At 36.1% G+C, this 71018-nt stretch overlaps 1 protein-coding gene across 2 annotated transcripts; it reads right to left on the bottom strand.

Annotated features, from left to right (window-relative positions):
- Positions 1–5094: 5094 nt before the first annotated feature.
- On the bottom strand, positions 5095–60606 carry MFSD12_4 (Major facilitator super domain-containing protein 12). 2 transcript variants are annotated; one of them, XM_051213609.1, is made up of 5 exons: positions 13947–15016; positions 11280–11775; positions 10367–10581; positions 7859–7996; positions 5095–6140 (listed from the first exon to the last, which is right to left on the bottom strand). In XM_051213609.1, the coding sequence occupies exons 1-5, from the start codon at positions 14460–14462 to the stop codon at positions 5598–5600; spliced, it is 1908 nt and encodes a 635-aa protein (XP_051069600.1). In that variant the 5' UTR covers positions 14463–15016; the 3' UTR covers positions 5095–5597. The 2 variants fall into 2 exon arrangements, with proteins under 2 accessions (XP_051069600.1, XP_051069601.1); XM_051213610.1 differs by lacking the exons at positions 5095–6140; positions 7859–7996; positions 10367–10581; positions 11280–11775; positions 13947–15016 and adding exons at positions 51078–52016; positions 53965–54102; positions 56473–56693; positions 57941–58436; positions 59771–60606.
- Between the last annotated feature and the right edge of the window lie 10412 nt (positions 60607–71018).

The following is a 71018-nucleotide window of genomic DNA, read 5'->3' on the forward strand; positions in this document are numbered from 1 at the left end:
ATTTCCGGAGGGAACATCAATTCTGGGATGCAGATAATTACAAATGATGAGTCTCAAATAGGAGGAAACACGCATCCTGGATTCCACTACTAGCCAACATTCATCTTTGCTTAGAAAACGTTTGCAGTTGAAAATATGATCAATCTGTAAGTGTAGGGATTTATTCAAGGAGATCGTGTCAGCAAAACAAATTAATTCAATCGTAGACATCAACAAATATTTAACTTATGGTATTAAACAACATTGTTTTGAAAGTTGAGAATATCAACTCGTTATCCAGTTGAAAAAATAAACTTAATAGAAATTTTATGTAAACATGAGATAAACTAATATTTACAAAGTATGCAGATATCAGGTGTTTGGTTGACATTATTTAAGTCAATAAATATTTAGTTAATCAATAAACTCTCAGTTGTTTCTAGCCTACGTACCACTGTGTTTTCTACTTTACTTGAAATATATATTTGTTATTATTTATCCATGATAGTACATTTTAGTTACTATGACAGCAAAACTGATTAGTAAAATATTATAATGACTGAATTAGTAAGCAAATAATTTGCCAAATGGCACTAAACCTAATGTGGATCATGATATCGAAATTACTAAACTTATACGAAATACTCAACACTGAATGATAGTGAGGTTGAATTGATAGGCATCAATAGGCTAATACAAAATCAGAAGGGGCAGTAAATGATGAAGTTAATGTATTTGAACAAATGTGACTGATAAATTATCCCAACTGAAAATTTGTAGAAAAACTGTAAATAATGCTGAAGTATAAAATACATAATCAGAGGAGTTATAATCTTAACGTATAGAGTAATTTATAGAATAAACGTCGTTATAATCATGAATGTTGTAAGGACAAAGTTTTAAATAAGATGATAATGTTGTGTAGTGAATGTAGCTATGTACATTTCAATGTCGTTGTAATTACATCCTCATTTGAGTATCAAAGTAATAGATGTTAAATCTCTCTCAAAGATGGTAAGAGAAACCGTAAGCAGTGGATTTCAATCCGTGTCTGATGTGAGACATATATCCACTGCAGTCATTGGATGAATGATCATTGATCGATTTCGGTTAGGCATTAACACTGTTTGGCTTCTCATTCACCTTTGTTCACAGCACTTACAGGTCACCATCATTGTTTCTTAAAACTGAATGCGGTTAAGTGATTGTATATGGGGTATGATATCCTAAAGTAAACTATTATTAATAACAGAAGTGAGTATAGGGTTGTAAAGTCACATTGCTTCATCCAATCCTCAGATTTATTCTTTTAGAATAGCTTGTTTTAGCAAATCGAAAAATCTATCTGCCTGATTATTATGCCGAGAGTGATATGGTGGGGAACAGAAATAGTCACTGTACTTAAGCTTCAAGTTTTAGGATTCAGTAATTCATCCGTAAGAAGACTGAGAACTCAACGTCACAAGAAGTAAAATCAATAGTGTAGTGAAATGCAATTGTTGTCTGCTTGCAGAACTCATTTGATTATTATAAGAAAGAAAGATAGAGAGAAGAAAACAAAAGCTGAGATTTACTTCTCAGATAAGAAAGAATTGGAAATAGCTAAAATTGAAGATAACATGGAATAATCAATAAGGTTACACCTCTGTTTGTTCTATTAATAATGAATATTATTTCAAACTTTCATTAGTTTTTCTGGAAATCGGGGTTATTAGAACTTGTATTAAAAGGTGTAAATTATCAATTGGACAAAAATCTAATCTCAAAACATACTCCATGTTCATACAATCTACATTGAAGATATTTTATGACCGAAACTAATTTTCGAAGAATTCCGAATACTGACGTTGAGACAAGAGATAAATTGATTGATAATATTTTTGTTGAAAGTTTCATCAAACTCAACTATTAAATGTGAAGTTATGAAAACTCTTGAACACTACAATGCCCACCCCTATAAGAGTGTATGTATAACTTATGAAAAAGTTGGAATAACCATTGTCAATATGGGGTTATTGAGATTATCAAATGATCGATATCATGAACTGATTTAAGTTAAAAAATCACTGAGAACCTCACATGACTGAACTTTACTGGTCACAGTTTCTCACCAAAATTCTGGAATTTTTTTCTCGAAGCTAGTAACTAGTGTGTACATGGTGATCAAGAACTAAAATTATGAAGGTGAAACGGAAATCAGTAATTTGATATGGTTAATTAACGAATATCAACTGTTTTAGATGTATTGGCGAATTGATTTAGATCATAACAAGGTTTTTGATCTGGTTCCTGGTGAACAACTCAGTGTATTATCTCCATATTTGCTATAATACCCAATACCTATGCAGTGTGTTTTAAATATAATTCAAGACTGCTATCACATTATAGCTACTCTCCTACAGTCAATTTCGATTGTGGTTAGATTTTTTTGAGCCGTTTTATTAACTAATTCAGAAGACAATGTTATTCGAACAGTAACAATTCACCTATTTCTTTGTCCTATTATGACCACATGCGACAACCTATGCACACATCTCTCTCTAACCAAAATGTTGATAGTTTAAATATCATTGGATGAGTCATTTACTTTCCCGTGTATATGTGTACTTAAATCCTATGAATAGCCTTTGCTTAGCCTCGCTTCGCCTTGATTCGATTTGGTTGTAAATTCCTGTCTGTATTCGCTCACACACACATTAGCATCTCTGCTTCGAATTCACTCGATGTGCTTGTAACTTTGCTATCTATGCTATCCGCTAATAAACTGTAGTCACCACTTCTTATTGCCTTCTGATTTCAAACACCTTTGGAATTTATATAATAACGCTTATCAATGTGATTGATTAAGTAAGCAAAGCCAATACAGAATTGGTGACCCCAACTTGCGAACACGAAACAATTTTCGACGGTACAATCTAATTTCAAAAATCCAACTCACTTTGTCTTGATTCGGATCATCATGTGGATTATAATTATAGTTGCGAATTTATTATATCATTATGTTCATTACACGAACGTTATTTCATAAACATTATTGGATATAACAATGATGTTTTACAAACAATTGATATACTGGTGCAATTTAATAAGTCTGTTCTATGTTTTAAATTGTACCATTTGTTATTATCATTGTTGGTATCGGTCCATTTCTCTTTTTTACATTTACATTATTCATGTACTATCTATTTTCTATGAACATGTCTTCCGAAAATACTGTGTCAAGTTTACCGTAAACGCTGTCCGTGAAGACTCCTAATCTCTCTATTCCCTCTTTTAATATCACTGACCCACAACTGTGGTTTATTAGACTCGAAAACTATTTTCTGTCTAACCGCATTATCTTACAATGAACAAAATTTGGCCATGCAAGCACACTCCTCCCAGACAAAGAGGCGGATAGCGTACGAGAAGCGTTAGCTAAACTGGACCCCGAGAGGCCATACGACGTATTAAAGCAAGCTGTAATTAACACTGCCTCTCTAACTGACCAATAAGCTGTTGATCAGCTTCTTACTCAAGTAGAAATGGGAGATATGACTTCGTCACTGCTAAAAAATATATGAAAATTCTGTTGTGTGATAGGGAGTAGACAACCGTATGTTTTATCATCTGTGGCTTTGCCATCTCCCATTGAATGCACAACAGATCCTAGCCGTCGGAGATACCGATACCGACATAGAAATATGGCAAAAATAACCGATAGGATATACGAAAGAACTAAGCAAATAAGACCTCAGTTACACAGCACGACGGTAGATGATAGGATCAATACGCTTCAGAAAGAGACAAGTGTTTTGTGCCTCAGACTGACATAATTAACACAGAATGAAAGGCCACGAAGATGGTTGCAAGATAGCTCGCACGACAGAAACCAATCATTTTTCAGAAGACGTCTAACTCCATCGATATGCTGGTATCATCAAATGTATGGCTATAGAACAAGGAAGTGTATACGACCTTGTAGGTTTAACATAACAGGGAAACGATTTCCACGATGATCCATGGCGATGGCATCAGCGAGCACAATCCCTACAAACAACCACCTGCTTTATATACAAGACTGAACAACGGGTGCTCTATTCTTAGTCAATACTGGGGCAGAAATCAGCGTTGTACCTCCTGTAAGCGATGAAAGAAGAGACGTTAATACGTCACTTGTTCTAAAAGCGGCGAACAAATCGGATATTAAAACACAAGGCAAAGGGAAGTTGTTCGTGGATTTTGAACGAGGAGCTTCTTATCGCTGTGATTTTATTATAGAAGATGTGTCAGTGCCCATAATATGCACTGATTTCCTAGGGAACTACGATCTTCTAGTTGACTCACGACAGCACACGACGGAAGTCGAAGCTATCCGAGACCATTCGTTACCCGACTGGCGGAAGAAGTTACGACGATTTCTTGGCTTAATGAATTATTATGGATGGTTTATCGAGAATTTCGCGGCAATAATGAAAGTATTGAGTGATGCATTGCGTGGACATGCCTGGACATTCCGTATATCAATGGAGGCGATAAAGGTACTCGAAAACGCCAAGAAGGCACTTAACAAAGAAACTATGCTCAGCTCGGTGGCGCAAAAGTGATATATGATATGTCGACAGGCCGACAGCGATCATTCATCCCAAAACCATTTCGACGGCAGGTATTTGGAAGTATGCACAATATATCGCATCCAGGAACAGAAGCCATGGTGAAGCTGATCAGTGGACACTTCGTAGTGAGTAATTGGACACAGATATGTATGGAGGGTCAAAAAGTCAAGGTTCACTATCACACCAGCTTCGCAGTGGATTCTCTCTCTCGCACTAGAGTCGAACATATACACATCAGTATGGTTGGACCGCTACCGGCTTCATATGGATAAAACTATATTTTCACATGCATCGATAGATAAACGCGACGGTCTGTAGCGGTACCGATAAAAGACACATCATTCGAATCCGTAGCCAAAGCCCTAGTCGAAAATTGGACTTCTTACTATGCATGCTAGCATTCATAACAACTGATAACAGAACTCAGTTCGAACGTCGCGTGCTTCAACAACTGATAGAACTCCTAGGAATTAGACGTGTTCACACTACATCCTTTCGTCCGATATCTAGTGTTATGGTTGAACGTTTACACAGGCAGTTAAAGGCATCTCTAACGACCGTCAGTGTTAGCAACAATTGGACAAATAAGCTACCCCTAGTCATGTTAGGTCTAAGAACAACAATTAAACGAGATATTGGGTGCTGTTCAGCTGAGTTGATGTACGGAACTACATTATGTTTACTCGGAGAAATTTTCGATACAGGTAAGAGAGTTCTGAGGGATGTAACCAAATACGTACAGCGACTAAAAGGGCACATGAACTATCTAAAAATAACACTCGCCAGAATACAAGAACACCGAGTGTTTGTGCTGCATTGTATATGTGGTATTTCGATTGGCAAATAAGTCACGTGATAATTAGCCGGACTAAATATTAAAACATGTTTCTTTGACAGGAAGAGTAGGTGAATATACAGGAATAAACCAATGGATTGAATATTGGTAGAGAAATATAGAATGAAGACGATATGTTTTATGAGGAGAGATTTTTGGTTTATGTTAATGATAAATAAATATGTTGATTAGTATCTACAGTTATCGCTATTTTCCTTTTCATTGCTAACACCATGATGGGAGGTTTGGATGTTAGAATTAATTACCTTGTCACTCTGAAATTTCGTTGGTGACGGAGGCGACGATGAAGTAGTTCTTCGACAAAAACATGAAAGACATGGTGCATCTGTACTTTCTAAAGTCTCTGAATAAATGAAATTATCAATTGTCACTAGAATACCACCGAATACTGCCAAACTACCTACAACATACACCTGTATATGTCTATAAGTTAACTGAGGTACACAGAGTTGTATGCATTGAATGAAGACACCAGTCAAGATTTTGTCAAACAATGATGCGATCCCATGAACAAATGCTGCTGTGTGTACTTGTTTTACACCGATCAATGTTGCGATCACAACCAATGCTCGGACATTATTGATTGTGTTTCCAATGCCTAGAATAACTGCAGCAAAATATAGTGCTACGAGGCTTTCGTCGGATGGTTTTAAAGAGTAAGCGATTGTACAAAATACAAGGACAAATAGAACACCGACGACTGAGCCAATCTAAAATTAAAAAGGCATGTACGGTTTTTAGCGGAACATTTACACACTCAAGAAGATATAAGTTGTATGTATCTATCATGTGATCATGTTATAAGATAGATAAACGTGCTGAGTTCTTCAAAATGCTCATCGAAATTCACGTATGAATAGTAAAGCCATCGCACGAATACTATTGTCTCAGTGGTATTATTTGTAGCTTTGATTATGTTTGTTACAAATTAGAATCCTACAGAATGTATCGAATCCGTGAAGACATCACACACACTCTGTTCACAAGTCCTAGTCAGAATGATATCTTTTACTACTGCTTTCTCTCAACTGTCTCCGAAATTTTAAAATGTCAAAGAATACAAGATGAGCACCAATGTGTTTGTGAGTTAGCTTTCGCCTAGTTGTGAATTAGAACTCGTTATCTGCATAGTAAATACTCTATGACTTTGCATGATTCTATTGATAATATCAGTCAGCAACGAAATCCACCTTCACAGTGTCTACTTCGTTTCATTATTCATTAGTGAGTTTTCATCTCTGTGTATTCACTTGTCATGACTAACTGACCAACATATGTGAAAAACTGCAGCTACTTAAAACTAATAAGATACAATCCATTGAATGTGGACAAATAATTTCAAGTGATTCGATTGTGTGTTAGTTATATGATGAACTAAATAAGACTCAAAACTGCTGACGATTGCTTAAGAAATATTGAATTGAACGTTGCGTTACATGAGTAAAGAGTAAATAGCTATGTATAATGAAAGAACTACTCTAATCTTAATTACCATTGTCTTATTGAAAACTGTGAATTCAATGGTGAGTTGATAAGCGTTGGAAATATATCAAGTTATAGAGAAAATGTCTAACTTAATCTGTTGTCCAATTCAACCTCATGTGCTGCATCATATGTCTGGATATTGGACGGTGCTTCCAGATACTTACAGATGTCCGAGTGTTTGAGTAAAGCTACCCACAAGTGTGTTACTTCGATACAGCCTTCTGCAATACAAACTGCCACATGAGACTTCCTCAGAGTAAGTCAAACACATCATCTATATCAGCCGATATAATTATCATGATTATTCTTCAGTATCTGAGTAACATTAGTAATTCTGTTGATTCACTCATGACTGAAGCTGTAATCTGTTCGATTGATCAAGTTGTTTTGTTTGCCTTTATCACATGAGACGTTTGGCCAGTTAAGTCCTTTTGGCTCAATGTCGGTCTACTACTCAGACTACTTGTTGACACCAACCAATCAAAATGTAGTCGTAAACCATCTGCATTATTTCTCAATGTGTTCTGTTTAACATCGTGTGAGGCCTCATTCCAGATCTCTTCAACACCATAAAATTCAAGAGTGATATTCTTATAGTTGTGGACTCGAATTGTTCTTTCCCGATCGAAGCCTCATCACGTCTTACAATTACAGTTCATTTTTGCAAACATCTATTAACACTTAGATTATTCTAAACGTCTTGAAACAGTTTAAATACTACGTTAAACGGTTCATAGTGGAGAGAACCTGTTAATATTTCATTGCCGATTGTAGACAGACAGATCAAGCTGTATTCCAATGACAAATAAATCATGAATGAGGTTTAATATGTAGTCAACGAAACTGTTATGAATCAGCGCTTAACAAAATGTGAAATATTTTTCAGCAATAAAGTTTTAACTTGATTTCAATGTTATTGAAATCGTCAATCCCTTGTACTTACATAATTCCCGAGTAATTTATTTATCCTTTGTACACCAACTGATGTAATCAAACAAGAAATTGTGGTAACTAGGGCGACAGAAACCATTGAACTTTTATTCAACTTCAATGAATTCAACAAAAATGGACCACTGTAAACCTGAAAGTATAACAGCACAAATATCTATTTACAAATAATATTGTGGTTTGTAATTCATTATTTATATGTGGGCATTAAAAGCACATATTAGTTAAGTTTATGTTATCTCAGTGCTAATATTCGGAAATTCAATTGACTAGAATCTCTGTTTGTATATGCAGCCTTATTGGAAGGCCTAGATGTAGAGGGCAGTAAAAAGTTTGTCGTTTGCTAGGTATATATTTAGAATTGTAATTCGAAAACTGCACACCATGTGGATGTATATTTTGAGTAGTTCAGTATCCACGAACGATTTCGAGCCATGGAACTCCTTCTCTTATCTCAACTGCATCACTTATTTAAAATTCATAATTTGAGTTTTGACTAATTGATCTCAACAAATTTCATTCTTAATTACAATCAGTTTGTGTTCAGCCACCTCATTACATAATCAAGTAATCTTCTTACCTCTATGATCTATACTCATCATAACTGATGATTCAGAACATTCTCTCACATATATTATATTTATCCAGTTGAATTAAGTCTGTCCCAATCGCCACATATCCAAATCTAATCTATTTCACTATTGTAATTTTGTTAACTTTAGTTCAACAGAGAGGCTGTGACCAGTCGAATTCAACAATGTCCAGTGTGAGACAATTATCCACCACAGGCAATCAATCAGGTTTGCTACATTTCGTGAATTCACTGAATTTGGACATTAACACCGTTAAACCCAGTGGTGGTGAAGAGTTCATACGATGATCTGAATACGTACTCTGGTCTTCAGATCGAATTTTGTATCCGTTTATTTATTAACCAATGACTGCTTTTAGAGGAAATATTGAAATACATTGTTAAACTGACCAACCACCATTTATATGGCATTGGCTTTAGTCTTAATTTTAGAACGTGTATATTAGCTTAGAGTTTCTGTGAAGAACTAATTAAAGTGATTCTTTATCCGACCTGTGCTCTTAGTGCTTTAATCCATGTACCTAACTTTATACGTGTTTCTGATAGTTTGAAATACTTATTTAATATTGAGAGCTTAACGTTGAATTTCATCATATAATAAGTTTACGGAAGTTGAAATAGATCACTCATTGAAAGTAGATCAAATCGACAGGCAGGTAAATCAAAGTAAACTGCTACATCATTTACATATATCACAAATTCAACACAAAACGGCAAAGTTATATGACACAATAGAATAATGAATAGAATGTTGTAGAAGAACAGTGAAACGTTTATGCATTAAATGAATATAGAAAGTTAATGTAATAATTATCTTGGTCAAATTTGACTGAAGTCCATCACGAAGACTGAATGATGCTTGAAGTGAATTCATTAGGGAAATATTATGAGCATTCTTAACATAACGCTAGTTCACAAAGTCACTGACTGTCGACTTCGGCTGTGTACTAATGATCACAGAGACACGTGGTCTCAAGCATGGAAGATGGGAATAGTATGACAGTACTACATGTTCATATTTGTTATCAAAACATCTCAAATAAACTATATCGGATTACTATGTGATTTTTAATATAATCAGAAGATTTCCCTACTGATATATTTTTCGACATTGTAGCTACTATCGTTACAGCTTACAAAAGTATTTCTTGATTGGACGTCTGAGAGGTAATGACAAAATATCGCATACTTCAGCCTCAAGTTTTACGGAACAAGCTGAATGCCGAATAGTTAACCCTGATCACGAACCCACTTGAGGTAGCGTCCATTTCGCTTCTCATGATTTAGGCTCATCTCTCTGTCGTATGCTATTCTACATATTATGCTACACTATCCATTACTGCGAAATAGCTTGAATAATTTGCAATCAGATTAATGATCCAATTACTACTAGGTGCGATATTTATCTACAAAACCAAAGTTTTCGATACATGAGCATCTTCCATCGATATTTTAGGTCACTATTTCAACTTGCCATTTGAATTCTGAAACCTTATTTGTTCAGACCTCCTACAGTTGAAGCTGAAAGTGGTATATCCGGTCTCCAAGAAGAGCCTAATTTATTTCGTTGATTCCTGATATTCTTGCTCGGTAAAGTCGTGCCATATCATCTGATATACAGAATATATTGTAATCATTTTTCGACACCACTTATTGGAACGATGCATTTCATTTTGATGGTACTTTAACATATGGTCAATTAACAATTCAACGTTTTTCACTTGGTCGATATTTCACTTATTTTCAGGTAAATCTCATCTTCATTCAATATTTCAACCACAAAACATTGACTGAATTATAACTCTGAAACAGACTTCCCAAATATGATCCCATAGGAGGGGTTCTGTACAGAAAATTATCTTCACTTGTCGTCATTCTATTAGGTACTTCAATGATTCACCACTTACTCACCACGGAAACAGTTACACTAAGACGCATTATACTGAATGTAGAACAGCTCAGCCAAAATCTTGGTAGTGTAAACCAAGCATACCAGGGAAGTGTAGATGAAAGGCTGTAGGTCCGTTTTCGTTTGGATTTGAGCTGTGAAACCACAACAGAATTACCATTAATCACTTTGTTATTGTTGCTTGTTGCAATCACTTGTGAGAATTCATCTGTGGTATCTTGAACAATAGAAAGAAATAAGTGTCAAATTCTGACTAATTTTAGATTACAAGAAATACATATCTCTGGAGTGAAATGTGAATTCAACCACCCAAGGAAAACTAGTGGAAAACACAACAGTGGATTTTGTGCAGTTTGACCTAAATGCCTCACAGTTGTAAGTAATAGATGACGAGAAGTCTCAAATCTCAATGAAGCAACTGTCTGAGGATGATAACTAACATTTTGGTAATTATCCAACTGAGTTCAGTCCACAACTCAACTCAATGTCAACCTGTATATTCGCCATAACACTAACCAATAAAACTTGAAAATGATGAGTGACAGAGAATTATGATCAATTTCAGTTCATTCATTCTACATCGACAAAAATAACAGTTAAGTGAAATGTCAGTTTCCCAGTGTTTTCATCATCACTGTCTCTTTCAAACTAATCATTCAGTGTACAGTAAAACCAATGAACACCTATCAAGCTAGTACCCTATTCGAGTCAAAACTAATCAGATGTTTACTTTTCATTGGTCAAATTGGTTGCATCGAGTTTATCGTTTATCCAATCAGTACAGAGATCTCTCTAGAAATCATTTCAATCGGATCAGCTCGATTTGTTGAAACACGCAAACATATCAACAAACAACATTCATACATGGTCTGGATTTCCGAAATTCCATCTACATCAACATGGTATTTGACTTACTTTTATGAGATTGCATTGTGAGTGATTGGTGTGCTTTCGGTTTACCTTCACGAACACCACAATGGAAGATTATTGTGAATAATACTCCAATGCCAACGACAATCAATGTAACATTTCGAAATATGGGTAAATCTTGAATTGTTATATTGTATTCTGAATGTACGACTAACTGTTTCCCAACATTTGTTGACTGGTTATTTATCGAATCATTGAACAATGTTGCTCGTTCACTTCCAACAATAATGTCAGTTGTTATTAATGATTTTGTGAACAGTTGACTGTTGTTCACATTGTTGTCAGTCTCATTTACTGATTTCAAAAGTAACAAACTGGATTTTTCTGATTCAAAAAATACATACGTTATAAGCAATGTAGCCAAATGTCCGATTCCATGGAATAAATATCTCAAGGATGCAAGTAATTCTCGTTCATCATGTTGGTCTGTCAAATCATTGATAATTGATAAGTGGGGAATTTGTACAGCTGCACAACCAACCTTCAAAATATTGTTTTGTAGATAAAAGGAGAATCAATTAGTTTGAATGTTGATTTATTTTAAACTATCATCAATACGAAATCAGCGTTTAGTCAATTCATCCGACTCTGCAGAAAACAAGAACCGCTCGGACCTGAGAGAAATTTCTTTTGAAGACCGCAAGTGGATACACGATTATTTAGAACCTAAGTAATTTCAAATTACAATGGATACTGGAAGGATGGTGATTAGAGCTGTGGAATTTTCAAACTGATAATTGACATTTTCTCAGGTTTTAACTGACTGACTAACTAACATTAATCAAACTACCACTGAAAATGAGAAGGTACTGTAAATATATGTTGTTCCAGTTTCGGATGTTTTGACAATGCACACACTTGTCTACAGAAGACCTGTTTCAGGACTATCAGACTATTGACCACTGTGATGATTGTCTTGTGAATGTAGTGGATTTGACGAGAATGTTTATTTGAATCGAAACACGTTTCGTTCGTTCATCGTTTGATGAGTAAACTTCATGCCAGTAAATGTTTAATAACATCAGTTAGTTTATAATTATAAATATTTAAACATAATGAATCCTGTAAATCACTTGTAAAGATTTGCATTGTTTTCTTTGTACTATTCAAACTTGTGTTAATTACTTTTCGGTCATTTATTTACTATGAGGAAATGACTCACTTTAAATCACGAAACATCAGGAACACTGTGGTGTGTGCTACTGATGTCGATTGACATAAATAGTTTGCACCATCAATCAAAAGTGAAATGCCTGTAGATATAAGGTTAGGAAGATCAAGGAAAAGAGAACGAGAATGGGGAATGGTTGGTGTGGAAACGAAGGAACAATCAAGTCTGAGACGATTGACTGATATTTTGTAAATGAAGTATCTACTGTACTGTTTTCGGAGTTTACTAAACCATTCTATAATTTTGTGTTCAAATACATTCAATCATCGCCAATTGTGTTCTCGCTTACTTACTTACTTACTTACGCCTGTTACTCCCAATGAGGCATAGGCCGCCGAACAGCATTCTCCAAATCACTCCGTCCTGGGCCTTCTTTTCTAGTTCTCGCTTACTACAACACAATTTACTACTTATTGGGATACCATGGAAAGTAGATTTATTATTGTACTCATAAATGATGTTTTGTGGATTTTGTAGAAATTAGGGTTCGTTTGCATGAGGGACTGATTTAATTTGGGAAACTGTTAGAAAAGAGAGGACTTCCAAGACAGTTGTTTCGTCTTATTATTATATTTTCTTTAAGTATGACTAGTACATGAACTGAACCAAGAATTTCCAAGCCAGTCTGTCAGTTCATTAGTTTAAGGCTTATTATTTTGTATATCAGTAGAATCATTTACAAAATATTTTGGCATTTAATATGTGCGCTCCGATTGACAGAATCTGATTTCATGTATCCCATCGATAAAACTTTACGTTCGTTTTATTTTAAAAGATTATTTACAAAAATATTTATTCTCAACTCCATTCGAATTTACTTCGATGACGACTTTACAGTAATCGGTCAAATAGTTTGTTTTTAACCTTTGAGCATGTTGATATTTCATCCAGTTAGACCATTTAATAAACTTTTGTAAAGCAAGGACAATAAACCTGATAGAATGAGGTGACCTAATTTCACTTTGTGTACTTTAAATCTTCCACATATGTACTGGTGTGCATAAAGAAATAAATTTTTAAAAATATTTTAGTGGATAAGATACATACCATAATTTAGTTCAATAGTGAACAAATGACTATTTTGATAAATCGATGAATTGATCAGATATGATAGAAACCGTTATGTAACCGTGTGCAAGAAACGTGTGAAAACCATTGTGATTACGGTAGACAAAATGATAGTAAGTATCGAAATACAACAGTAAAGTGACCATAATAATATTAGCTAGAGAAGGCAAGAAAACTTAAGTAATAAGATATCTAAATTGATAAGGGTTCAGACATTTTACTGAATAAAACTGAAATAATAAGGCCTTCGTAATATTCATTCCAATGTCTACACATTTACATAGATTTAGATCAAACACATCATACTAAAATATTCACTCAATCGACCAACATTATCACCTAATATTTTTGCCGAGTGATTCCAAAAATTCCATATCACAATCACAAACATTCATTCATACAATAAAACATACCTGAACACAAATCATAAACATGCCATTGATCAATAACTTCACCACAATTGGAAGACCAACAAAATATTCCGGTTGTCCGAACATCAACGGAAAGGCAATAAGCATCAATAAACATCCACCTAAATGCCATGACTTTCTCTGTCCAAGTCTCAACTGTCGTTTCATTCGATTGAACAACCTCTTATCCTTCTTTACACTTCCATCTTCACACGTTATCGACTGGTGAACAGTTGTCGGTTTTTCAGTTAGACCGAGTGGACGATCTGATAAATAACCAATCAATGGTGTGGCTAATCCATTAGCAATCTGACCACACAGTAATAATGCCCCAACTTGTGAACTACTCAAACTGATACAACCTTCATAGAATATGATGTAGAATATACAGATAAATCCCAAAACAAGATCTTTAAGCATTTGACCCGTTCCATAAGCAATTTTACTAATCCACTTCATTTTATTTGTCGTTGTAGCTTGGATAACTGATAACGATTGTGAGACTTTGATGTCATTCATAATTCACTGATTTGACCAAGATTTATGAGTGAGTTAATTCAAGTGCACACACTAACTTGTTGAAGTGAGTAAAATTTCAATGATTTATGCTATTTGTGAGAATTGAAATTAGTCTCTTTTAAATACTGTTGTATGTACAATAATTTCGCAGCAATTTTATGGCCTAATTAATCAATATGAACTGACTTGTCTCATTGTCCAATCAGTGAATAACTATTTTGGCTTTTATACTAACCGGCTTGATGAAAGATGAATAACAACTTCATTACAATGAAATGATTCCACTGATATTTCTTACACTATTCATTGAGTACCTTTTTTGTATAATTAAACTGTGTTAGAGAGAAATTTGAGTGACTCATTTCACATAATCAGACATATCCGAATGTTTCATCTCACATTTTATTCAAAATACTGACTTAGACCTGTGGCTAAAGTTGTAACAACCAAACATTAATGTATTAAGAAATAGCTTTAAAAAAATAATCTGAATAATTATAGTAACAACATGGAAGGGAATACTGACTAGTTCAGTAGGTTTTCGCATAAATCATCCATATGACATTCATTACATATACATAATTACTATCGTTAGAGTTGTAGTGTCAGTCATTGTTTTAAGCCCATAATATATCTTATTCTAGTTTTTGGACAAACCAATCTATTCATTCTACTTGAGTCATATTTTGACCTTGTTAATTATTCGCTTATCCGTCTTGACTGTTTTTATATGAGCGTATATGTGTGTACACCTCACATCCCATGTCTCATCACATGTCTGTGGTTTATTTTGTCTGCCTATAAATATTGAGTAACGTCTGGCTGAAAACGAGTTGGCTCACCAGCCATCTCCACTGCGCGTTGTTTTGCTTTGCTCTATTTCATTCGCTTCATATATAAAGTATATGTATTCACAAGTCCATTCTCGTTATTCGACTTATATAATTCCGTTATTGACTAATGCGATTAAAGTCGATGAGTATATACGAGGATAGGTGACATATATATTTCAAAAACAATCATCATTACGATCTACATGGAGTCAGATCCACGGGCCACTGAAGAATAAATCGATTGAATAGGCTGTAGAACAGGTTTAATAAGAGTATTTTATTACTTTTACTCAATGTCTTGACTTCATGAAACCGTCGTGATGTGATTGATCCTTCATTCTATTCAAATGAGTGAAATGGTTTAAACATGTAACGAAATGGTAGCGAAAGTAATAGATTTCTATGATCCAATAAAAGCGGACAATAATCACTTATCTCCTGTACTACTTACTTACTTACTTTTGCCTGTCACTCTTCATGGAGCATAGGTCGCCGACCAGCATTCTTCAACTCACTCTGTCCTGAGTCTTCCTCTCCAGTTCTATCCAATTTTTGTACATTTTCCTCATGTCTGTCTCCATCTCTCGGCGTACTTTGTTCTTTGGTCTTCCTCTCCTCCTTTAACCTTGAGGATTCCATGTGAGGGCTTGTCTTGTGACACAGTTAAGTACTTTCCTCAATGTGTGTCCTATCCACTTCCAGCGCTTCTCCCTGATTTCTTCCTCCGCTAGGATCTGGTTTTTTCTCTCGCATAGTAGGTTGTTGCTGATAGTGTCTGGACATCGAATCCAAAGTATTTTGCGTAGACAGCTGTCAATAAACACTTGTATTTTCTGTATTAGCAAACGTATAATGGAAGAGTCATAGTATTATTATTACCTTGATTTTCCCATTGTCATATAGAAGTTAATCAAGAATAAATACTTAATTTAATCGTCACGCGTACATTGATCCGAAAATTACCCTTGGATGTTCAGAATTTATATCGACATTATGACCATTTCTATGGCAATGATTTAAATTCAATATCCCGAATAAAACATACTGGCGTAGATATATTTGAAGATACTAATTTGAAGCTATATATTTCAAAGATTTCTTTATTGACTCATTACATTGTGATTGTGATAAATTCAAGCGATTAGTTCAGTTTCTCAAAGCACACATTTTTTTCCTAATTTACGATCTATTATCAGTTGTTATGACCAGCCTTAAATTCAATGGAGCTCAGGAGATTTCCTGATAAAAACCTCTGTAATAGAAGGAATCTATCATTGATTATTATTGTTATAACTTGCAGCCTGAGCGCCCTGTTAATGTATAACGTAATAATATCGCCAATTAGAGAGCAGGGACTGGTCGATCGGACCAATGATGCATAAAACACGTGTGAGCAGTCTAGAGTCCTGATTGATCCTACTCTCCGCCTAGCCCAGCCAGTTAAGTTCAGAAAACTAATCTCAGCCTCTGCAATATGAATCAATTATTTCAAGCATACGTGCTTTGTATATCAACCAGACAGACCACATCGTACCAACAAAATAGGAAACAACATATGTACGAGATTTAGCCAAATGTGGATGTGAATGGGGAAGGTAGTAATTAATAGACAGGGCATAATTCAAGAATGGTGAATCGTATAATAATAGTTCATAGGTCAAAATAAGGCTCATAAATATAGCGACATGAATATGAATAGCTTAGTTATTCAACAATTATACGATAAATTATACCATAAATGGATACCAAAAGTTACCATTCATTATGCTTATTGGAACATAACAATCATAAATGTATTGATCATTACAATGATATATATCATGACAATCTTTGTAAAATACTACTTCTTAGGGTACAACTACTTGATTACATCAATTGCATTCAAATTCTAAGGTTAATTATTATTCACATTTTAGCTGTGTAAAGTATACAATTTCACTCTTCTACTGTGATTTTAATTTTTTCGCATTTTCAAAACTAATGACATGATTCTGCTATTGATCATTAAGAAATATCTTTAGTCATGCATATTTATCACATTAGTCTTTCAGAATGCACGAAAACTAATTCTTATCTTACTTATTTTATTATATCTAAATGAATATTTATCTTATTTAGATCTGATGATATTTTCTGTGACTTTTCCTGACTAATATGAAATACTTCAAAAAAATGCCATTTGTATAATGAGATTGAAATAATGATGTAATTTGTTTTGTCTGATTAGGGTCAATCTCATGATTGAAAATAAATTTATATTTTAATTAGACTAAATCATTTTGTTTCATATTATTCTAGGTTAAGAAATGAGCACTCATGAGAAAGCTGAAATTTTCGGCGAAATAAAATAAGCTAACGTGAGAACTTTGAGAATAGTTTCATCAAGAACCTATTGTAATTCGTGAATATTTGTGGAGGTTGTCGAGGTTTTGATTGAGGTCATGAATCGATCAATGTTAGACCACCATTTGAAACTTGAGAGTATTGGACGAATTGTTCTTCCTTATATAGGTCTCTTCAGCAGTGCACATCCACGATCCCGGACGCGGGATTTGAACCTAGGACTCTGGGTCTCGCGCATGTAAGCTACTGACACTGAATTCATCAAAGTCTAGACCACTTCAATAACTGCACAGATTTCCATGTTTTCATTGTGAGAGTGAAGGATAATGAGTTTAATCGCTCACTAGGTAGCTGGTGTTCATTTCTGAGGAATGCGAAGCTACGATAAAAATATGCTTAAAATAAACATCGTTTCTTATCAAATAATTTTTAGAGCGTTTCTACTCAAGAAGCGATGAAATAGAATGAATATATATCACACCACCAATCTTCTCGATGCTTGATTAATCGTAAAGACATATAGGAGCTGTGATCAGGTCTGACAACTATCTTATGTAAATGCATGCTAGACTACTTGAAAGTAGTGTAATTTTCGTGCGTGATTTTAGAAGTGCACTTTCTAAAGATCAGTTAAATCAGTGTTCAACATCATCGTACGAAATTTCGGTGAACACGTTAATTCGAAAATGGTAAATTAGGTTGGAAATTATCAACTATTACTTGATTAGTGTGTGTATCACTGTGGCGACTGAATTATTGAGTCAATCACTCCATAGATAATCAGAATAGAACAGTTTCATGAAAATTTCACACAATATATACCCAGTATCTTGCTAAGTGATGAAAGTCAAGTGTTTTTAACCCAGTGGCTTGTGATAAGCTTTGTGTTGCTGATATACAATTGATAAACGGGTTTTTATTCTCTCAGTCACATAAAGAACTTATCGAAGGTTTTTGATAGTGTTCTATTTTATAGAGAATTCATGTTCACAGAGTTGTAGAATAAGTGACCCTTTATGAATTTGTGAATAACTGGCCAATAATACAATACCTGATTGAGAAACTATTGAAGAAGTGGAAAGTTTCACATATCTAGGTATCATCATCGATGAATTTGAAGGATTTGGTGTAGACGTAAATACAAGCATTGGCGAAGTAAGGACAGCAATCCTACAGTTGGAGGACATATGGAACTGAATACAACTGTCACTGAATATCAAAGTCACAATCTTCAATACGAACGTTAATACAGTCCTACTGTACGGAGCTGAAACGTGGACAACTACTACAATTACCATCTAAGTTGTACAGATATTTATAAACATTGTCTTTGCAAAATACTCTAGATCCGTTGATTGGATACCATCAGTAACGACTTACTATAGGAGAGAACAAACTGTCTTCAAACTGAAGAGGAAATTATGAAATGACAGTAGAGGTCCATGGACACACATTGAGGAAATCACCAAACTGCATCACGAGGCAGGCCCTAACTTGAAATCCTGAAGGGAAGCGGAAAAGAGGCAGACCAAATAACACATTGCTGCGTGAATAAAAGTTGGACATCAAAAGAATGAATAGCAGTTGAGAATGTTTGGGAAGGACAGAGTTGAATGGAGAATGTTGGTGAGCAGCCTATCCTGCTCAATGAGCGCTAACTGGAGTAAGTAATACAATTATATTCAACAATATTTAATCAGTATACAGTTATTTATTCTTAATTTTGTTTTGTGAATTAATGCATGAACTTGTGGCTGAGATTTTTTAAAACGTAATTGATTAATTCAACTAATCAACTGATAATAATCTGTAAAATAATTCCTCTGTGCACAATTCATATCCTGTACTTACTCATGTCTAATCGAATTTAATGACAACCTTTCTTTGAGACTGGACGAAAATGTTTTATGATTTGTCAGTTATGTTGAAGTCTCTTTTATCGACGATCTCGAACTGAATTGTTTTTCTTGTAAAACGTCCACTATCTTCATTAGTTAGGTTGGGAATCCAATACTACATCCTTGTTCTGTACGAGGATAATCTCTTAGGCTGCTTGATTACAGATTGTGCCAAGTGCATTTCATATCTTCTCTGAGCTTCCCGGAGTTCAATTTTACACCTATTTCTTACTGACCTATAGCGCTTCATATTACTTGTTGTGCCAAGACTGATAGCAATGTCCCAATATTTCTTCTTTTGTCTTAGTGAACGTCGAATATCCTGGCCTATCCAGAGATGGCCATGCTTCTTCTTGCTCTTCGGGACTGTCGAGGGTATATATGATTGAGTTACCCGATTGTATAACTGCCTGAAATGAGTCCATGCCTCTTCTACTGATGCGCCTGAGTCAAGTTTTCAGTCTTCATCCGATGCTGCAGAGTTTATCGCCCCCATGTTTGGCTTCCATATGTTATGACGGGCCAGTGCAACTATTTGACAGGCCATCCCAGTCATGAATTTGAACAAAATGACTGCATGATTGCTCCTCCCTAGAGGTGGTAGGAAGTTCATTCGACCAACGTCATCATCTTCGAAGACTAAGTCCAAGTGAGACGAGAAGCTTCGTAAATCATATCGGGTGGGATCCCTAATGTGCTGGAATAAATCTAGTGTAATTGAGGTTTCAAACAGTTCGCAACCAAATGACGATATCGATGACCCTACTTCTAAGTTTACCCAATTTATATACAGTGCAATAAAGTGGCCTACTATAAGGCTTTTACCTCCATTATACCAGGACTTAAGTTTGCTTAGGAGGAAGTCATCTACTCCACATTAGGGCCTGTGATATACTACAACTAATTCAATATATTTCTGTTTTCATTCCAGCTTGCAACGCACCGGTTCATATGTCCCCGAATCATGTGTATGTGTTTCAACAAGTCGTATGGTTAAGGTACTTTTCGTGTACAAGATAACCACGCCTCTACTACGGTTTGATCTGTCAATCCTACGGGATAAAAAACCAGTCAACTGACTCTCATTATCAGACACTTCTGACGTTAACTATGTTTCTGAGACAGCAATGATATCCGGGTTTTCTATATGCACCACTTTCTTGAGTTCCGCCATTTTATTGGTACGCTGCGAGCATTTGTTCAGCACACTTCTAATTCTGTGGAGAAATTTAGCTTACCACCCATAGTGGTTTGGAGATCGTTTTACTCCGAACTTTTGCGTTTTGAAAACCTTCAAGTATGAGGTTTCTTTCACCATTTCAGCTGCGCCCATTTATTTATACTTCTGTAGTTCGTCTCTTAATGCGGTCAACCAGTTTGAGATCCTCACGGACATATATTAGGGATCATATCAGTTTGTGTGATTTTCCTAGTGAAGATGCCACAGGTATTTGGAAGTTGACAACGCTTTAACCAGTAACACCTTCTAATATGAATTGTACCCACAAAGTGAAATCAAAAGACAGAAGCGAGGAGGTTCAAAGATATATTTGATAGGTTATCAATATATCGAGTATCGACTGATCTAGACTGGCTAGCGATTGCATGGGATGTTGAGCATGGTGTTCTCACTCGTGATCTGGTGCGGATGCATGACCGAGCGCCTTCAGCTAGGTGAGTCTACTAAAACCAATGTGGTCAGCATCCAATGTCGACGACTTACAGAGCTATTTATTTTGGAGACTTGTTTACCTCTACACTAGTATCAGGTTTATTTCTCCGGCTGACGCAAAGCTAACCTTCAAGAGGTGGCTTTTCTGAGTACTTTTAGAATCCACCTTTGTCCTATTCTGTAAAGCTTACAGATGCTAACTCCTGAAACTGTTTCTGGAAGTAGCTTACCTATTAAGGACTTAATTTAACTGAGGTCGTGCCCAAATGTAACCTTTGGTTCCTTTTCGGAAGATTCTCTTAACTTATGAAAAATGACCGACCTATCTGCGAGGTCCGTCTTGACACGCTGTGGAATTTTAGTTCCTGAAATCGTCTCTTCCTTGCAATCTGATTTCAATTTGGCGTCTAACGCAGAGGTCTCACTCTGTTTTCTTACTTTTCTTTTTCTGAGTGTGATTGTAAGTCAATCGTTTACCTTATGTTGTCTCTAGATCACATCCTCTACACCTCTCAGATCTTGTTCCCCTATAGTTTGTTTTGCGTTGATATGTGTATCCAGAAGTGAAACCGTAGATTCACATACCTTAGTACTGTCTATAATCAGTTTCTTCTCATCACACTTTATCTTTTTCCTTGTGACAATGCCAACATCGTTATGCTTGTTATCTGCTTCCCTGATGGGGTCCACCTTCATGGTCTCATTAAAATCCAGAGCTGGGCTCATGATAATGCTCTCCATTTCTTCGAAAGCGGAATTCTGCTCATCTACTGCTGCCTGTTTATCTGAGCGCGATTTTCTAGCTATGTTCAGCAGCTCAATCGCCTCAAGAATCAGCAGATTTTGTGGAACAACACGCTTTGCACAGCCAACATGATAATGGCTTGTAGCACCTTTTACATGCAGTCGGTGTGAGTCCAGTGCACACATTGTGATACCACTTATTGCAATCGTCACATTACATCCCATCATCGACAGGAGAATAAGATGCATGTCTGCCACAACAATGTTTTACTTGCGCCAAAAATGTTTTTTGTGATCTCACAGCGAAAACTGATCTCTAGATAAGTGTCTTTTAAGGCTCGATAGGTGATAGAAAAGGAGCACAAACAAAAGTAGATGTTTGTATATATCTGAACCTAACAACAATAAAAATAAATTCGATGTCCGTAGTTATGAAAAGACCTTAACACCAATGGATACAAACAATACTAAAAGATAAACTCAACGAGGAAAATGAAATACCAGAGCCCTTAGTTTATTTGTATCTCTGTAGGAAAAGTACAGATGTGGAGCTTCTCTAGAAAAAAAGCGGTACTCTTGGGGATTACTCTAACTGAAATAAATTCAATTAAAGCATAATCAGTAGCCTTGGTGCGTAATATAACGATCACTACTATAAAATATACTCAGAGGATAAACACCACTATCCTCCACAAATAGCACGCGAAATTGTCTTAAATTATTGATTTATATAAATTGACCGGACAATAAATGAATACGTAAATGAATTATGTGATTACATATCTGTTATAAAGGTTTAAAATTGTCATCACAACATAACAAAAACAATAGTAAATATTACACTCCTTGTACTAACTGACAGTAGTGAGAATATCAGGTAATTATCAAAACTCAGTGGATTGATTGGGGGCTTTCTCTCAGTCGAACTCCGCCTGTAGCTCTTCTAGAGTTACAGCCGGTCGTAAGGACGGGTAAAGGAGGAGGGTCGTGCATGGGGTTAGCTACCCCATCTCGTAGAAAACAAACTCGCTAAAAATGCTTACCAGAAAAATTATTCAAACCATTTGACTCTGCCCTGAGAGTTAGGAGGTCTTCATTTAGAAGAATTATGACGCCTCACGGTGAAAGCCGAGTTCCTTCGGAAGCCACGAGGCCTATGCCCATTCTAACAACCAAAGCAACAACTTTCATAGGTACATGGAACGTCCGAACAATGTGGGAGACCGAGAAGATCAGTCAAATAGCAACGGAAATGAGGAGATACAACTTGGCAGTACTGGGAATCAGCGAAACCCACTGGACCCAAGCTGGACAGAAAAGGCTTAATACGGGAGAGATGCTACTATACTCCAGTCACGAAGAGGACAATGCTCCACACACTCAGGGAGTTGCTCTAATGCTGTCCAAAGTAGCACGAAATGCACTTGTAGGATGGGAATCTCACGGATCCAGAATCATCAAAGCATCATTCAAAACAAAGAAGGAGGGGATCACAATGAATATTATCCAATGTTATGCACCCACCAATGATAGCAACGACGACATTAAAGATCAATTCTACGAGCGGCTGCAGTCAATCATAGAGAAATGCCCAAGAAAGGACCTCACCATTCTAATGGGAGATCTAAACGCCAAAGTCGGAATAGACAACACCGGATATGAAGATATCGTGGGACGACATGGATTGACTGGGAGAGGAAAACGAAAATGGAGAAAGATTTGCAAATCTGTGTGCATTCAACAAATTGGTCATAGGAGGCACAATATTTCCACACAAACGTATACACAAGGCTACATGGATCTCACCGGACCACACTACAGAGAACCAGATAGATCATATTTGCATCAATAAGAAATTCCGAAGGACAATGGAAGATGTGAGAACCAGGAGAGGAGCTGACACAGCTTCAGATCACCACCTAGTTGTGGCTAATTTAAAACTGAAGCTAAAGAAAAACTGGACAAGTGGACAAACAGCATTACAAAGGTTTAATACTGCCTTCAAGATAGCTCTCAACAACAGGTTCCAAGCCTTACAGGATCTACTGAAGGAAGAAGAAACTGCTATGGAGGACAAGTGGAAAGATATCAAAGAAGCACTAACTTCAACTTGTCGAGAGGTTTTGGGCCTTAAGAAGCATCATCATAAGGAATGAATTTCTATAGAAACACTGGACAAGATCACAGAAAGGAAGAACAAGAAGACAGCAATTAACAACAGCCAAACACGAGCAGAGAAAGTCCAAGCATGAGCTGAATACATAGAAGCATACAAGCAAGTGAAGATGAGCATTCGAGTCGACAGGAAAAAATACGTGGAAGAATTAGCAACAACGGCAGAAAAAGCTGCTAGAGAAAGAAATATGAAACAGCTTTACGATACAACGAAGTAACTAGCAGGGAAATACAGTAAAGCAGAGAGACCGGTCAAAGACCAAGAAGACAGACTAATCACTGAAGTTCAACAACAGTGGAACAGATGAGTAGAATACTTCGAGGAACTCCTGAATAGGCCGGCTCCAATGAATCCACCGGACATCGAAGCAGCACACACAGATCTTCCTATAGATGTCAATCCACCAACGACGGAAGAAATCAGAAAGGCCATCAGACAAATCAAGAACGGGAAATCAGCATGACCCGACAACATACCAGCTGAAGCACTGAAGTCAGATATCAAAGTAACTACAAACATGCTTCACCTTCTGTTCAAGAAGATTTGGGAGGAAGAACAAGTGTCGACAGACTGGAAAGAGAGACACCTCATGAAGATTCCAAAGAAAGGAGATCTGAGCAAATGTGAGAACTACAGCGGCATCACACTACTGTCAGTATCAAGGAAAGTCATCAACAGAGTATTGCTGAGCTGGATGAAAGACGCAGTAGACGCTCAACTTCGAGATCAACAAGCTGGATTCCGTAAGGATCGGTCATGCACAGACCAAATTGCAACACTACGGATCATCGTCGAACAACCAGTTGAGTGGAACTCAACACTGCGCATCAACTTCATTGATTATGAAAAGACGTTTGACAGTGTAGATAGGAGGACATTATGGAAACTTGTTCGACACTACGGAGTTCCTGAGAAGACTGTCAATATTATCCGGAACTCACACGATGGACTACAGTTCAAGGTCGTGCATGGAGGACAGCTGACAGACACACTCCAATAAAGGACCGGAGTCAGACGAGACCGCCTACTCTCTCCCTTCCTCTTTCTTCTGGTGATCGACTGGATTATGAAGACCTCGACATCTGAGAGAAAACACAGCATACAATGGACAGCTCAGAACCAGTTAGACGATTTGGACTTCGTAGATGACCTAGCCCACTTATCGCATACACACGAAGAAATGCAGATAAAGACAGCCAGTGTAGCAGCAGTCTCTGCATCAGTAGGCTTCAGTATACACAAGGGGAAAACCAAGGTCCTCAAATTCAAAACGGAAAACAGCAATCCAATCACAATTGATGGTGAAACTCTGGAAGATGTAGAATCCTTCACATACCTGAGAAGCATCATTGATGAACACGGAGGTTCAGATGCGGACGTGAAGGAGAGGATTGGCGAAGCAAGGACAGCATTCCTTCAATTGAAGAACATATGGAACTCAAAACAACTGTATATCAATCAATATCAAAGTGAGAATCTTCAATACAAACATGAAGTTCGTTCTACTGTACGGAGCTGAAACTTGGAGAACTACAACAACCACAATCAAGAAAGTACAAGTATTTATAAATAGCTGTCTACGCAAGATACTCAACATCCATTGTACGGATACTATCAGCAACAGCCTTCTGTGGGAGAGAACAAACCACTGCCACAGGTTCCCATCGAATATATTGTCCAGTGCCTCTCGGACAAAAGGATTAACCAGCTGAAGCCAGAAAATGATGCAATACGTCTCGAAACTGAGTTAGTTTCTATAACCAGTGGGATAAAACTGTAGTGCGGCGTCAAGTCGCGGTTGACTATGATCACCACTACAGGAAGACTACATGCCGGTTAGCCTATAAGATCCCCCTAAGCCAAATATCAGAAGGCAGTTGATGGCTGTAGTCGAGATGTATTTGTTGGCAATCTCCTGGTATCGAAAGAATACCGAGATCGTGCCAGGTTACAAGTGTGGTTACTGAGCGTAACCGAATTCGTACAATGTCACAATCCCAGAAAGAATGTATGTATTTTGGTACAGTTAAACAAACAAATACGGTAAAACAATCACTGGTACAATTGGTTATAATAATAATTGTTTCCATTACACCAATCGCATTCTCTTGATAAAAGTAGGTCACAACAATACCATCGGAATCTCTACACAAAGTAGCTATAAACTGATTTATTTATTTTTCTGGAGTGTGTTAGCTCAGTTACCAGTCAGAATTTAGAATATACCAAATACACTCAAGATTACACTTTCTATCTTTCATTGTATTCAAAGTAGTCAATTTAGGAATAATGTATAAGAATTCTAGGCATAAACGTTATCTCATCTTGTGGTATCCGTTGTCCTTGATTTTAAACCCCAGGCCTCATTCACGTCATCATCAATTAGTTGTTCAAACATGGATGATCCTAAATAACTCAACAAAATAAACTAAGACTTTAAGATGTCGTGAGAAATTCATGTCTCACTTTCGCGGTTTTTGGAGGATTTTGTGGTTCAGAGCTCATTTTCACCAGATATGAGATTACTGTGTCTTTGGGTGTATTTTGATGTAGAAATCTCCATTGGCCTATACTTACAATAGAAAATGCCATATACTTAATTCTGAATTGATATTAGCCTCAATTCTATGTGTGGTTATAGGTCTAGACATCCAAAATATTTCGAACTACTGAAGTACAACAAACTTCTACAGGTGATGTTATTTCGTGACCGAAACTATTCTCAAAGTGATTCATAATATTTTATATAAATACTTACGAGACGATTGACTTTTCTGCTTCAGTTTTAAGACATTAATGTTTTGAAAGAGCAAGAACAAAGATTCTAGCAGAATAGCATGAATTCATTTCAATTTCGTAAGTTCTCGTCAACTGCTTACAACCTGTAATAATTAAAATTATAATTATATAATGGGTTTAAATTACTTACATGAAAGAGTTTGGTTAGAAATTATATTGGAGACATATTCGTATAGTGTGGCAAGGGTGTAAATAAAATTAATAGACTGAGTATTGTAAATATATACCGTATATGAAAGAACATTCTACAAAATTGATTATGACAACAGTTCAAACGGCTAGAAACAAGCCGTTTCTATTTATTTTATTTACACCCTCGCTATACTATACGAATATGTCCCCAATATAATTTCCAACCAAACGCTTTCATGTAAGTGGTCGACGAGAACCTACGAAATTAAAATGAATTCAAGCAATTCTGCTAGAATCTTTGTTCTTTCTCTTTCAAAATGATAAAGGAACTATGTGTATGAAATTTCCCAAAAACGCCTCCTGGACATTAATGTTTAATGGAATGAAAACTTTCAGAAAATGACCCAAGTTTACTTTTTAACAAAGTTTCATCAAATGGTGACAAGTAGAGTGATATTGAGAAATCAATCTTCGAATGAACTATCACCGCACCAGCTGTTGTATTCAAAAACTAGCAGTTGGTGTTCTTCACGGTAATGCATACTATTATTTGGATCAAATCGTGAATATATTGGTTACAAATTAGTATACCGGTTAACTATGTTCAACGAAACAAACGTGTAACATGTAAAGTTGATAAAATTGTCAATGACAGTATTGTAATGCAAAAATTTAAAACATGGCAAATTTATTATGCTTCAAATTGATAAATGACTTAGTTCAAAATCAATGTGGAATCTCTTGGTTTCAAATTCACAGTTCAAATGGATGAATCCATCCTCTTCTTTACCGTGGAACTAATTAGTGAAAGTGAATATTTGATCATATATTTATATTCACAACATATCAGCCTTTAAAAATACTTGTTAAACCACTAGGTCCTGTCACAGTCGACTAAAATGCCACTCTGGTCATTATAGCACAGATTGGCTGAGTCAGATACTGACCACTTTCACAGTTAAGCTTTATGGATGAATTAGTTATCTCACGAAATTTTTACCGATATTGACACTGTTAGGTGGCTTGTTAAGCCACGTGAATTGACGAGACCTGATTAAGTTAAAATAGTATTTTACTGAGTGACAGTCATAGATTTAATGTCTTTAAACAAATGAAATACGTTATGTAGATGAGTCAGTTGTTGGATAAAAGCACGGTTATACGTCTATAAACAACACTGACAGAAATCAAAGGGATTATAAGTATGAATTTCACCTAGAGACATATGATTAATATAAATCGACCGGAGAATAAATGAATACGTAAATGAATTATGTGATTACATATCTGTTATAAAAGTTTAAAATTGTCATCACAACATAACACAAACAATAGTAAATATTACACTTCTTGTACTAAATGACAGTAGCGAGAATATCAGGTAATTATCAAAACTCAGTGGATTAATTGGAAGCTTTCTCTCAGCCGAAAGTACATGATTAGAACCATTCACATTCCCTCGGATGCGGAGATGTTGCACTAACATGTAAGACGTGAAAATAACAACTAAACTCATTGCAATTTGATAAACAGATAAGTTTCAGTCCAAGATCACTAGACTTTTGCTGACATAATGGACTATAATCATAAGGTTTTCTATAGGATCTAATTATTTATTCATATCAAGTAAACTGTCGTCAAATTTGTTTACGTTTAATTAGAAAAAAATAGTGTACGTCATAAGTTCTATCTAGAGAAATATAACATGACAGAATGAAAATAGACAGGCTTATTTGATTTGTGAAAAATGTGGAGCAAAACCTTAGTGAGCAGTTCATCATTTTGGCCGGTTCACTCAATATACTAAATAATTGCCATCCAGTTATTATGAGCAGAGATGGATGGTGGTTAGGATGCGTGTTTCCTCCGAATTGAGACTCGTCAGTCGGATATCCCTGTGCGGATTGTCTCGATATTGCTGGTTTCAATTTCCGGAGGGAACATCAATTCTGGGATGCAGATAATTACAAATGATGAGTCTCAAATAGGAGGAAACACGCATCCTGGATTCCACTACTAGTCAACATTCATCTTTGCTTAGAAAACGTTTGCAGTTGAAAATATGATCAATCTGTAAGTGTAGGGATTTATTCAAGGAGATCGTGTCAGCAAAACAAATTAATTCAATCGTAGACATCAACAAATATTTAACTTATGGTATTAAACAACATTGTTTTGAAAGTTGAGAATATCAACTCGTTATCCAGTTGAAAAAATAAACTTAATAGAAATTTTATGTAAACATGAGATAAACTAATATTTACAAAGTATGCAGATATCAGGTGTTTGGTTGACATTATTTAAGTCAATAAATATTTAGTTAATCAATAAACTCTCAGTTGTTTCTAGCCTACGTACCACTGTGTTTTCTACTTTACTTGAAATATATATTTGTTATTATTTATCCATGATAGTACATTTTAGTTACTATGACAGCAAAACTGATTAGTAAAATATTATAATGACTGAATTAGTAAGCAAATAATTTGCCAAATGGCACTAAACCTAATGTGGATCATGATATCGAAATTACTAAACTTATACGAAATACTCAACACTGAATGATAGTGAGGTTGAATTGATAGGCATCAATAGGCTAATACAAAATCAGAAGGGGCAGTAAATGATGAAGTTAATGTATTTGAACAAATGTGACTGATAAATTATCCCAACTGAAAATTTGTAGAAAAACTGTAAATAATGCTGAAGTATAAAATACATAATCAGAGGAGTTATAATCTTAACGTATAGAGTAATTTATAGAATAAACGTCGTTATAATCATGAATGTTGTAAGGACAAAGTTTTAAATAAGATGATAATGTTGTGTAGTGAATGTAGCTATGTACATTTCAATGTCGTTGTAATTACATCCTCATTTGAGTATCAAAGTAATAGATGTTAAATCTCTCTCAAAGATGGTAAGAGAAACCGTAAGCAGTGGATTTCAATCCGTGTCTGATGTGAGACATATATCCACTGCAGTCATTGGATGAATGATCATTGATCGATTTCGGTTAGGCATTAACACTGTTTGGCTTCTCATTCACCTTTGTTCACAGCACTTACAGGTCACCATCATTGTTTCTTAAAACTGAATGCGGTTAAGTGATTGTATATGGGGTATGATATCCTAAAGTAAACTATTATTAATAACAGAAGTGAGTATAGGGTTGTAAAGTCACATTGCTTCATCCAATCCTCAGATTTATTCTTTTAGAATAGCTTGTTTTAGCAAATCGAAAAATCTATCTGCCTGATTATTATGCCGAGAGTGATATGGTGGGGAACAGAAATAGTCACTGTACTTAAGCTTCAAGTTTTAGGATTCAGTAATTCATCCGTAAGAAGACTGAGAACTCAACGTCACAAGAAGTAAAATCAATAGTGTAGTGAAATGCAATTGTTGTCTGCTTGCAGAACTCATTTGATTATTATAAGAAAGAAAGATAGAGAGAAGAAAACAAAAGCTGAGATTTACTTCTCAGATAAGAAAGAATTGGAAATAGCTAAAATTGAAGATAACATGGAATAATCAATAAGGTTACACCTCTGTTTGTTCTATTAATAATGAATATTATTTCAAACTTTCATTAGTTTTTCTGGAAATCGGGGTTATTAGAACTTGTATTAAAAGGTGTAAATTATCAATTGGACAAAAATCTAATCTCAAAACATACTCCATGTTCATACAATCTACATTGAAGATATTTTATGACCGAAACTAATTTTCGAAGAATTCCGAATACTGACGTTGAGACAAGAGATAAATTGATTGATAATATTTTTTGTTGAAAGTTTCATCAAACTCAACTATTAAATGTGAAGTTATGAAAACTCTTGAACACTACAATGCCCACCCCCTATAAGAGTGTATGTATAACTTATGAAAAAGTTGGAATAACCATTGTCAATATGGGGTTATTGAGATTATCAAATGATCGATATTATGAACTGATTTAAGTTAAAAAATCACTGAGAACCTCACATGACTGAACTTTACTGGTCACAGTTTCTCACCAAAATTCTGGAATTTTTTTCTCGAAGCTAGTAACTAGTGTGTACATGGTGATCAAGAACTAAAATTATGAAGGTGAAACGGAAATCAGTAATTTGATATGGTTAATTAACGAATATCAACTGTTTTAGATGTATTGGCGAATTGATTTAGATCATAACAAGGTTTTTGATCTGGTTCCTGGTGAACAACTCAGTGTATTATCTCCATATTTGCTATAATACCCAATACCTATGCAGTGTGTTTTAAATATAATTCAAGACTGCTATCACATTATAGCTACTCTCCTACAGTCAATTTCGATTGTGGTTAGATTTTTTTTGAGCCGTTTTATTAACTTATTCAGAAGACAATGTTATTCGAACAGTAACAATTCATCTATTTCTTTGTCCTATTATGACCACATGCGACAACCTATACACATATCTCCACGATGATTCATGGCGATGTCTTCAGCTAACACAATCCCTACAAACAACCACCTGCTTTATATACAAGACTGAACAACGGGTGCTCTATTCTTAGTCAATACTGGGGCAGAAATCAGCGTTGTACCTCCTGTAAGCGATGAAAGAAGAGACGTTAATACGTCACTTGTTCTAAAAGCGGCGAACAAATCGGATATTAAAACACAAGGCAAAGGGAAGTTGTTCGTGGATTTTGAACGAGGAGCTTCTTATCGCTGTGATTTTATTATAGAAGATGTGTCAGTGCCCATAATATGCACTGATTTCCTAGGGAACTACGATCTTCTAGTTGACTCACGACAGCACACGACGGAAGTCGAAGCTATCCGAGACTATTCGTTACCCGACTGGCGGAAGAAGTTACGACGATTTCTTGGCTTAATGAATTATTATGGATGGTTTATCGAGAATTTCGCGGCAATAATGAAAGTATTGAGTGATGCATTGCGTGGACATGCCTGGACATTCCGTATATCAATGGAGGCGATAAAGGTACTCGAAAACGCCAAGAAGGCACTTAACAAAGAAACTATGCTCAGCTCGGTGGCGCAAAAGTGATATATGATATGTCGACAGGCCGACAGCGATCATTCATCCCAAAACCATTTCGACGGCAGGTATTTGGAAGTATGCACAATATATCGCATCCAGGAACAGAAGCCATGGTGAAGCTGATCAGTGGACACTTCGTAGTGAGTAATTGGACACAGATATGTATGGAGGGTCAAAAAGTCAAGGTTCACTATCACACCAGCTTCGCAGTGGATTCTCTCTCTCGCACTAGAGTCGAACATATACACATCAGTATGGTTGGACCGCTACCGGCTTCATATGGATAAAACTATATTTTCACATGCATCGATAGATAAACGCGACGGTCTGTAGCGGTACCGATAAAAGACACATCATTCGAATCCGTAGCCAAAGCCCTAGTCGAAAATTGGACTTCTTACTATGCATGCTAGCATTCATAACAACTGATAACAGAACTCAGTTCGAACGTCGCGTGCTTCAACAACTGATAGAACTCCTAGGAATTAGACGTGTTCACACTACATCCTTTCGTCCGATATCTAGTGTTATGGTTGAACGTTTACACAGGCAGTTAAAGGCATCTCTAACGACCGTCAGTGTTAGCAACAATTGGACAAATAAGCTACCCCTAGTCATGTTAGGTCTAAGAACAACAATTAAACGAGATATTGGGTGCTGTTCAGCTGAGTTGATGTACGGAACTACATTATGTTTACTCGGAGAAATTTTCGATACAGGTAAGAGAGTTCTGAGGGATGTAACCAAATACGTACAGCGACTAAAAGGGCACATGAACTATCTAAAAATAACACTCGCCAGAATACAAGAACACCGAGTGTTTGTGCTGCATTGTATATGTGGTATTTCGATTGGCAAATAAGTCACGTGATAATTAGCCGGACTAAATATTAAAACATGTTTCTTTGACAGGAAGAGTAGGTGAATATACAGGAATAAACCAATGGATTGAATATTGGTAGAGAAATATAGAATGAAGACGATATGTTTTATGAGGAGAGATTTTTGGTTTATGTTAATGATAAATAAATATGTTGATTAGTATCTACAGTTATCGCTATTTTCCTTTTCATTGCTAACACCATGATGGGAGGTTTGGATGTTAGAATTAATTACCTTGTCACTCTGAAATTTCGTTGGTGACGGAGGCGACGATGAAGTAGTTCTTCGACAAAAACATGAAAGACATGGTGCATCTGTACTTTCTAAAGTCTCTGAATAAATGAAATTATCAATTGTCACTAGAATACCACCGAATACTGCCAAACTACCTACAACATACACCTGTATATGTCTATAAGTTAACTGAGGTACACAGAGTTGTATGCATTGAATGAAGACACCAGTCAAGATTTTGTCAAACAATGATGCGATCCCATGAACAAATGCTGCTGTGTGTACTTGTTTTACACCGATCAATGTTGCGATCACAACCAATGCTCGAACATTATTGATTGTGTTTCCAATGCCTAGAATAACTGCAGCAAAATATAGTGCTACGAGGCTTTCGTCGGATGGTTTTAAAGAGTAAGCGATTGTACAAAATACAAGGATAAGTAGAACACCGACGACTGAGCCAATCTAAAATTAAAAAGGCATATACGATTTTTAGTGGAACATGTACACACTCAAGAAGATATAAGTTGTACATATCTATCATGTGATCATGTTATAAGATAGACAAACGTACTGGGTTCTTCAAAATGCTCATCGAAATTCACGTATGAATAGTAAAGCCATCGCAAGAATATATTGCATCAAGTCAAGCCAATCATTGGCAAGATGAGTAATTGATCATTTAGAGTAATATCAACTGGCGATAAACATTTAAAATTCTACTCTGAATACTATAATACCATAATGAGTTATGTATGAGTGGTCAGTCTGAATACTATTGTCTCAGTGGTATTATTTATAGCTTTGATTATTCGAATCCTACAGAATGTATCGATTCCGTGAAGACATCACACACACTCTGTTCACAAGTCCTAGTCAGAATGATATCTATTACTACTGCTTTCTCTCAACTGTCTCCGAAATTTTAAAATGTCAAAGAATACAAGATGAGCACCAATGTGTTTGTGAGTTAGCTCTTGCCAAGTTGTGAATTAGAACTCGTTATCTGCATAGTAAATACTCTATGACTTTGCATGATTCTATTGATAATATCAGTCAGCAACGAAATCCACCTTCACAGTGTCTACTTCGTTTCATTATTCATTAGTGAGTTTTCATCTCTGTGTATTCACTTGTCAAGACTAACTGACCAACATATGTGAAAAACTGCAGCTACTTAAAACTAATAAGATACAATCCATTGAATGTGGACAAATAATTTCAAGTGATTCGATTGTGTGTTAGTTGTGTGATGAATTAAGTAAGATTCGAAACTGCTGACGATTGCTTAAGAAATACTGAATTGAACGTTGCGTTACTTGAGTTACATGATTTGTTTTCCTTTGTTATTTCATCCTTTGGTTTGCATAGGATTGATTGTAGTGATTTTGTTGGTTTGTGTGCCACACCTATCAGCGATCAACAAACATATTGAAATCAATCCAATTTATCAACCAATCAGGAAAATCATGCATAAATATAGGAACAAAAATCAAACCAATGGGATACACTACCAAAACAAAGAAGTCAACAATGATAAATTTAAGGTCAACAAGAACCAATCAACATCGAGGTGCACAGAACAAGCTGTGAAACACATATGGAGAAATTCGAACACTTCACTTCTCTCTGAAGTTTGTACTGAATTTGTTTGTCTTGTAAAACGTTCACTAAATGACGGAAATCTGAAAGATTTCATTTTACGTAAACGGATACTTGTTTTGTAACTCGTGATAAATGTTGGCTTTCATCTGTGATTAATATACCGTTTTCTTGAATTCACTCTTGATTTTAAACAGATATGAAAAGTGTTTATAGGTCTCGTTTCCTATCTGTTCAATCATAACTTCAGTATGAACTCATTAGTTAGTAGTATTATTACACATTTAATTAAGACAATTAACCTTGTAATCCTGAAGTATGTAACAGCAAACTACTAGTTTGTCTTGTTTACCGATATCGACACTGTTAGGTGGTTTGTTGAGTCATGAATTAACGAGACCTGATCAAGTTAAAATAGTATTTTTCTGAATAACAGTCTTAGATTTCATGTATGTAAACAAATAAAACACGTTATGTAGATGAGACAGTTGTTGGATAAAAGCATGGTTATACGTCTGTTAATAATACTGACAGGCTGCATCCAGAAATCAAAGAGATTATAAATATGAATGTAATCTAGTCAGATTCAGATTTGTGTAGTAAGGACAGAAGGCTTACGGCCTATCTTATTCCTTTTCTAGTATGCTTCTGTGAAAGTCTAGTCTTCTCTTGAATGAGTCAATTAAAGGTGCAGACACCACTGCTTCAGGTAACAGGTTCCAAGTATTGATGACTCGGTGTGAAAACCTGTATGCGACGGGTATTTTATTCGTTCTCGGCTTTTCTATTCGCCTGCTATATCCTATGAGATGTCCCGATCTAGTGGGAAGAAAAACAGAGGATATGTTAGGTCCAAAATCATTTCTTAGTTTTCTATCCATCAAACTCAGATCACCTCTCAATCTGTGATAGAACAGAGTAAATAGATCTAGCTTTTAAAGACGCTCTTTGTATGGTAAACCCCGGAGTTCCGGAATTGTACGAATAGTTGCCCTCCGAGTCACCTTTTAAATAGGGGCTTGCAGTCTGAACGCAGTTCTCAATCTTAGTTCTCACTAACGTTGTGTATACTGTAGTGAACATGGTAGTATTTAACTTGGTGAGTGTCCGTCTTAAAGCCTGAAGGTTTCCGAACCCCTTAGCTGCGACCTGCTGGACATGGGCTGTGGTCTAAGAATCGTGACCCACTGTCATCCCAAGAACATTGTGAGACCGGACCACGAGTACGGGTACTTCTCCTATGCCTTACCTAATTACCTTTGTATCCCTAAAGTGCATGCAGACACACTTCGCCACATTGATAGGCATTAAACACTCTTTAGACCAGCTAATCAAAATATTTGAGTCCGCCTGAAGTGCGCATGCGTCTGCGTCCCCTGGTATTTCTCGCCGGATTTTTACATCATTAGAGTATAGCAACATTAGGGAGTCAACTATACTTACGAGATCATTTACGTACAGTACAGAAAATAAAGGACCTAGAACAGTACCTTGTGGTAATACACTAAGTACTGGTCTCCAGGTGGAGCGCTTTGATTTTACACTTAATTTCTGTCCACGACCTACCAGGAAGTCCTTAAGCCATTTTAGGAGAGGCCCGGCAGAGCCTAGATTTTCCAGCTTCAATAACAGTCTATTTGTTGGCACTTTGTCAAATGCTTTGCTGAAGTCTATGTAGACCACATCCACTGATTTCCCATTGTCTAGAACAATTATACATTTCTCCCTTGCTATGAGGAGGTTTGTTATGCAAGATAAACCTGTTCTGAAATCATGTTGTTCGTTTTTTAACAAGTTGTTGGTTTCCACAAATGTCATAATGACCTTTTTGAATATTCTTTCCAGTATTTTAACTACGACACTGGTGAGGCTGACAGGTCTGTAGTTTGATGGAAGTTGTTTTGGTACTGTTTTATGTATTGGAGTGACGGCGGTATCCTTCCAGTCCGCAGGTAACACACCTTGATCAAGTGACATATTGAGTACCACAGTCAGTGGGGCTGCAGTATATTGCACAATTTGTCTCAGGAATTTGGGGTGTAGTTCATCCGGTCCTGTTGATCTTTCCGTGTCTAAGGTGATAAAAGCCTTAATTTCATCGTCTTGATCGAAGTCCACGGTCAGCAGATGGTTTGATGACTTTGTATATAGGTCTAGTGCTTCTTCTAGAAGAGGTTCACGAGTGAAAACTGCCCCATGATAGTTTGTCGTAGCCTCTGCTTTTTCCTGATCATCCCCTATCATTTCAGGTCCACTATCTTCATTAGTTAGGTTGGGAATCCAATACTACATCCTTGTTCTGTACGAGGATAATCTCTTAGGCTGCTTGATTACAGATTGTGCCAAGTGCATTTCATATCTTCTCTGAGCTTCCCGGAGTTCAATTTTACACCTATTTCTTACTGACCTATAGCGCTTCATATTACTTGTTGTGCCAAGACTGATAGCAATGTCCCAATATTTCTTCTTTTGTCTTAGTGAACGTCGAATATCCTGGCCTATCCAGAGATGGCCATGCTTCTTCTTGCTCTTCGGGACTGTCGAGGGTATATATGATTGAGTTACCCGATTGTATAACTGCCTGAAATGAGTCCATGCCTCTTCTACTGATGCGCCTGAGTCAAGTTTTCAGTCTTCATCCGATGCTGCAGAGTTTATCGCCCCCATGTTTGGCTTCCATATGTTATGACGGGCCAGTGCAACTATTTGACAGGCCATCCCAGTCATGAATTTGAACAAAATGACTGCATGATTGCTCCTCCCTAGAGGTGGTAGGAAGTTCATTCGACCAACGTCATCATCTTCGAAGACTAAGTCCAAGTGAGACGAGAAGCTTCGTAAATCATATCGGGTGGGATCCCTAATGTGCTGGAATAAATCTAGTGTAATTGAGGTTTCAAACAGTTCGCAACCAAATGACGATATCGATGACCCTACTTCTAAGTTTACCCAATTTATATACAGTGCAATAAAGTGGCCTACTATAAGGCTTTTACCTCCATTATACCAGGACTTAAGTTTGCTTAGGAGGAAGTCATCTACTCCACATTAGGGCCTGTGATATACTACAACTAATTCAATATATTTCTGTTTTCATTCCAGCTTGCAACGCACCGGTTCATATGTCCCCGAATCATGTGTATGTGTTTCAACAAGTCGTATGGTTAAGGTACTTTTCGTGTACAAGATAACCACGCCTCTACTACGGTTTGATCTGTCAATCCTACGGGATAAAAACCAGTCAACTGACTCTCATTATCAGACACTTCTGACGTTAACTATGTTTCTGAGACAGCAATGATATCCGGGTTTTCTATATGCACCACTTTCTTGAGTTCCGCCATTTTATTGGTACGCTGCGAGCATTTGTTCAGCACACTTCTAATTCTGTGGAGAAATTTAGCTTACCACCCATAGTGGTTTGGAGATCGTTTTACTCCGAACTTTTGCGTTTTGAAAACCTTCAAGTATGAGGTTTCTTTCACCATTTCAGCTGCGCCCATTTATTTATACTTCTGTAGTTCGTCTCTTAATGCGGTCAACCAGTTTGAGATCCTCACGGACATATATTAGGGATCATATCAGTTTGTGTGATTTTCCTAGTGAAGATGCCACAGGTATTTGGAAGTTGACAACGCTTTAACCAGTAACACCTTCTAATATGAATTGTACCCACAAAGTGAAATCAAAAGACAGAAGCGAGGAGGTTCAAAGATATATTTGATAGGTTATCAATATATCGAGTATCGACTGATCTAGACTGGCTAGCGATTGCATGGGATGTTGAGCATGGTGTTCTCACTCGTGATCTGGTGCGGATGCATGACCGAGCGCCTTCAGCTAGGTGAGTCTACTAAAACCAATGTGGTCAGCATCCAATGTCGACGACTTACAGAGCTATTTATTTTGGAGACTTGTTTACCTCTACACTAGTATCAGGTTTATTTCTCCGGCTGACGCAAAGCTAACCTTCAAGAGGTGGCTTTTCTGAGTACTTTTAGAATCCACCTTTGTCCTATTCTATAGGGCTTACGGATGCTGAAAGATAAACTCAACGAGGAAAATGAAATACCAGAGCCCTTAGTTTAATTGTATCTCTGTAGGAAAAGTACAGATGTGGAACTTCTCTAAAGAAAAGCGGTGCTCTTGGGGATTTCTCTAACTGAAATAAATTCAATTAAAGCATAATCAGTAGCCTTGGTGCGTAATACAACGATCACTACTATAAAATATACTCAGAGGATAAACACCAATATCCTCCATATACAGCACGCGAAATTGTCTTAAATTATTGATTTATATAAATTGACCGGAGTACAAATGAATACGTAAATGAATTATGTGATTACATATCTGTTATAAAGGTTTAAAATTGTCATCACAACATAACACAAACAATAGTAAATATTACACTTCTTGTACTAAATGACAGTAGCGAGAATATCAGGTAATTATCAAAACTCAGTGGATTAATTGGAAGCTTTCTCTCAGCCGAAAGTACATGATTAGAACCATTCACATTCCCTCGGATGCGGAGATGTTGCACTAACATGTAAGACGTGAAAATAACAACTAAACTCATTGCAATTTGATAAACAGATTAGTTTCAGTCCAAGATCACTAGACTTTTGCTGACATAATGGACTATAATCATAAGGTTTTCTATAGGATCTAATTATTTATTCATATCAAGTAAACTGTCGTCAAATTTGTTTACGTTTAATTAGAAAAAAATAGTGTGCGTCATAAGTTCTATCTAGAGAAATATAACATGATAGAATGAAAATAGACAGGCTTATTTGATTTGTGAAAAATGTGGAGCAAAACCTTAGTGCGCAGTTCATCATTTTGGCCGGTTCACTCAATATACTAAATAATTGCCATCCAGTTATTATGAGCAGAGATGGATGGTGGTTAGGAGTGGAATCCAGGATGCGTGTTTCCTCCGAATTGAGACTCGTCAGTCGGATATCCCTGTGCGGATTGTCTCGATATTGCTGGTTTCAATTTCCGGAGGGAACATCAATTCTGGGATGCAGATAATTACAAATGATGAGTCTCAAATAGGAGGAAACACGCATCCTGGATTCCACTACTAGTCAACATTCATCTTTGCTTAGAAAACGTTTGCAGTTGAAAATATGATCAATCTGTAAGTGTAGGGATTTATTCAAGGAGATCGTGTCAGCAAAACAAATTAATTCAATCGTAGACATCAACAAATATTTAACTTATGGTATTAAACAACATTGTTTTGAAAGTTGAGAATATCAACTCGTTATCCAGTTGAAAAAATAAACTTAATAGAAATTTTATGTAAACATGAGATAAACTAATATTTACAAAGTATGCAGATATCAGGTGTTTGGTTGACATTATTTAAGTCAATAAATATTTAGTTAATCAATAAACTCTCAGTTGTTTCTAGCCTACGTACCACTGTGTTTTCTACTTTACTTGAAATATATATTTGTTATTATTTATCCATGATAGTACATTTTAGTTACTATGACAGCAAAACTGATTAGTAAAATATTATAATGACTGAATTAGTAAGCAAATAATTTGCCAAATGGCACTAAACCTAATGTGGATCATGATATCGAAATTACTAAACTTATACAAAATACCCAACACTGAATGATTATTTACTTACGCCTGTTGCTTCTCGTGAAGAAGCATGGGCCGCTCACCAGCACTCTCCATCCAACCCTGTCCTGGGTAATCCTTTCCACCTCATTCCAGTTGTTATTCATCCTTTTCATATCTGCTTCTATTTCTCGACGTAATGTGTTCTTTGACCTTCTTCTTTTCCGCCATCCTTCAGGATTCCAAGTTACAGCTTGCCTCGTGATGCAGTTTGACGATTTGCGTAATGTATGTCCTATCCATTTCCATCGTCTTTTCCTAATTTCCTCTTCAGCTGGAAGTTGGTTTGTTCTCTCCCACAGAAGGCTATTGCTGATGGTATCCGGCCAATGGATGTTGAGTATCTTGCGTAGACAGCTATTTATAAATACTTGTACTTTCTTGATTGTGGTTGTTGTAGTTCTCCAAGTTTCAGCTCCGTACAGTAGAACGAACTTCATGTTTGTATTGAAGATTCTCACTTTGATATTGATTGATATACAGTTGTTTTGAGTTCCATATGTTCTTCAATTGAAGGAATGCTGTCCTTGCTTCGCCAATCCTCTCCTTCACGTCCGCATCTGAACCTCCGTGTTCATCAATGATGCTTCTCAGGTATGTGAAGGATTCTACATCTTCCAGAGTTTCACCATCAATTGTGATTGGATTGCTGTTTTCCGTTTTGAATTTGAGGACCTTGGTTTTCCCCTTGTGTATACTGAAGCCTACTGATGCAGAGACTGCTGCTACACTGGCTGTCTTTATCTGCATTTCTTCGTGTGTATGCGATAAGTGGGCTAGGTCATCTACGAAGTCCAAATCGTCTAACTGGTTCTGAGCTGTCCATTGTATGCTGTGTTTTCTCTCAGATGTCGAGGTCTTCATAATCCAGTCGATCACCAGAAGAAAGAGGAAGGGAGAGAGTAGGCGGTCTCGTCTGACTCCGGTCCTTTATTGGAGTGTGTCTGTCAGCTGTCCTCCATGCACGACCTTGAACTGTAGTCCATCGTGTGAGTTCCGGATAATATTGACAGTCTTCTCAGGAACTCCGTAGTGTCGAACAAGTTTCCATAATGTCCTCCTATCTACACTGTCAAACGTCTTTTCATAATCAATGAAGTTGATGCGCAGTGTTGAGTTCCACTCAACTGGTTGTTCGACGATGATCCGTAGTGTTGCAATTTGGTCTGTGCATGACCGATCCTTACGGAATCCAGCTTGTTGATCTCGAAGTTGAGCGTCTACTGCGTCTTTCATCCAGCTCAGCAATACTCTGTTGATGACTTTCCTTGATACTGACAGTAGTGTGATGCCGCTGTAGTTCTCACATTTGCTCAGATCTCCTTTCTTTGGAATCTTCATGAGGTGTCTCTCTTTCCAGTCTGTCGACACTTGTTCTTCCTCCCAAATCTTCTTGAACAGAAGGTGAAGCATGTTTGTAGTTACTTTGATATCTGACTTCAGTGCTTCAGCTGGTATGTTGTCGGGTCATGCTGATTTCCCGTTCTTGATTTGTCTGATGGCCTTTCTGATTTCTTCCGTCGTTGGTGGATTGACATCTATAGGAAGATCTGTGTGTGCTGCTTCGATGTCCGGTGGATTCATTGGAGCCGGCCTATTCAGGAGTTCCTCGAAGTATTCTACTCATCTGTTCCACTGTTGTTGAACTTCAGTGATTAGTCTGTCTTCTTGGTCTTTGACCGGTCTCTCTGCTTTACTGTATTTCCCTGCTAGTTACTTCGTTGTATCGTAAAGCTGTTTCATATTTCTTTCTCTAGCAGCTTTTTCTGCCGTTGTTGCTAATTCTTCCACGTATTTTTTCCTGTCGACTCGAATGCTCATCTTCACTTGCTTGTATGCTTCTATGTATTCAGCTCATGCTTGGACTTTCTCTGCTCGTGTTTGGCTGTTGTTAATTGCTGTCTTCTTGTTCTTCCTTTCTGTGATCTTGTCCAGTGTTTCTATAGAAATTCATTCCTTATGATGATGCTTCTTAAGGCCCAAAACCTCTCGACAAGTTGAAGTTAGTGCTTCTTTGATATCTTTCCACTTGTCCTCCATAGCAGTTTCTTCTTCCTTCAGTAGATCCTGTAAGGCTTGGAATCTGTTGTTGAGAGCTATCTTGAAGGCAGTATTAAACCTTTGTAATGCTGTTTGTCCACTTGTCCAGTTTTTCTTTAGCTTCAGTTTTAAATTGGCTACAACTAGGTGGTGATCTGAAGCTGTGTCAGCTCCTCTCCTGGTTCTCACATCTTCCATTGTCCTTCGGAATTTCTTATTGATGCAAATATGATCTATCTGGTTCTCTGTAGTGTGGTCCGGTGAGATCCATGTAGCCTTGTGTATACGTTTGTGTGGAAATATTGTGCCTCCTATGACCAATTTGTTGAATGCACACAGATTTGCAAATCTTTCTCCATTTTCGTTTTCCTCTCCCAGTCAATCCATGTCGTCCCACGATATCTTCATATCCGGTGTTGTCTATTCCGACTTTGGCGTTTAGATCTCCCATTAGAATGGTGAGGTCCTTTCTTGGGCATTTCTCTATGATTGACTGCAGCCGCTCGTAGAATTGATCTTTAATGTCGTCGTTGCTATCATTGGTGGGTGCATAACATTGGATAATATTCATTGTGATCCCCTCCTTCTTTGTTTTGAATGATGCTTTGATGATTCTGGATCCGTGAGATTCCCATCCTACAAGTGCATTTCGTGCTACTTTGGACAGCATTAGAGCAACTCCCTGAGTGTGTGGAGCATTGTCCTCTTCGTGACTGGAGTATAGTAGCATCTCTCCCGTATTAAGCCTTTTCTGTCCAGCTTGGGTCCAGTGGGTTTCGCTGATTCCCAGTACTGCCAAGTTGTATCTCCTCATTTCCGTTGCTATTTGACTGATTTTCTCGGTCTCCCACATTGTTCGGACGTTCCATGTACCTATGAAAGTTGTTGCTTTGGTTGTTAGAATGGGCATAGGCCTCGTGGCTTCCGAAGGAACTCGGCTTTCACCGTGAGGCGTCATAATTCTTCTAAATGAAGACCTCCTAACTCCCAGGACCGAGTTTAAATGGTTTGAAATAATTTTTCTGGTTAGCGTTTTTATAGCGAGTTAATGTTCTACGGGATGGGGTAGCTAACCCCATGTTGAACCCTCCTCCTTTACACGTGCGTGGCACCGGCAGTGACTCTATAAGAGCTACAGTCGGAGTTAACACTGAATGATAGTAAGGTTAAATTGATAGGCATCAATAGGCTAATACAAAATCAGAGGGGGCAGTAATTGATGAAGTTAATGTATTTGAACAAATGTGACTGATAAATTATCCCAACTGAAAATTTGTAGAAAAACTGTAAATAATGCTGAAGTATAAAATACATAATCAGAGGAGTTATAATCTTAACGTATAGAGTAATTTATAGAATAAACGTCGTTATAATCATGAATGTTGTAAGGACAAAGTTTTAAATAAGATGATAATGTTATGTAGTGAATGTAGCTATGTACATTTCAATGTCGTTGTAATTACATCCTCATTTGAGTATCAAAGTAATAGATGTTAAATCTCTCTCAAAGATGGTAAGAGAAACCGTAAGCAGTGGATTTCAATCCGTGTCTGATGTGAGACATATATCCACTGCAGTCATTGGATGAATGATCATTGATCGATTTCGGTTAGGCATTAACACTGTTTGGCTTCTCATTCACCTTTGTTCACAGCAATTACAGGTCACCATCATTGTTTCTTAAAACTGAATGCGGTTAAGTGATTGTATATGGGGTATGATATCCTAAAGTAAACTATTATTAATAACAGAAGTGAGTATAGGGTTGTAAAGTCACATTGCTTCATCCAATCCTCAGATTTATTCTTTTAGAATAGCTTGTTTTAGCAAATCGAAAAATCTATCTGCCTGATTATTATGCCGAGAGTGATATGGTGGGGAACAGAAATAGTCACTGTACTTAAGCTTCAAGTTTTAGGATTCAGTAATTCATCCGTAAGAAGACTGAGAACTCAACGTCACAAGAAGTAAAATCAATAGTGTAGTGAAATGCAATTGTTGTCTGCTTGCAGAACTCATTTGATTATTATAAGAAAGAAAGATAGAGAGAAGAAAACAAAAGCTGAGATTTACTTCTCAGATAAATTTCAATTTCAGTTTCAGTTTCAGTTTGGGAATGACAGGAGGCTCGATAGCTTTTGTTAGTCCTGGCAATGGTGGTCCTTCAGTTGATCCAACCTTCTTTTGTAAGAGTCGACGGATGGAGCGTCAACCACGTGCTGAGGTAGTGAATTCCACTCGTTGATGATTCGATGGGAAGGTCGATAGTCAGCTGACAAGTAATTTGTTCTCGGCTTATGAACATTTTTGGAGTGTCCTCGTAAATTCTTTGTTTTGGAAGACAAGAAATATGAAGGCATGTCAGGTGCAAATTCATCACTAAGCAATTTGAAAACTGTAATCAAGTCGCCTCTAGTTCTGCGATATGACAACGGGAAAAGGTTCAGCTTGACCAGTCGAGATTCATACTGAAGCTTCGCTATTCCGGTAATCAGCTTAGTCGCCGTTCTCTGAAACTTTTCCAGAAGCTCACTGTCTTTTTTAAGCAGGGGCTAGCCGCTTGTATGCATTACTGAAGTTTAGGACGAACGAACACTGTATACAAAGTCAGAAACGTTTTTGCGTCGACATGACTAAAAGCTCTACGTATTGACCATAACGTTCTAAAACGTTTGACGGCTTTTGCACGGCAGTGTGCAGTGGTCTTTAAGCCTTGGCTAACGATGACTCCTAAGTCATTATATGTCTGGACGACAGGTAGCTCAGTGTTATTCATCGTGTATGTATCTGTGCCTTGATGACCGATATGCATCACAACACACTTGGAAGTATTTATCGGCAACTGCCATGTGTGAGACCATTCAGATAACTTCTTCAGGTCATTTTGAAGTTCTAAGCTATCACTCTTACATCGTATCGTTCTCCATATCTTGACATCGTCAGCATATAGCAAGACCGATGATGATAGGAGACAAGGAAGGTCATTTACATACAAGAGGAATAGCACTGGCCCCAAAACTGTACCCTGGGGCACTCCACTAAGCACAGTTCCCCAGCTAGATAACTTTGAGTTCACCCTTACTCTTTGTTGACGCCCAACTAAAAAGTCTTTTATCCACATCAATAAATTGCCTCCAATCCCGACTTTTCTTAACTTATATAACAACCGGTTGTGCGAAACTTTGTCAAAAGCTTTGCTGAAATCAATGAAGGCTACGTCTACAGGTAGCTTTTGGTCCTTAAGGGCGCACCAGCTTTCACGAGCCACTAATAAGTTAGTGAGACAAGAACAACCTATTCTGAAGCCGTGCTGCTTCTCCGAGAGGATCCGGTTTTTATCGAGATACTTAAACAGCTCCTTCCGAATAATCTTTTCTATGATTTTAACAACCACACTAGTTAGACTGACGGGGCGGTAGTTCTCAGGTTTGTGTTTCGTACCTGTTTTGAAGACAGGACTTACTATGGCGTTTTTCCAGTCTTTTGGTAAACGACCTTGCGTAACGGATAGGTTAAAGCATGTACTTAAAGAGCTTGCAACGAAGTTAGATAATTCCTTCAGTAGCCTAGGATGTAATTCATCGGGCCCCGTGGATTTACCTATGTCAAGCTTATTTAGCAGACCAAAGACATCGAGTTCTTTAATGGCCACGCTATCCAGTGTATGTATGGGGGGATCTGTATATGCTGACGGGAAGGGCGCTTCTATGGTATATACGTTGCTAAAGTAGTTCGAGAACACTTGAGCCTTACTAAAGTCGTCCTCCACTAATGATGAAGCAGTGCTGTCTCCCCATAGAGCAGGAATATTTCCTATTCTCCTTGTCCTTTGGTTTATATAGGAATACAAGCGTTTAGGACATTCTATGGATTCCTTAACAATCTTTTGTTCGTACAATTTTCTAGACCTACGGAGGGTCGAGGCACAAGTATTCCGAGCCTTTCGATACTGAGATTTTGACTCATCAGTCCCCAGTGACCTAAGTCTATCCCACATTTTCCTTTTCTTACGGAGAAGGATACGGACCTCCCTACTGAGCCATGGTGGTGAGTTTTTCGGCCCCTTTGGTATAGTCCAAGGGATGTGAGGTGTGGTAACTTTTAAGTATGAATTTCGAAATGCGTCCCAGGCCGTTTCAATGGAGGACTCCGGGTCTATTCTCCAATCTGTTAACGATGCTGAGTGCTTGATATCTGGTATGTTTGCTTTCCAGACGTTGGGTCTGGACTGGACTGACGCGTGCTCGTGACTGGCAGTTATATGGAAGTCGAAAGTTATAACTGCGTGGTCACTTTTACCTAGGGGTGGCATATGATGGAGGTTCGCAACATCATCCTCATAGTGAGTCAGTATAAGATCTAATAAGGATGATTCAGTGTCCGGATCGTACCTTGTCTCTTCTTTCACATGTTGCACTAGAGCACATGTGATAACCCCATCAACTGGTTCCTGCTCGAAAGAATCTTCCGACGATTTAGTTCGCAGATTTTCCCAGTCTACCATAGGTGCATTGAAGTCCCCTAGGATTAGACATCGACCACTTTGGGGCCAAGTATTGAGACTGCTTAACAGGATTTCATTTGTCTCACAGCTTGGACTGCGATAGACCAAACCAATCAGCAGCTCTTGTCCCCTGCATTTCAAGCGGCAACTAACTAATTCACACGTCCCACTCTCATGGGATACACTATCGATAATGGCAAATGGGATAGCATTCCTAATGAATAGAGCTACTCCCTCTCCTTTGCGCTTTTGTGTTCTGTCGGCCCTTACTAACGTAAAACCCTCGAAATCAAGTTCCATACTATATATAGCCTGTGTCAGCCAGGTTTCTGTTACTGCGATTATGTCTGGCTTTGTAGAGTCAATCTGTACACATAGTTCCGATCGCTTATTAAGTAAGCTTCGTGCATTGGTGTAACAGATCCGAAGCCTGTTTAAGTGCCTTCGTGCTTCATTGAAAATAGATAAAAATGAAGATAACATGGAATAATCAATAAGGTTACACTTCTGTTTGTTCTATTAATAATGAATATTATTTCAAACTGGAAATCAGGGTTATTAGTACTTGAATTAATAGGTGTAAATTATCTATTAGACAAAAATCTAATCTCAAAACATACTCCATGTTCATACAATCTACATTGAAGATATTTTATGACCGAAACTAATTTTCGAAGAATTCCGAATACTGACGTTGAGACAAGAGATAAATTGATTGATAATATTTTTTGTTGAAAGTTTCATCAAACTCAACTATTAAATGTGAAGTTATGAAAACTCTTGAACACTACAATGCCCACCCCCTATAAGAGTGTATGTATAACTTATGAAAAAGTTGGAATAACCATTGTCAATATGGGGTTATTGAGATTATCAAATGATCGATATTATGAACTGATTTAAGTTAAAAAATCACTGAGAACCTCACATGACTGAACTTTACTGGTCACAGTTTCTCACCAAAATTCTGGAATTTTTTTCTCGAAGCTAGTAACTAGTGTGTACATGGTGATCAAGAACTAAAATTATGAAGGTGAAACGGAAATCAGTAATTTGATATGGTTAATTAACGAATATCAACTGTTTTAGATGTATTGGCGAATTGATTTAGATCATAACAAGGTTTTTGATCTGGTTCCTGGTGAACAACTCAGTGTATTATCTCCATATTTGCTATAATACCCAATACCTATGCAGTGTGTTTTAAATATAATTCAAGACTGCTATCACATTATAGCTACTCTCCTACAGTCAATTTCGATTGTGGTTAGATTTTTTTGAGCCGTTTTATTAACTTATTCAGAAGACAATGTTATTCGAACAGTAACAATTCACCTATTTCTTTGTCCTATTATGACCACATGCGACAACCTATGCACACATCTCTCTCTAACCAAAATGTTGATAGTTTAAATATCATTGGATGAGTCATTTACTTTCCCGTGTATATGTGTACTTAAATCCTATGAATAGCCTTTGCTTAGCCTCGCTTCGCCTTGATTCGATTTGATTATAAATTCCTGTCTGTATTCGCTCACACACACATTAGCATCTCTGCTTCGAATTCACTCGATGTGCTTGTAACTTTGCTATCTATGCTATCCGCTAATAAACTGTAGTCACCACTTCTTATTGCCTTCTGATTTCAAACACCTTTGGAATTTATATAATAACGCTTATCAATGTGATTGATTAAGTAAGCAAAGCCAATACAGAATTGGTGACCCCAACTTGCGAACACAAAGGAATTTTCGATGGTACAATCTGGTTTCAAAAATCCAACTCACTTGGTCTTGATTCGAATCATTATCTGGATTATAATTATAGTTGCGAATTTATTATATCATTATATTCATTACACGAACGTTATTTCATAAACATTATTGGATATAACAATGATGTTTTACAAACAATTGATATACTGGTGCAATTTAATAAGTCTGTTCTATGTTTTAAATTGTACCATTTGTTATTATCATTGTTGGTATCGGTCCATTTCTCTTTTTTACATTTACATTATTCATGTACTATCTATTTTCTATGAACATGTCTTCCGAAAATACTGTGTCAAGTTTACCGTAAACGCTGTCCGTGAAGACTCCTAATCTCTCTATTCCCTCTTTTAATATCACTGACCCACAACTGTGGTTTATTAGACTCGAAAACTATTTTCTGTCTAACCGCATTATCTTACAATGAACAAAATTTGGCCATGCAAGCACACTCCTCCCAGACAAAGAGGCGGATAGCGTACGAGAAGCGTTAGCTAAACTGGACCCCGAGAGGCCATACGACGTATTAAAGCAAGCTGTAATTAACACTGCCTCTCTAACTGACCAATAAGCTGTTGATCAGCTTCTTACTCAAGTAGAAATGGGAGATATGACTTCGTCACTGCTAAAAAATATATGAAAATTCTGTTGTGTGATAGGGAGTAGACAACCGTATGTTTTATCATCTGTGGCTTTGCCATCTCCCATTGAATGCACAACAGATCCTAGCCGTCGGAGATACCGATACCGACATAGAAATATGGCAAAAATAACCGATAGGATATACGAAAGAACTAAGCAAATAAGACCTCAGTCACACAGCACGACGGTAAATGATAGGATCAATACGCTTCAGAAAGAGACAAGTGTTTTGTGCCTCAGACTGACATAATTAACACAGAATGAAAGGCCACGAAGATGGTTGCAAGATAGCTCGCACGGCAGAAACCGATCATTTTTCAGAAGACGTCTAACTCCATCGATATGCTGGTATCATCAAATATATGGCTATAGAACAAGGAAGTGTATACGACCTTGTAGGTTTAACATAACAGGGAAACGATCTCCACGATGATCCATGGCGATGTCATCGGCGAACACAATCCCTACAAACAACCGCCTGCTTTATATACAAGACCGAACAATGGGTGCTTTATTCTTAGTCAATACTGGGGCAGAAATCAGCGTTGTACCTCCTGTAAGCGATGAAAGAAGAGACGTTAATACGTCACTTGTTCTAAAAGCGGCGAACAAATCGGATATTAAAACACAAGGCAAAGGGAAGTTGTTCGTGGATTTTGAACGAGGAGCTTCTTATCGCTGTGATTTTATTATAGAAGATGTGTCAGTGCCCATAATATGCACTGATTTCCTAGGGAACTACGATCTTCTAGTTGACTCACGACAGCACACAACGAAAGTCGAAGCTATCCGAGACCATTCGTTACCCGACTGGCGGAAGAAGTTACGACGATTTCTTGGCTTAATGAATTATTATGGATGGTTTATCGAGAATTTCGCGGCAATAATGAAAGTATTGAGTGATGCATTGCGTGGACATGCCTGGACATTCCGTATATCAATGGAGGCGATAAAGGTACTCGAAAACGCCAAGAAGGCACTTAACAAAGAAACTATGCTCAGCTCGGTGGCGCAAAAGTGATATATGATATGTCGACAGGCCGACAGCGATCATTCATCCCAAAACCATTTCGACGGCAGGTATTTGGAAGTATGCACAATATATCGCATCCAGGAACAGAAGCCATGGTGAAGCTGATCAGTGGACACTTCGTAGTGAGTAATTGGACACAGATATGTATGGAGGGTCAAAAAGTCAAGGTTCACTATCACACCAGCTTCGCAGTGGATTCTCTCTCTCGCACTAGAGTCGAACATATACACATCAGTATGGTTGGACCGCTACCGGCTTCATATGGATAAAACTATATTTTCACATGCATCGATAGATAAACGCGACGGTCTGTAGCGGTACCGATAAAAGACACATCATTCGAATCCGTAGCCAAAGCCCTAGTCGAAAATTGGACTTCTTACTATGCATGCTAGCATTCATAACAACTGATAACAGAACTCAGTTCGAACGTCGCGTGCTTCAACAACTGATAGAACTCCTAGGAATTAGACGTGTTCACACTACATCCTTTCGTCCGATATCTAGTGTTATGGTTGAACGTTTACACAGGCAGTTAAAGGCATCTCTAACGACCGTCAGTGTTAGCAACAATTGGACAAATAAGCTACCCCTAGTCATGTTAGGTCTAAGAACAACAATTAAACGAGATATTGGGTGCTGTTCAGCTGAGTTGATGTACGGAACTACATTATGTTTACTCGGAGAAATTTTCGATACAGGTAAGAGAGTTCTGAGGGATGTAACCAAATACGTACAGCGACTAAAAGGGCACATGAACTATCTAAAAATAACACTCGCCAGAATACAAGAACACCGAGTGTTTGTGCTGCATTGTATATGTGGTATTTCGATTGGCAAATAAGTCACGTGATAATTAGCCGGACTAAATATTAAAACATGTTTCTTTGACAGGAAGAGTAGGTGAATATACAGGAATAAACCAATGGATTGAATATTGGTAGAGAAATATAGAATGAAGACGATATGTTTTATGAGGAGAGATTTTTGGTTTATGTTAATGATAAATAAATATGTTGATTAGTATCTACAGTTATCGCTATTTTCTTTTTCATTGCTAACACCATGATGGGAGGTTTGGATGTTAGAATTAATTACCTTGTCACTCTGAAATTTCGTTGGTGACGGAGGCGACGATGAAGTAGTTCTTCGACAAAAACATGAAAGACATGGTGCATCTGTACTTTCTAAAGTCTCTGAATAAATGAAATTATCAATTGTCACTAGAATACCACCGAATACTGCCAAACTACCTACAATATACACCTGTATATGTCTATAAGTTAACTGAGGTACACAGAGTTGTATGCATTGAAAGAAGATACCAGTCAAACTGTTGTCAAGCAATGATACAATCCCATGAACAAATGCTGCTGTGTGTACTTGTTTTACACCGATCAATGTTGCGATCACAACCAATGCTCGAACATTATTGATTGTGTTTCCAATGCCTAGAATAACTGCAGCAAAATATAGTGCTACGAGGCTTTCATCGGATGGTTTTAAAGAGTAAGCGATTGTACAAAATACAAGGATAAATAGAACACCGACGACTGAGCCAATCTAAAATTAAAAAGGCATGTACGATTTTTAGTGGAACATGTACACACTCAAGAAGATATAAGTTGTATGTATCTATCATGTGATCATGTTATAAGATAGACAAACGTACTGGGTTCTTCAAAATGCTCATCGAAATTCACGTATGAATAGTAAAGCCATCGCAAGAATATATTGCATCAAGTCAAGCCAATCATTGGCAAGATGAGTAATTGATCATTTAGAGTAATATCAACTGGCGATAAACATTTAAAATTCTACTCTGAATACTATAATACCATAATGAGTTATGTATGAGTGGTCAGTCTGAATACTATTGTCTCAGTGGTATTATTTGTAGCTTTGATTATGTTTGTCACAAATTCGAATCCTACAGAATGTATCGATTCCGTGAAGACATCACACACACTCTGTTCACAATTCCTAGTCAGAATGATATCTAATGATATCTAATCTATTGATTGTATTCAAATTAATTTAATAGATTAGATTTTGTGTTAATTATATGATATAATAGTTATATGATATCTATTACTACTGCTTTCTCTCAACTGTCTCCGAAATTTTAAAATGTCAAAGAATACAAGATGAGCACCAATGTGTTTGTGAGTTAGCTCTTGCCAAGTTGTGAATTAGAACTCGTTATCTGCATAGTAAATACTCTATGACTTTGCATGATTCTATTGATAATATCAGTCAGCAACGAAATCCACCTTCACAGTGTCTACTTCGTTTCATTATTCATTAGTGAGTTTTTGTCTCTGTGTATTCACTTGTCATGACTAACTGACCAACATATGTGAAAAACTGCAGCTACTTAAAACTAATAAGATACAATCCATTGAATGTGGACAAATTATTTCAAGTGATTCGATTGTGTGTTAGTTGTGTGATGAATTAAGTAAGATTCGAAACTGCTGACGATTGCTTAAGAAATATTGAATTGAACGTTGCGTTACATGAGTAAAGAGTAAATAGCTATGTATAATGAAAGAACTACTCTAATCTTAATTACCATTGTCTTATTGAAAACTGTGAATTCAATGGTGAGTTGATAAGCGTTGGAAATATATCAAGTTATAGAGAAAATGTCTAACTTAATCTGTTGTCCAATTCAACCTCATGTGCTGCATCATATGTCTGGATATTGGACGGTGCTTCCAGATACTTACAGATGTCCGAGTGTTTGAGTAAAGCTACCCACAAGTGTGTTACTTCGATACAGCCTTCTGCAATACAAACTGCCACATGAGACTTCCTCAGAGTAAGTCAAACACATCATCTATATCAGCCGATATAATTATCATGATTATTCTTCAGTATCTGAGTAACATTAGTAATTCTGTTGATTCACTCATGACTGAAGCTGTAATCTGTTCGATTGATCAAGTTGTTTTGTTTGCCTTTATCACATGAGACGTTTGGCCAGTTAAGTCCTTTTGGCTCAATGTCGGTCTACTACTCAGACTACTTGTTGACACCAACCAATCAAAATGTAGTCGTAAACCATCTGCATTATTTCTCAATGTGTTCTGTTTAACATCGTGTGAGGCCTCATTCCAGATCTCTTCAACACCATAAAATTCAAGAGTGATATTCTTATAGTTGTGGACTCGAATTGTTCTTTCCCGATCGAAGCCTCATCACGTCTTACAATTACAGTTCATTTTTGCAAACATCTATTAACACTTAGATTATTCTAAACGTCTTGAAACAGTTTAAATACTACGTTAAACGGTTCATAGTGGAGAGAACCTGTTAATATTTCATTGCCGATTGTAGACAGACAGATCAAGCTGTATTCCAATGACAAATAAATCATGAATGAGGTTTAATATGTAGTCAACGAAACTGTTATGAATCAGCGCTTAACAAAATGTGAAATATTTTTCAGCAATAAAGTTTTAACTTGATTTCAATGTTATTGAAATCGTCAATCCCTTGTACTTACATAATTCCCGAGTAATTTATTTATCCTTTGTACACCAACTGATGTAATCAAACAAGAAATTGTGGTAACTAGGGCGACAGAAACCATTGAACTTTTATTCAACTTCAATGAATTCAACAAAAATGGACCACTGTAAACCTGAAAGTATAACAGCACAAATATCTATTTACAAATAATATTGTGGTTTGTAATTCATTATTTATATGTGGGCATTAAAAGCACATATTAGTTAAGTTTATGTTATCTCAGTGCTAATATTCGGAAATTCAATTGACTAGAATCTCTGTTTGTATATGCAGCCTTATTGGAAGGCCTAGATGTAGAGGGCAGTAAAAAGTTTGTCGTTTGCTAGGTATATATTTAGAATTGTAATTCGAAAACTGCACACCATGTGGATGTATATTTTGAGTAGTTCAGTATCCACGAACGATTTCGAGCCATGGAACTCCTTCTCTTATCTCAACTGCATCACTTATTTAAAATTCATAATTTGAGTTTTGACTAATTGATCTCAACAAATTTCATTCTTAATTACAATCAGTTTGTGTTCAGCCACCTCATTACATAATCAAGTAATCTTCTTACCTCTATGATCTATACTCATCATAACTGATGATTCAGAACATTCTCTCACATATATTATATTTATCCAGTTGAATTAAGTCTGTCCCAATCGCCACATATCCAAATCTAATCTATTTCACTATTGTAATTTTGTTAACTTTAGTTCAACAGAGAGGCTGTGACCAGTCGAATTCAACAATGTCCAGTGTGAGACAATTATCCACCACAGGCAATCAATCAGGTTTGCTACATTTCGTGAATTCACTGAATTTGGACATTAACACCGTTAAACCCAGTGGTGGTGAAGAGTTCATACGATGATCTGAATACGTACTCTGGTCTTCAGATCGAATTTTGTATCCGTTTATTTATTAACCAATGACTGCTTTTAGAGGAAATATTGAAATACATTGTTAAACTGACCAACCACCATTTATATGGCATTGGCTTTAGTCTTAATTTTAGAACGTGTATATTAGCTTAGAGTTTCTGTGAAGAACTAATTAAAGTGATTCTTTATCCGACCTGTGCTCTTAGTGCTTTAATCCATGTACCTAACTTTATACGTGTTTCTGATAGTTTGAAATACTTATTTAATATTGAGAGCTTAACGTTGAATTTCATCATATAATAAGTTTACGGAAGTTGAAATAGATCACTCATTGAAAGTAGATCAAATCGACAGGCAGGTAAATCAAAGTAAACTGCTACATCATTTACATATATCACAAATTCAACACAAAACGGCAAAGTTATATGACACAATAGAATAATGAATAGAATGTTGTAGAAGAACAGTGAAACGTTTATGCATTAAATGAATATAGAAAGTTAATGTAATAATTATTTTGGTCAAATTTGACTGAAGTCCATCACGAAGACTGAATGATGCTTGAAGTGAATTCATTAGGGAAATATTATGAGCATTCTTAACATAACGCTAGTTCACAAAGTCACTGACTGTCGACTTCGGCTGTGTACTAATGATCACAGAGACACGTGGTCTCAAGCATGGAAGATGGGAATAGTATGACAGTACTACATGTTCATATTTGTTATCAAAACATCTCAAATAAACTATATCGGATTACTATGTGATTTTTAATATAATCAGAAGATTTCCCTACTGATATATTTTTCGACATTGTAGCTACTATCGTTACAGCTTACAAAAGTATTTCTTGATTGGACGTCTGAGAGGTAATGACAAAATATCGCATACTTCAGCCTCAAGTTTTACGGAACAAGCTGAATGCCGAATAGTTAACCCTGATCACGAACCCACTTGAGGTAGCGTCCATTTCGCTTCTCATGATTTAGGCTCATCTCTCTGTCGTATGCTATTCTACATATTATGCTACACTATCCATTACTGCGAAATAGCTTGAATAATTTGCAATCAGATTAATGATCCAATTACTACTAGGTGCGATATTTATCTACAAAACCAAAGTTTTCGATACATGAGCATCTTCCATCGATATTTTAGGTCACTATTTCAACTTGCCATCTGAATTCTGAAACCTTATTTGTTCAGACCTCCTACAGTTGAAGCTGAAAGTGGTATATCCGGTCTCCAAGAAGAGCCTAATTTATTTCGTTGATTCCTGATATTCTTGCTCGGTAAAGTCGTGCCATATCATCTGATATACAGAATATATTGTAATCATTTTTCGACACCACTTATTGGAACGATGCATTTCATTTTGATGGTACTTTAACATATGGTCAATTAACAATTCAACGTTTTTCACTTGGTCGATATTTCACTTATTTTCAGGTAAATCTCATCTTCATTCAATATTTCAACCACAAAACATTGACTGAATTATAACTCTGAAACAGACTTCCCAAATATGATCCCATAGGAGGGGTTCTGTACAGAAAATTATCTTCACTTGTCGTCATTCTATTAGGTACTTCAATGATTCACCACTTACTCACCACGGAAACAGTTACACTAAGACGCATTATACTGAATGTAGAACAGCTCAGCCAAAATCTTGGTAGTGTAAACCAAGCATACCAGGGAAGTGTAGATGAAAGGCTGTAGGTCCGTTTTCGTTTGGATTTGAGCTGTGAAACCACAACAGAATTACCATTAATCACTCCGTTATTGTTGCTTGTTCCAATCACTTGTGAGAATTCATCTGTTGTATCCTGAACTATTGAAAGAAATAAGTGTCAAATTCTGGATAATTTCAGATTACAATAAATACTGTAAATGAATCTCATTCAATACCTACAATTTGTTCGTGTGGACTGATTATCATCATCTTCATAATCATCAAAATGATTCGACAACAAAATCATAGTGATTGTACAATTCATACATCTCAATTTGTGCAATCATTTCTTCCTTGCGCCGAACTGACACGGTTTCATACACTTCAATAACCTCAATTAAATTACCTCAATTATAAGAAGTCAAAATTTCACAGATCAGACAATGTCATATTGATAACAGATTATAATAGTTTCGTTTACATTCATCTACTGTGTAGTTCGACTACTTCAAAACGACCAATTCAACGAACGAGTTGACATTAGACTCTATGAACGACGTATCAAATTCAACAGCAGAATATTTCACCATCTTTCAAGTTTTAATTCCCACACTTTCCTTCTGGTCAAAATATTTGTGGAAATAGATTTGCTTGAATGTAGTGCGATACATGAACCGGAATCGACTGGCATTAACTAGAGAACCATTAGAAACTAGGAAGGACTATGTAGCTAGTTCGTCTTAGTCTAATGCTCCTGCTCACCCATACATTTCTCAGGAGTGAAATGTGAATTCAACCACCCAAGGAAAACTAGTGGAAAACACATCAGTGGATTTTGTGCAGTTTGACCTAAATGCCTCACAGTTGTAAGTAATAGATGACGAGAAGTCTCAAATCTCAATGAAGCAACTGTCTGAGGATGATAACTAACATTTTGGTAATTATCCAACTGAGTTCAGTTCACAACTCAACTCAATGTCAACCTGTATATTCGCCATAACACTAACCAATAAAACTTGAAAATGATGAGTGACAGAGAATTATGATCAATTTCAGTTCATTCATTCTACATCGACAAAAATAACAGTTAAGTGAAATGTCAGTTTCCCAGTGTTTTCATCATCACTGTCTCTTTCAAACTAATCATTCAGTGTACAGTAAAACCAATGAACACCTATCAAGCTAGTACCCTATTCGAGTCAAAACTAATCAGATGTTTACTTTTCATTGATCAAATTGGTTGCATCGAGTTTATCGTTTATCCAATCAGTACAGAGATCTCTCTAGAAATCATTTCAACCGGATCAGCTCGATTTGTTGAAACACGCAAACATACCAACAAACAACATTCATACATAATCTGCATTTCCGAAATTCCATCTACATCAACATGGTATTTGACTTACTTTTATGAGATTGCATTGTGAGTGATTGGTGTGCTTTCGGTTTACCTTCACGAACACCACAATGGAAGATTATTGTGAATAATACTCCAATGCCAACGACAATCAATGTAACATTTCGAAATATGGGTAAATCTTGAATTGTTATATTGTATTCTGAATGTACGACTAACTGTTTCCCAACATTTGTTGACTGGTTATTTATCGAATCATTGAACAATGTTGCTCGTTCACTTCCAACAATAATGTCAGTTGTTATTAATGATTTTGTGAACAGTTGACTGTTGTTCACATTGTTGTCAGTCTCATTTACTGATTTCAAAAGTAACGAACTGGATTTTTCTGATTCAAAAAATACATACGTTATAAGCAATGTAGCCAAATGTCCGATTCCATGGAATAAATATCTCAAGGATGCAAGTAATTCTCGTTCATCATGTTGGTCTGTCAAATCATTGATAATTGATAAGTGGGGAATTTGTACAGCTGCACAACCAACCTTCAAAATATTGTTTTGTAGATAAAAGGAGAATCAATTAGTTTGAATGTTGTTTTATTTTAAACTATCATCAATACGAAATCAGCGTTTAGTCAATTCATCCGACTCTGCAGAAAACAAGAACCGCTCGGACCTGAGAGAAATTTCTTTTGAAGACCGCAAGTGGATACACGATTATTTAGAACTGATATTTTCTAAATGAAGTATCTACTGTACGGTTCTCAGAGTTTACTGAGCTATTCTATGATTTTGTGTTCAAACATATTCAATCATCGCCAATTATGTTATCGCTTATTACAACACAATTTACTACTTATTGGGATACCATGGAAAGTAGATTTATTATTGTACTCATAAATGATGTTTTGTGGATTTTGTAGAAATTAGGGTTCGTTTGCATGAGGGACTGATTTAATTTGGGAAACTGTTAGAAAAGAGAGGACTTCCAAGACAGTTGTTTCGTCTTATTATTATATTTTCTTTAAGTATGACTAGTACATGAACTGAACCAAGAATTTCCAAGCCAGTCTGTCAGTTCATTAGTTTAAGGCTTATTATTTTGTATATCAGTAGAATCATTTACAAAATATTTTGGCATTTAATATGTGCGCTCCGATTGACAGAATCTGATTTCATGTATCCCATCGATAAAACTTTACGTTCGTTTTATTTTAAAAGATTATTTACAAAAATATTTATTCTCAACTCCATTCGAATTTACTTCGATGACGACTTTACAGTAATCGGTCAAATAGTTTGTTTTTAACCTTTGAGCATGTTGATATTTCATCCAGTTAGACCATTTAATAAACTTTTGTAAAGCAAGGACAATAAACCTGATAGAATGAGGTGACCTAATTTCACTTTGTGTACTTTAAATCTTCCACATATGTACTGGTGTGCATAAAGAAATAAATTTTTAAAAATATTTTAGTGGATAAGATACATACCATAATTTAGTTCAATAGTGAACAAATGACTATTTTGATAAATCGATGAATTGATCAGATATGATAGAAACCGTTATGTAACCGTGTGCAAGAAACGTGTGAAAACCATTGTGATTACGGTAGACAAAATGATAGTAAGTATCGAAATACAACAGTAAAGTGACCATAATAATATTAGCTAGAGAAGGCAAGAAAACTTAAGTAATAAGATATCTAAATTCATTTTATTGAATAAAACTGAAATAATAAGGCCTTCGTAATATTCATTCCAATGTCTACACATTTACATAGATTTAGATCAAACACATCATACTAAAATATTCACTCAATCGACCAACATTATCACCTAATATTTTTCCGAGTGATTTCAAGAATTCCACATACCTGAACACAAATTATAAGCATGCCATTGATTAATAACTTCACCACAATTGGAAGACCAACAAAATATTCCGGTTGTCCGAACATCAACGGAAAAGCAACAAGCATCAATAAACATCCACCTAAATGCCATGACTTTCTCTGTCCAAGTCTCAACTGCCGTTTCATTCGACTGAGAAACCTCTTATCCTTCTTTACACTTCCATCTTCACACGTTATCGACTGGTGACCAGTTGTCGGTTTTCAGTTAGACCGAGTGGACGATCTGATAAATAACCAATCAATGGTGTGGCTAATCCATTAGCAATCTGACCACACAGTAATAATGCCCCAACTTGTGAACTACTCAAACTGATACAACCTTCATAGAATATGATGTAGAATATACTGATAACTCCTGCAACAAGATCTTTAAGCATTTGACCCGTTCCATAAGCAATTTTACTAATCCACTTCATTTTATTTGTCGTTGTAGCTTGGATAACTGATAACGATTGTGAGACTTTGATGTCATTCATAATTCACTGATTTGACCAAGATTTATGAGTGAGTTAATTCAAGTGCACACACTAACTTGTTGAAGTGAGTAAAATTTCAATGATTTATGCTATTTGTGAGAATTGAAATTAGTCTCTTTTAAATACTGTTGTATGTACAATAATTTCGCAGCAATTTTATGGCCTAATTAATCAATATGAACTGACTTGTCTCATTGTCCAATCAGTGAATAACTATTTTGGCTTTTATACTAACCGGCTTGATGAAAGATGAATAACAACTTCATTACAATGAAATGATTCCACTGATATTTCTTACACTATTCATTGAGTACCTTTTTTTTAAAATGTGTGTCCTATCCACTTCCAGCGCTTCTCCCTGATTTCTTCCTCCGCTAGGATCTGGTTTGTTCTCTACCACAATAGCTTGTTACTGATAGTGTCTGGTCATCGGATCCAAAGTATTTTGCGTAGACAGCTGTTAATAAACACTTGTATTTTCTGTATTAGCAAACGTATAATGGAAGAGTCATAGGATTATTATTACCTTGATTTTCCCATTGTCATGTAGAAGTTAATCAAGAGTAAATGCTTAATTTAATCATCACGCGTACATTGATCCGAAAACTACCCTTGGATGTTCAAAATTTATATCGACATTATGACCATTTCTATGGCAATGATTTAAATTCAATATCCCGAATAAACCATACTGGCGTAGATATATTTGAAGATATTAATTTGAAGCTATATATTTCAAAGATTTCTTTATTGACTCATTACATTTTGATTGTGATAAATTCAAGTGATTAGTTCTGTTTTTTAAAAACACATATTTTTTTCCTAATTTACGATCTATTATCAGTTGTTATGACCAGCCTTAAATTCAATGGAGCTCAGGAGATTTCCTAATAAAAACCTTTGTAATAGAAGGAATCTATCATTGATTATTATTGTTATATTTTGCAGCCTGAGCGCCCTGTTAATGTATAAGGTAACGATACCGCCAATTAGAGAGCAGTGACTAGTCGATCGGACCAATGACGCATAAAACACGTGCGAGCAGTCTAGAGTCCCGATTGGTCCTGCTTTCCGCCTAGCCCAGCCAGTTAAGTCCAGAAGACCAATCTCAGCCTCTGCAATATGAATCATTTATTTCAAACATACGGGGTTTATACAGCAACCAGACAGACCACATCGTACCAACAAAATAGGAAACAACATGTGTACGAGATTTAGCCAAATGTGGATGTGAATGGGGAAGGTAGTAATTAATAGACAGGGCATAATTCAAGAATGGTGAATCGTATAATAATAGTTCATAGGTCAAAATAAGGCTCATAAATATAGGGACACGAATATGAATAGCTTGGTTATTCAACAATTATACGATAAATTATACCATAAATGGATACCAAAAGTTACCATTCATTATGCTTATTGGAACATAACAATCATAAATGTATTGATCATTACAATGATATATATCATGACAATCTTTGTAAAATACTACTTCTTAGGGTACAACTACTGGATTACATCAATTGCATTCAAATTCTAAGGTTAATTATTATTCACATTTTAGCTGTGTAAAGTATACAATTTCACTCTTCTACTGTGATTTTAATTTTTTCGCATTTTCAAAACTAATGACATGATTCTGCTATTGATCATTAAGAAATATCTTTAGTCATGCATATTTATCACATTAGTCTTTCAGAATGCACGAAAACTAATTCTTATCTTACTTATTTTATTATATCTAAATGAATATTTATCTTATTTAGATCTGATGATATTTTCTGTGACTTTTCCTGACTAATATGAAATACTTCAAAAAATGCCATTTGTATAATGAGATTGAAATAATGATGTAATTTGTTTTGTCTGATTAGGGTCAATCTCATGATTGAAAATAAATTTATATTTTAATTAGACTAAATCATTTTGTTTCATATTATTCTAGGTTAAGAAATGAGCACTCATGAGAAAGCTGAAATTTTCGGCGAAATAAAATAAGCTAACGTGAGAACTTTGAGAATAGTTTCATCAAGAACCTATTGTAATTCGTGAATATTTGTGGAGGTTGTCGAGGTTTTGATTGAGGTCATGAATCGATCAATGTTAGACCACCATTTGAAACTTGAGAGTATTGGACGAATTGTTCTTCCTTATATAGGTCTCTTCAGCAGTGCACATCCACGATCCCGGACGCGGGATTCGAACCTAGGACTCTGGGTCTCGCGCATGAACGCCTAATCACTAGACCACTTAGCCGGTATCCAACACTATTCATGTCTAACTCCAACCAATTAGTGAACTTTTGAAAGTCAGGAAGCTACTGACACTGAATTCACCAAAGTCTAGACCACTTCAATAACTGCACAGATTTCCATGTTTTCATTGTGAGAGTGAAGGATAATGAGTTTAATCGCTCACTAGGTAGCTGGTGTTCATTTCTGAGGAATGCGAAGCTACGATAAAAATATGCTTAAAATAAACATCGTTTCTTATCAAATAATTTTTAGAGCGTTTCTATTCAAGAAGCGATGAAATAGAATGAATATATATCACACCACCAATCTTCTCGATGCTTGATTAATCGTAAAGACATATAGGAGCTGTGATCAGGTCTGACAACTATCTTATGTAAATGCATGCTAGACTACTTGAAAGTAGTGTAATTTTCGTGCGTGATTTTAGAAGTGCACTTTCTAAAGATCAGTTAAATCAGTGTTCAACATCATCGTACGAAATTTCGGTGAACACGTTAATTCGAAAATGGTAAATTAGGTTGGAAATTATCAACTATTACTTGATTAGTGTGTGTATCACTGTGGCGACTGAATTATTGAGTCAATCACTCCATAGATAATCAGAATAGAACAGTTTCATGAAAATTTCACACAATATATACCCAGTATCTTGCTAAGTGATGAAAGTCAAGTGTTTTTAACCCAGTGGCTTGTGATAAGCTTTGTGTTGCTGATATACAATTGATAAACGGGTTTTTATTCTCTCAGTCACATAAAGAACTTATCGAAGGTTTTTGATAGTGTTCTATTTTATAGAGAATTCATGTTCACAGAGTTGTAGAATAAGTGACCCTTTATGAATTTGTGAATAACTGGCCAATAATACAATACCTGATTGAGAAACTATTGAAGAAGTGGAAAGTTTCACATATCTGGTATCATCATCGATGAATTTGAAGGATTTGGTGTAGACGTAAATACAAGCATTGGCGAAGTAAGGACAGCAATCCTACAGTTGGAGGACATATGGAACTGAATACAACTGTCACTGAATATCAAAGTCACAATCTTCAATACGAACGTTAATACAGTCCTACTGTACGGAGCTGAAACGTGGACAACTACTATAACTACCATCTAAGTTGTACAGATATTTATAAACAATTGTCTTTGCAAAATACTCTAGATCCGTTGATTGGATACCATCAGTAACGACTTACTATAGGAGAGAACAAACTGTCTTCAAACTGAAGAGGAAATTATGAAATGACACTAGAGGTCCATGGACACACATTTAGGAGATCATCAAACTGCCTCACGGGGCAAGCACTAAATTGGAATCGCAGAGGAAAAAGGAAAAGAGGCAGACCAAATAACACATTACTTCGGGAATAGCAGTTGAACATCGAAGGAATGAATAGCGGTTGTAAATTAGCTACCGGTGTGACTTACCTTGTTTTCGTTAATCTGTACATTTATTAGTGTTGCCGATTCATGGAATGATTACTATTAAATAAATCGTTAGCGTTACAGCTCAATAAAATCTTCGATCATTCCTTTGTTACATTTTGAACACAACATTAACCTATTACCGGTTTAATTCACGAGTCAATCTAAGCTAGAACGCCATTTTAAAACCTGGAAGCACTGGATGGCTATTTCGTTCCTGTATGAAACTCCTCAGTATTGCACATCCACGATAACGCATGCGGGACTGGCTTCAAAATGAATTTTCCAGAGTTCTGTTGAGATGTCTTAAATTTTGGACCCTAATCCGTGCAATTCACGACAGGTATCTAACACAGACCAAGGATGAAGGGTTGGAAAGGATCATGGGTGGATTCAGGTTAGATACTAACACTGTTGGTTACCCGCTCAGTGGTCTGGAGTTTAAGTGTTCAGGTGCGACACTGAGTCCTGAGTTCGTGTCTAATGTGTGTGATTGTGAATGCACACTGCTGAGGAGTCCATACTAGGTTTAGACGGCTGACAAGTGCTTCCATGATTACATTGGTGTTCTAGCTCAGGAATCAACTAATACAATGACCACAATCTCCACAAAACCCTATTCTGACATTAATTTATCAGCTTCTTTGTTGATGAGTTAACTAATGATTTTAGTCTGATCGATTTTGCTCTGTTACGATAATTACTGCTGTGGTGTATGCTAATTATATTGAAATAATTAGTATACAACACCAATCAGAAGTGGGTTGCTTGGCATCAGAAGCTTGGGATGATCGAATAGCGGAGAACGGGGGCGGAGAGTAATTAAAATAACAACGAAGAAACGATAAAGATTGACACAATTGATGAGGGGTTTGCAAATGAAATATTGAATGTGTTGTTTTCAAAATTATTGAAGGGACTGTGTAATTGTGTTTTAAATGATAAACCGGTGTCTCCACCTGAGTTTTCGTTCATTATACTACTACGAATCACAATAATAATAATAACAACATTAACAACAATAATATTTGTGATAATAATATTACTATTGTTATTCGCTGTTAGATACTGTTTAGAAGTTTTGTTAACATTTTAAAAATGAGATTTAGAAAATCGTACTTGACCTACAAAAACATTAGACAGTTAAAATTACATTGTCATTAGCAATTGTATAATATTAAGAAACCCCATCGTTTCATTAGTACCATTACACTTATAACGGTATTCGGTGAATATGTTTATTCTATTCTTCAGACACATTTCATTCACTTAAATTGTGTACATGAACTGGATTGAAAATCGGTTGTGCTCAATGTTTAGAATGTCAGACGGTTAATTTTATTTCATCCAATTAAACTATTAAAAATGTACACTTATCTTTTAAACACAATTTTATTTTGATTTAGTAATTGAACATTGATAATTAGGGATTGATTGTAGATTGTTTGAGACTGCTACGCATTGATGTGATATGTATTGATTATTTGAAGTTAAAATAATGATCCTGAAAGAACAATGATGAGAAAATGACATTGTGCAGTTCCGTTTTGTTCGCTGACAAGTATATGGCGTATTCATAGAAAAGTGTTACTCCTTATTTCAAAGTTACCGATATGGACTGTTTTAGGTTTAAATTTAATGTCCTATTGGTATCATTTACTCAATGAGACCTCACGATCATGGATTTCATTTTAAATGTCATCGAGAGAGCGCACTGCCACAGGTCTCCATCTCCATCGAATATATTATCCACTGACTCCCGGAGAAAAGGATTAACCCTTGTTATATTATACGAATATGTCTCCAATATAATTTCCAACCAGACTCTTCCCTGTAATTAGTTTAAATATCACAAGTTGTAAGCAGTTGACGAGAACCTACGAAATTAAAATGAATTCAAGCAATTCTGCTAGAATCTTTGTTCTTTCTCTTTTCAAAATGATAAAGGGAACTATGTGTATGAAATTTCCCAAAAAACGCCTCCCTGGACATTAATGTTTAATGGAATGAAAACTTTCAGAAAATGACCCAAGTTTACTTTTTTAACAAAGTTTCATCAAATGGTGACAAGTAGAGTGATATTGAGAAATCAATCTTCGAATGAACTATCACCGCACCAGCTGTTGTATTCAAAAACTAGCAGTTGGTGTTCTTCACGGTAATGCATACTATTATTTGGATCAAATCGTGAATATATTGGTTACAAATTAGTATACCGGTTAACTATGTTCAACGAAACAAACGTGTAACATGTAAAGTTGATAAAATTGTCAATGACAGTATTGTAATGCAAAAATTTAAAACATGGCAAATTTATTATGCTTCAAATTGATAAATGACTTAGTTCAAAATCAATGTGGAATCTCTTGGTTTCAAATTCACAGTTCAAATGGATGAATCCATCCTCTTCTTTACCGTGGAACTAATTAGTGAAAGTGAATATTTGATCATATATTTATATTCACAACATATCAGCCTTTAAAAATACTTGTTAAACCACTAGGTCCTGTCACAGTCGACTAAAATGCCACTCTGGTCATTATAGCACAGATTGGCTGAGTCAGATACTGACCACTTTCACAGTTAAGCTTTATGGATGAATTAGTTATCTCACGAAATTTTTACCGATATTGACACTGTTAGGTGGCTTGTTAAGCCACGTGAATTGACGAGACCTGATTAAGTTAAAATAGTATTTTACTGAGTGACAGTCATAGATTTAATGTCTTTAAACAAATGAAATACGTTATGTAGATGAGTCAGTTGTTGGATAAAAGCACGGTTATACGTCTATAAACAACACTGACAGAAATCAAAGGGATTATAAGTATGAATTTCACCTAGAGACATATGATTAATATAAATCGACCGGAGAATAAATGAATACGTAAATGAATTATGTGATTACATATCTGTTATAAAAGTTTAAAATTGTCATCACAACATAACACAAACAATAGTAAATATTACACTTCTTGTACTAAATGACAGTAGCGAGAATATCAGGTAATTATCAAAACTCAGTGGATTAATTGGAAGCTTTCTCTCAGCCGAAAGTACATGATTAGAACCATTCACATTCCCTCGGATGCGGAGATGTTGAACTAACATGTAAGACGTGAAAATAACAACTAAACTCATTGCGATTTGATAAACAGATTAGTTTCAGTCCAAGATCACTAGACTTTTGCTGACATAATGGACTATAATCATAAGGTTTTCTATAGGATCTAATTATTTATTCATATCAAGTAAACTGTCGTCAAATTTGTTTACGTTTAATTAGAAAAAATAGTGTGCGTCATAAGTTCTATCTAGAGAAATATAACATGACAGAATGAAAATAGACAGGCTTATTTGATTTGTGAAAAATGTGGAGCAAAACCTTAGTGCGCAGTTCATCATTTTGGCCGGTTCACTCAATATACTAAATAATTGCCATCCAGTTATTATGAGCAGAGATGGATGGTGGTTAGGAGTGGAATCCAGGATGCGTGTTTCCTCCGAATCGGGACTCGTCAGTTGGATGTGCCTGCATCCCGCAGTTGATGTTCATACATGGACTCGAACCTAGTACCGCTTGCTTCAAACTCCGTCGCGTTATCCACAAAGCTACTGAATCCAGATAGCCACTAGTTTGTGCAAGGGGATGAATTTCTAATTCATTTTTGTATTGGTTATTAGAATCTTCCCATTGATATTTAGAAATGCGATGGGTCAGTCTCCTATTGTCATATGTACATCCTGTGAGGATTGTCTCGATATTGCTGGTTTCAATTTCCGGAGGGAACATCAATTCTGGGATGCAGATAATTACAAATGATGAGTCTCAAATAGGAGGAAACACGCATCCTGGATTCCACTACTAGCCAACATTCATCTTTGCTTAGAAAACGTTTGCAGTTGAAAATATGATCAATCTGTAAGTGTAGGGATTTATTCAAGGAGATCGTGTCAGCAAAACAAATTAATTCAATCGTAGACATCAACAAATATTTAACTTATGGTATTAAACAACATTGTTTTGAAAGTTGAGAATATCAACTCGTTATCCAGTTGAAAAAATAAACTTAATAGAAATTTTATGTAAACATGAGATAAACTAATATTTACAAAGTATGCAGATATCAGGTGTTTGGTTGACATTATTTAAGTCAATAAATATTTAGTTAATCAATAAACTCTCAGTTGTTTCTAGCCTACGTACCACTGTGTTTTCTACTTTACTTGAAATATATATTTGTTATTATTTATCCATGATAGTACATTTTAGTTACTATGACAGCAAAACTGATTAGTAAAATATTATAATGACTGAATTAGTAAGCAAATAATTTGCCAAATGGCACTAAACCAAATGTAGATCATGATATCGAAATTACTAAACTTATGCGAAATACTCAACACTGAATGATAGTGAGGTTGAATTGATAGGCATCAATAAGCTAATACAAAATCAGAAGGGGCAGTAATTGATGAAGTTAATGTATTTGAACAAATGTGACTGATAAATTATCCCAACTGAAAATTTGTAGAAAAACTGTAAATAATGCTGAAGTATAAAATACATAATCAGAGGAGTTATAATCTTAACGTATAGAGTAATTTATAGAATAAACGTCGTTATAATCATGAATGTTGTAAGGACAAAGTTTTAAATAAGATGATAATGTTGTGTAGTGAATGTAGCTATGTACATTTCAATGTCGTTGTAATTACATCCTCATTTGAGTATCAAAGTAATAGATGTTAAATCTCTCTCAAAGATGGTAAGAGAAACCGTAAGCAGTGGATTTCAATCCGTGTCTGATGTGAGACATATATCCACTGCAGTCATTGGATGAATGATCATTGATCGATTTCGGTTAGGCATTAACACTGTTTGGCTTCTCATTCACCTTTGTTCACAGCAATTACAGGTCACCATCATTGTTTCTTAAAACTGAATGCGGTTAAGTGATTGTATATGGGGTATGATATCCTAAAGTAAACTATTATTAATAACAGAAGTGAGTATAGGGTTGTAAAGTCACATTGCTTCATCCAATCCTCAGATTTATTCTTTTAGAATAGCTTGTTTTAGCAAATCGAAAAATCTATCTGCCTGATTATTATGCCGAGAGTGATATGGTGGGGAACAGAAATAGTCACTGTACTTAAGCTTCAAGTTTTAGGATTCAGTAATTCATCCGTAAGAAGACTGAGAACTCAACGTCACAAGAAGTAAAATCAATAGTGTAGTGAAATGCAATTGTTGTCTGCTTGCAGAACTCATTTGATTATTATAAGAAAGAAAGATAGAGAGAAGAAAACAAAAGCTGAGATTTACTTCTCAGATAAGAAAGAATTGGAAATAGCTAAAATTGAAGATAACATGGAATAATCAATAAGGTTACACCTCTGTTTGTTCTATTAATAATGAATATTATTTCAAACTTTCATTAGTTTTTCTGGAAATCGGGGTTATTAGAACTTGTATTAAAAGGTGTAAACTATCAATTGGACAAAAATCTAATCTCAAAACATACTCCATGTTCATACAATCTACATTGAAGATATTTTATGACCGAAACTAATTTTCGAAGAATTCCGAATACTGACGTTGAGACAAGAGATAAATTGATTGATAATATTTTTTGTTGAAAGTTTCATCAAACTCAACTATTAAATGTGAAGTTATGAAAACTCTTGAACACTACAATGCCCACCCCTATAAGAGTGTATGTATAACTTATGAAAAAGTTGGAATAACCATTGTCAATATGGGGTTATTGAGATTATCAAATGATCGATATCATGAACTGATTTAAGTTAAAAAATCACTGAGAACCTCACATGACTGAACTTTACTGGTCACAGTTTCTCACCAAAATTCTGGAATTTTTTCTCTCGAAGCTAGTAACTAGTGTGTACATGGTGATCAAGAACTAAAATTATGAAGGTGAAACGGAAATCAGTAATTTGATATGGTTAATTAACGAATATCAACTGTTTTAGATGTATTGGCGAATTGATTTAGATCATAACAAGGTTTTTGATCTGGTTCCTGGTGAACAACTCAGTGTATTATCTCCATATTTGCTATAATACCCAATACCTATGCAGTGTGTTTTAAATATAATTCAAGACTGCTATCACATTATAGCTACTCTCCTACAGTCAATTTCGATTGTGGTTAGATTTTTTTGAGCCGTTTTATTAACTTATTCAGAAGACAATGTTATTCGAACAGTAACAATTCACCTATTTCTTTGTCCTATTATGACCACATGCGACAACCTATGCACACATCTCTCTCTAACCAAAATGTTGATAGTTTAAATATCATTGGATGAGTCATTTACTTTCCCGTGTATATGTGTACTTAAATCCTATGAATAGCCTTTGCTTAGCCTCGCTTCGCCTTGATTCGATTTGATTATAAATTCCTGTCTGTATTCGCTCACACACACATTAGCATCTCTGCTTCGAATTCACTCGATGTGCTTGTAACTTTGCTATCTATGCTATCCGCTAATAAACTGTAGTCACCACTTCTTATTGCCTTCTGATTTCAAACACCTTTGGAATTTATATAATAACGCTTATCAATGTGATTGATTAAGTAAGCAAAGCCAATACAGAATTGGTGACCCCAACTTGCGAACACAAAGGAATTTTCGATGGTACAATCTGGTTTCAAAAATCCAACTCACTTGGTCTTGATTCGAATCATTATCTGGATTATAATTATAGTTGCGAATTTATTATATCATTATGTTCATTACACGAACGTTATTTCATAAACATTATTGGATATAACAATGATGTTTTACAAACAATTGATATACTGGTGCAATTTAATAAGTCTGTTCTATGTTTTAAATTGTACCATTTGTTATTATCATTGTTGGTATCGGTCCATTTCTCTTTTTTACATTTACATTATTAATAATAATTTATATATTCCGAAATAATAATTACAGAATTCACGCCACTTTACAAGGATGATCAATTTGATATAAATGGTAACATTAGTTGTGCAGAACAAACATGTGGTAGAAGAAAGTT

The sequence above is a fragment of the Schistosoma haematobium genome, chromosome 3 (genome assembly GCF_000699445.3).
Source record: "Schistosoma haematobium chromosome 3, whole genome shotgun sequence".
In the NCBI taxonomy this organism is placed as follows: domain Eukaryota; kingdom Metazoa; phylum Platyhelminthes; class Trematoda; order Strigeidida; family Schistosomatidae; genus Schistosoma; species Schistosoma haematobium.

Excerpts from the sequence above, each read along its gene's own strand:
- MFSD12_4 (XM_051213609.1), bottom strand. The coding sequence starts at position 14,462 with ATGAATGACATCAAAGTCTCACAATCGTTATCAGTTATCCAAGCTACA. Across the intron at positions 11,776-13,946 it reads TGTTTATGATTTGTGTTCAG|GTTGGTTGTGCAGCTGTACA; the intron begins GTATGTTTTATT and ends AATATTTTGAAG. Across the intron at positions 7,997-10,366 it reads TTAGTGTAACTGTTTCCGTG|GTTTACAGTGGTCCATTTTT; the intron begins GTGAGTAAGTGG and ends TTATACTTTCAG.